The following is a 72089-nucleotide window of genomic DNA, read 5'->3' as shown; positions in this document are numbered from 1 at the left end:
TGCCACTTGTTTTTCCAAAATACTGAGCTCTTCACTGGTCTGGACTCCAGTCATGTGTCTCTTTAATCGGGGCAATGTTTCTAAAACACAAATATGACAATTTCACTACCTTCTTTCAGTGGTTCCCCATTACCCTGAAAATTAAATATACCTTGATATGCGATTGAAATCTCTTCATATAGCTGGATTTTCTTTCCATCTCCCTTTGTAAATTCTCTCTTTCTCCTTCCTTTCACAATCTATCCCCTGCCCAGTGATGCTAAATACTGTCCAGTTCCTGTAGCATTCCTCTGGAAAATATCACATGCCTATCTATCCCCTTGAGTTGTGTAAGCACCTACTTCTTGGGGATGATGTTACCTACCCTGGGTAGATTTCTTGAGTTTCCTGAGCTCATTAAGTGTCCATGTTCATGCACCATATGCATATAAACTCCAGAGTGCTTGTTTATTGCTCTGTCTACCCACAAAACCATAGCTTTGTGTTATTTTCCTCATTGTATCTCCTTAGGATAATATCCATCCACTGTTTACCCTCCAGATCCCTTCAACACCCCAAAAATCCGTGTCCTAACACTGATCCCTATGGACTGTATCAGTGGGTTCTTTTGCCATGACTTTCCATTGGCTTCTGCTAAAGGAAGATCCTGACATGAGTTTGAAAAGGTGAGGGGGCACCTGGGTGACTCAGCTGGTTAAGTGTCCAACTTTTGATTTTGGTTCAGGTCATGATCTCAGGGTTGTGAAATGGAACCTGGAGTTGGGCTCTGGGCTCAGTGGGGAGTATGCTTAAGAGACTTTTTTGCTTCTGTCCCTCCCCCTGCACAAACAGACTTTCTCCAAAATTAATAAATTAAAAAAAAAAAAGAAAAAAGAAGGTGAGGATATCGTTGGGGGTTTGGTTCCCCCGACTGGTCTCCTTCCACTAAAGGCTGCAACTCACTTCGTCTCTCTTCCCAGGATTTGGCAAGCTCTCCTTCCCACTTCCCCTTCATAACTAGAGATGGTAAACAATAAATATTTATTTGATTACTTCTAATCAAATCATTTTATATGAAATACTTTTTTTCCCCGGTGCATATGTTTTCTTGAGTAAAGAAAGAAAATGAGTTTTCTCACATCTGATGGCCCATTAATTGACAGCTCTATAGAACAATATTTTCCAGGCCATTTTTGATTCTTGGATGGTGTACAAGTTAATATTATATATTTTAATAATAATTTACTTTGATCTATAGCAAAAAAATACATTAACATATCAAACCCATGGCTTTATGGGTAGCATAGATAACACATTTTTCTTATAGAAAAGTGAAATCATTGTCAATTGAAAGAAAAATGAGTAAATAATATTTACTTATTACTGATAGCAGTGGATATGACAAACGTACGGGAGTATTTTGTGACTCTCTGCAATCTGGAAAGCACTGCAAAATAAAGGATTCTGAGGCTCATATAGAAAAGGTTGTGATAGACTGATGATGTCTGCCACAGACACTGGAAGGTATACAAAAAATACACTTGCCAGCAGTGTGTCATGTCTGGAGTCTCAACTTTCTTTTACCCTGGCAATCCAGTGCAGAGAATTTCTAATTCGAATATCTTACCTCAGCTGCTTTATTGGAGCTGGATAGCCTGTTAATGCTGCTAAGTATAAGTGTGGGAAACATACATGTATTTCTGCCTTTGCCAGGAAACTATCAGCTCCTATTATTCCAGAAGTTGAACTGACACTCATTTAATTATCCCAACTGTTACAAACACTGTCTCCAATTACTAGCTACTAGCAGAGTAACAAACATCTTGAAAGAGTCATCAGTGTTATCACTGTAATTGTGTGAACAGAAAAGGTAACATTCCCATCTCTGGAGTCCACGACACCTGAAGACATTGTATGCTCAAAATTTTAATTTTGGTTAAAAAAAAAAATCCATAGATTGTTAGAATCCTGAAAATAGGATTATGAAATGGGAGAAACTTTTGGGGCAACTAAATTTTTTATGGGAACTGAATAATTAAAAACTATTTCTATAGCTATTCTCCTGGGTGGTGACTGGGTTTATGACTCTAGGCACACCATACTGGGATTGAAACATTCAGTAGGTCCAATTCTACAGAGACAAGTATTTTATTTACTTACTTATGTATAATTTATACCCCACCTGCTTCCAAAACATATGTTACATCAAAGAAAAAAGTAATAATAATGCACATTTGATCAGTTTTGGAAGCGCAGTAACAAGGTATATTAATTAATTATACTTAGTATTTCCATCCCATTTAGTTTGGCTAGGATCATCCAAAGACTACCACAGCTTAATGGATCCTAGGGTACCATCCGAATAAAATGGTCGATTGAAATACTTCAAGTTAAAACAAACAGACAAACAACAGCAGAACTCTCAGACCTGATTAATCCAGTTAGCATGTCTACACTGATTCAATTCACTCTACAATTTCATATATTTATTTGTATCTGGGAAGAAGCATGTATAGACAAATAGTTTAAGAACTCAAAGGGTTAAAATAGGGTTTTGTGGAGGAGGGGTGAGTATCCATTCAAAAGATCAGAAGCTCCCCCCCCATTAAGTGACCCTCTAGTTTCTTATTGTGGTCTAACCTATTTACAAGAATAAAATCAGCCACAGCTATTCCCATTTTGAAAGACAAGAGCTTAGTATCCTAATGCTCATTACTCTATGTAGAAATCCATTTCTCTCTTTGCTGTCTCTTTAGGAAATCTTTGTTTAATAATGCTCAGTAAATTAGGCCTCCATAGGCTTGCCTTCATCCCACCCTGCCAGCTTCTTTTCCTTTTTGTACCTCGGTAAAATATCTGCTTAGAGTCTCTGATTTGAAATGTTAATTAAGGTGGGCCTGGCCTCAGGTTACAGTGTACATCCCTTTTTACATGCAAAGAGATATGCTAACTAGGTTACTGGGAATCTGGGAGCCAGGAGGGAGGCTTCCAGAAGACAACAAAAGTCCATGAAGAAGGGGGCACTTCTCAGCAACTCTCTGGAAACCGTCCGTAAGGTAGTGTTGGCTAAAATGAGTTAATGTAGTAGTACACAGAAGGGTCTGCTGTTGATTGTGGCCACTTTTTTTTTTCCTTTTGCAATTTCTTAATGTTGAGTTTATATCCAGTTAACATAGATGTAATATGATTGAATTAGATATTCAAAAAAGCCAGATATCTGAGTAATCCTAGCTACTAATTTCAAACAGTTAACTAACATTGAATCTACTTGAATTCAAGACAATGATCTCAAGATTTTCAGGTTTCTGAGTGTGTTATTTATTTCAGATCTTCAGGGCCACCCTGAAAACCTCAAAAAGATGCCTGTATTACACTGAAAAGAGAGCGTCTGTTTCTCTGTGTGTTGTGATTCTGAGTGTGTGGGCATGAATGGGTGTGTGTGAAAATAGTGTGTCTGAGGTGTGAAAGCATTTCATAGACAGCTCTAGCAAGCTGGAGTTAGAAAGGCAAAATCTACATTTGAAAGCAAGGACACCACAGATGTTAACTTTAAATCATGTAAGATGTAGCACAAAGAAATAAATTAATATTGTTGTGTAAAAAGTACCCTAAATTAGCCTCCAGAGACATGAATTGCAAAATAAATGCAAAAGTTACACCTTTAATTACTGTGGTGGAACCTTTGAGATTTTGAGACATTTATTTGTATAAATCACTTTCAGAGTTATTATGGAAAGTATTTTCCAAGTCTTTTGATTATAACGTTGTAGATGAGAAATCCTAGTTTCATTATTCTCATACTTGAGGTGTTTAAAGTTCTGTCTGTTAGCATTACACTTTTCCTCTGCAGAGCTGTAGAGGACAGTCATTCCAGCACATGCAAAAAGAAAGTATTTAGTAAGAAGCATTTTCTCTTAGAGGTCAGTCCTAACTCCCCTTTTCCCCCCACCAGTGAAACAATCTTTCCTCCTTGCTTTATAGCAGGAGTTCATTGTGTGTGAACTATACGTGAACTATACGGCCTCTAATAGCAATAGATGCCATGGAATCATTCGGTTTTTGAATATAGCAGTCTGTCATGGATTTTAGTTTCTCTCCTCAGTTCTCCAAGGTTGACTAGTTCCCCCCTTCATGTTAAAGTCATTAAGGATAAAATATTTAAGTGAGTTGAATAACTGGTATTTGGGGCAAATGTCTGAAAAAAAGATAGGATAAAATATCCAATGACAGAGGAGAGATTGTGTTTTGTCCTGTCCACAGCTGCCCCTCCCAACCTGTGCCCTTTATTAAGAATAAAGTAAATAAATAAGTAAGATGTGTTTGTGTTGGGAGGGGGTGGGGAAGGTTTTCCTAAAGATGAAGGAAAGCTCAGATGTTTATAACATACTGGCAGGTGACCCATTATACCGACCTCCTCCAAATTCTATTCAAAAAATCCATTTGGTTTAAATGTGAAGTTTCAGTCCACAACCAGGAAAAAGAGCCCCTTTCTGGAATGTAGTTAATGTTTCATTTTAAAGAAAGAATAACTAGAAATGTAAGTTTAGGTTTTCGATGCCTCGAGAACTGCAAACTAATTTCTGACCGAGATTTAGAATTATTTTCTTTGAAAGTCTTTTAAAAATATTTTTCTTTTCCTACTGCATTATTTAACTGATAGCATGCTTTACAGAGCTAGAATGATTCTTAGCTTTACTTCCGAGGTATCACGGATAATGGGATAGCATTCTTTTGACCCAGCCAGGGGAAAAAAAAAATAAGCAGAGTCTAATTAGCTTGTGACTATTTGGCACTATCTCATACTATTCTCCAAAAATGGAAATACAGTAAATTTAAAGAAAAAGACAAAAATCCTGGAGTTATCCTCCCTTTCATTCATTTGAAGATATCATGTCAGCATTGCTTTGTAAAATACCAGGAGTCAAAGTCAAAATAATTTCACTTGATATTTCACAAAGTCAGTCATGACAATTGTCATCGACTCTGTACATCAGCACTACTCTTGCTTTCTTCTCGGCAGTTACAGGAAAATCTCATTCTAAAGTAGGCCACATTACCGGAATGTACAACCTTACTTTCCCCTCCGTGGTTTACACGGACTCCTTAGGCTCTTAACTTCCCCAGTTGCTGCTAATAATGATAGAGCCAGACTACTCCACTTCACAAAAAATATTTAAATAAAGTTTCTTCAAGCACAAATGAGATGCAGCATATTTACATTTTTATTTGATGAAGCCTGTTCCTGCTATCTTTGTTCTTAATTTGGTCTCAAAAGAATTAGCAGTAAGAGGAAAAATAGTCTGTAAATATGTATGAAATCAAATATAGAGGGTAAGCTAAAAGGTATTGACTGCCAACAGAGCTTAGCGGCAGGAGGCAAAATTTTCTCCATAGTTTTCTTCTTGGCTGGAAACACATTGCCTTCTATCTAGATTATTTAATCCTCAAAATGCACATCAAAGCTTCTCATCAGGTGGTGCATGTCTTTATAGGCAGTTGAATGTCAAAGATCTAGCTTAAAGATTTTTGAAAAATGTAAAAACATAATAGATCCCAGATAATAACACAGCAGTGGAGCTTCTGTCCTATTCCTGCCGGCAAAGTCCCAGCATCACAGGCTGTGGCTAATCTCTGTGGCAAGGAGAAGAGCACATTCTGCTGCCCGAGAATGTGTGACAGCTCTCCAACCGCTAGCAATGAGATGCTTAAACCGGGTTCCAGACCAAAATTAGCTTGTTGACAATCCCAATCTCACTCTACACCTGTGGCTGAGGAGAACTCAGAGCCATCAACATCAATGCGGTCCTACTCTCATGCCCAATTAGGCAGTGGAACAACTTGTGCAAAAATGTAGCAGAGGCATTTTCTGCCCTTCTATGCAGAGCAAGATGCCGGCTTCTGCACCAGCGCTCCCCTTTCAGGATTCATTTTTCAATCTTTGGCAAGGACAAATTGCTTGTAATGATTACATCAACTCCTTTAAATGATTATATCATTGTGAGTTGAGTTTAAAAGCCCTTTAACGCATTTATTTTGCACTTCAAAAGTTGGCTTTTGTCTTGGAGAGACAGGGAAGCATATGGAAAGAGACAAAAGCCCCTATATTACTTGGACGACCCCACACACGGGGGACTGCGGGGTTTAGAAGGTCACATGCTAGGTGTAATAGAAACTGCCTGAAATCGTCCCATATTGGGCTCAGAGTGGTATTCGTTTATACTGAAGATGTTGAGATAAAGAAGGGCTAAGCCTTCGCCTTCTTATTGAAAGATGTTGCAAGAGGCTAAGTCGGAGTCAACATTTCATCTCCATCATAGTCACATCATCCTCTATCTCTCTGCCTCTTCACGGAAAATGGCTGGATGGTTGTTCACATTAGCAATTTTTCTCTAGTTTGTAGTTGGCCCACAGAATACTCTCTTACATATTTTTAAAGTAGAGAAAGGAAAATTAGCATCTCTGCGGAATGCCAGCTATCAAGCACCTCCCCTTAATTATGCTACCTCAAATCCCTTCCATAGTCTGCCTGGCAACTAGACACTTCCAGCTATCTCCGGGGAGAGATCATTATAGTGTATTAATTCAAGACTCCTAGTGATCTGGGGCACCGTAACACCATGCGGCAGTTGTAGTAAATGCATTATTTAAGTCTGTAAAAGTATTTGGGGATGCGTTTTGGCATGAAGACACTACACAAAATAAAGTTTTATTTTATTAACGGAAGCGTGGGAGAAATGGGCCATGATGTTCCAGGTGCACTATTAAGTACGGCTCCACGTTTTGGCCAACTATCGCTTTTTTTCCTCCCCCATTTTCTTCACGTGGCTGCCTAACTGCCTCCTAACCCTTAGCGGGAGAGGAAAACAAGCCCTTTTGGAGGTCCCTCCAAAATATCAGTGTTTTGGATGCTGTGGTGACACGTAGCCACAGTGTTTCCGAGATGCTGTATTCATTCTCCCTCTGAACATTCCTCTACAAAGACAGAGGGAAGAAGAACGGTTAGGAAGTTGTGTATATGACAGACATCAACATTCTCACACTAGTGGCTATTTGCATCTCCGCCCAGCTTGAAAATGTTGTCTGTTGTGCCAACACAGCTTCCTTACTTGTAAAAAATGCTTCTCTCTGTTGGAGGGCTCAAAAAGATATTCTTCGTACAAAATCCCCTTACAGAAGCTCCAATCCCTTTGGGGCATATTCTGCCAGTTTATGGCGGTGATGAACTGTCATTGGTTCCTCCTTGGTCTGTGAGATTGGGACCCGTAGAAATGGCTGTGACCGTTACTTTTCTCTTTGGGGATTTGCCCTTTTTTTCATTTGGTTGGAGATTGAGACTGAGCTTTGTTACAGAGAATTATCCTGTGGCAGTGGGTTGGGGAGATAAGTCTTTGTTGAGACATAAAACACATACAGACAAAAGTGTGAAAAATTGAAATGACAAGGTTGCTGGGGTGTTGTTTCTTAAGTTTGGTCAAATGTTCAGACATAGGAAGTAAGGTACTCTGGCTCATTGCTGTGTATTCGAGTGAATTCGGTGTTCCCAGAGGGAAGTTACTGTATGATTGTATCATAGGCACATATGCCAAGAACTAATACAGTATCCAGTTGTTACCTTGTCTCAGTGTCTAGAATTAACCACCGCCTGTTTCCATTTTGGTGTGATAGAGAAGTAAGATGGATGCCATCTTACAAGAAGCTGGACAGAGGAATCAAATGAAAGTCAAGTTTCTTCGTATCTGTTTTCATAATTACACGATTCTCTTACTGTTCTGTGTGGTTAATACATATCACCATCTGTAGAGGTGCTATATGAAGAACAGAGATGATATTTGTCTCATTTATTTTGTTTATTCTCATTTGAGTCAAAAAAGACGTGTATTTTTAGGCCGCAGTTTTAAGGTCTCTGAAGTCCACATGAAATGAATTCAGTTGCTGTGCGGAATGTGTTAAATACTGAAATACTACAACACCACCAACAAAAACAATTAAAAAAAAAACAACAAAACAAAATCCTCAATCTTAGAAAGAGAGCCTTATTTGGTATCTACTTTACCTATCTTACAAGTTTTTAGAAATACAATCTCTTAAGTAATGTAATTTACCTTCTAGAGATATTTCAGAAAGTTGTGATTTTATTATGCCTTCCTAACCTCTGAATAACTTTGTTTTCTTCATAAACGTGATTTGAATCCCGTTTATTGTGATTTCAAGATTCTGTCAATTTTAAGACCCAGTATCAATAAGTACAATGGATGAAACATTTTTTAATCTGGTATATTTTATAGAAGGGTTTTTAAAAAAAAAATAAGGTAAACATACAGCAACTATTCTGGAAACCCAGAATTCTGTTTTAACAGAAAAATTCAAATGCAAATCTGGTGAACAGTAAATAAAAAATTAAACAGAAAATTATAAACTGACACAAGACACTGAAACTGTTTCTTTTGCATTGATGCAAATCATCAGATTACATTGAAATACTATTGAACACTAGAATTTCTTAGGAGAAATGTAAGACCAGCAAATAAAAATAAGTACTGGAATAAAGGTGAAAGTAAGGCATATTATTGCACTAACATTTTGTGATAAATTTTAGTTTTTTGTATAACCTTTTTGCTCTTAAATTTATATGAATTTTGTGTTTTTTTTTTAATTGAGAGAAATTACATTTAAAACTTTTTTTTTCTTTTTGTAAAACTGATGGTCTGAAATCTAAGAAGACCTAGGTTCTCATCCTCTCTTCGTTCCTAATTTGCTAAGTACTAACGCTAATAACTATCAACCTTTCCAGACCTAGGTGTTTTCTTCGTTAACATGAGAAGATTACAATTAGATTTTCTAATCTTTTCTATTACCATAGTCTATGACTCTCTTCTCTATTTTGTTTTTGTTTTTGTTTTTTGGTCATTTCCAGGATATCTTTTGGAAAGGATATTGTCACCTTAAATCCCAGCATAGAAGATTCTGCAGTCTATTGTATTTTTAGTCTCTTATTTACTCACCTAATGAAATAACATTTCAGTGTTGCCAAGTCACCTCAAAGTGGTCTGAGGAGAAAAGCTCTATACCGATTACACTCGGTGTCAGAAAAAGAAAAATGAGACATTTATCGCTTCCATGTGTGTTCTAAGGATTATCATTAATTTTATATCATAATATCCGTTTCAAAATATGCTAAATCACTAACAAAGTAACTCTTTGTGACATTAAGCTGAATAATTAAAAGTTACGGCAAATCTTCATTTAAGACTCTTAAATTTCCCTATAAGGCTTTTTGTTATATATTTTAAATCATTATCTAGTTACATATTCTGTATTTTACTTTGCGTTTATATATAGCTGGCTGAACATGAAAAATTAGTGAAATAAATAAGTCAAACAAACCAGAGATATAAAAACCATTCACTCTCAATTGAGCAATATTGATTATTGAGGAGTAGCTATTAAGCTCTCTGCTAAAAACTAGTAATTTAAGGAATTCGTATTTGTTATATCTTAACTCTTTAACATGCATTATCTAATTCACAAGGAAACCTCATGAGGTAGTATTGATATTCCATGATTCAGATGAGTTAACTAAAATCCAACGAAGTTACAATTACCTATCCAGGGTCACACAGCTAAGGAGGTTCCCAGCATGTATTTATGACTGGTGCTCTGACTCACTGGTCTTTATCTCAGCCTCATACAGTTTTAAAGGGTCTGCATTTACTGAAGTAGACAGGACATGCCCGATTCTCTAAAATAAAAAGGTTTTAGTTCTCTGATACAGATCTGGATAAATTTTAGGAAGTTAAAGAAAGGAGACATTTTGGTAGGTTTTGGAGTTTTTTGTTTAGTTTGGGTTTTTTTTTGTTGTTGTTCATTTGCTTGTTTTTAGCAGAGGGAGGCATTTTTAAGATTCAAAATAAATACCTACTGCCTTGAGAAAATCTCATTGTTATTTAAAAGCTGTCCCACAATATAACTTGCTCCTTTCCCAAGTGCACTGATAGGACCAGGCGATGTGGACGGATACGGGCTGGAGTGGACTCCTGTGAGCCTGCCTGCCTGCCTGATTATGCTGGCAACCGGAGTTCTAGCTGCTTCTCTTACCACTTGGCGACATTCGCTAGTTCTTGACCAGGGTGGTAGACTCAAGTTGTGCCCGGAATTTGTGTCATGAGAGATAATCCGAGGATGCCCTACAGTGGGGTTAGCTGACAAGATTAAAATGTTCCTCCTTTCTCCACTTCACTTAGTTGCATTTTCATGAATCTGATAGAGAACCACACAGCTTTTTTCCCGTTAACCAGTGAACCCTTTGAAACAGTGTTTTTTCCTTTATGTTTCTCATTGGCACAGTTCCTGTGAAACTTCCTTGTTTTTTTTTTTTTTTTTTTTTTTTTGGACAATTACCCCAAATCAAATTTGAAACTATAATTATTTACGGGAACCTTCTCTTCTGTAATTCTGAGGCCTCACATGATTCTTCTATTTTGTTGCTTTATGCTAAATTTAAATCTAGCAAAGAAAATAAACATTGAATTGCCCATATCTCTATTTGGTAATATTCTTCTTTTATTACTAGATAGAAATGGATTGTTACGCTATTAATGTTTCCTTTTCTTAGCCATAGAAAGTTAATGTTCAGTTTTTCTCCTGTTTGGTTATTTTGCAAAGATATGTAGAAGTTTCATTCCTGGTCATAACTTACCATCTCAGAGGGCAAGTTTTAGTCTTGTGCTGTGTCAGAATGAGCTTGGGTGTCAGGGTGAGGACAGGCAGACTATACTGAGACAAGACCTTGACTTCAGCCTTTCCACCTAGACTTAACATTGAGCTGGAGCTGAGAAGCCCAGCCCTCGAATGAGGAGCGGGCGAGTACAATCCTATGGTGTTCAGCATTAATTATGAGGGCGGCAGTATCACTTCCTTTTTTCCTTGTACTTCAGGCATGATGAAACAACAGACGTTCACATAAAAGTAGGTGGTAGAAATATTAGGTCTCATGCAAATTAGTCACATTTGAAATATGGTCAAATCACTTTTATGGTAGTATGTTTCTTGCTTTAAATGCTATCTTCTTGCTTCAAACACAGAATTCAATGGATATAACACCATTACATCTAAAAATGACAATGCCTTGCTTCCTTTCTGACACATTTATCTTAAACAAGAATGAACCAACCTACCTATGCAAATTCTTATGGACTCTACTGCTATATTCATATTGACCAGAGATACAAATAAATCAATATTGAGGACAGCGTAGGTGGATTTGTAGGAAAGATGATCTTACTGTGAATAGAAGAGCTGATAAGAAACAATATAGCTTAAGTCACTTGTACCAGGCGAAATAGTTAAAAAAAAGTTGCTAACTAATCAGGATGGATTCTTAAAAAGAAACGAAATTATAACTAGAAAGAGTATAGAACCTCTGTGAAGTTTCACAGGGTACAGCTGGCTGGAGAACGTACAGTCCCCTGAGACTGAGGATAAAAACCCATAAATGCACCTTCCCAAGTCTTTTCTCCTGACCTCACGCCAAGGTTAAGATAGAAGAGTTTTTTCTACGACTTTGAAGCAGAGTTAAGGTGAAAGAATTTGATAAAAACAGGTAAGTGGGGGCCCTTCCCATTACTCCAGGCAAGAACCTGAGTAAAGAGGCCGACTTCTGTCACCCCCCGTGCTCTCCCTTCTGCGTCTCGAGTTTGTGCTGTGATTATGGTGTGGACACCTTTAACTCCTGCAATTACGTATGCAAATCAGCAAATCCCGCCTGCGACACAGAAAGGGTAAAATGCTCGGGCAGGCTGGAGCTTCTCCTGTTTGGTTTGCACAGGCATTCCTCTGAGCGGCTCCATCCACTGCCCTTGTCGAAAATAACTGCCAGAAAAAAGTAGCAGAAATTTGTGAAAAACAAAAAAGATTGCTGCTAATGCCCCATAGATGTTAAAGAATATTTGGTAACATTACCGTGAGGCTGTCCAAGCGTGATGCACCACACAGGGGACACATTTCATTTCATTCAGGATGCTGTGTTCAATGGTAAAGCCCTAGCAGAAGAAGGACACGTTTTTCACTGCGTTCTGAACTGTATTTGTCACCTTTATTTTCCCTTCTCAGCTGTTTTCATTCTGTTCTTCTGCAACAGTAAAAATTATGACAGTCACAATTTTTTTTTCAAGTTCACTAAAAGAAAGCTTTAATGATCTAAAGCACTGAGAAGATTTATATATTAAAAGTCTCCCTTAAAAAAGGCAAAACAAAAAAACTGGCCCCTATTCCAGCTTCTAAAAATGTGTTTCTGTAAATTATATGATACTCTTCCCCAAGCTTTCACATGGACTTGATGGAAGGTCACAGATACATGTTCCTTCGAAGGCTCCTGCCTGCCTGTGTTCAGGACTGCTGCCACCTACCCCCCCAACCCCCTCAGGAAATGCTTGCACATTCTTTGAGCTAATTCATTAAATCAATCTTTATATTAGCAACATAATACGTTGCACAAACTCGAGATGGCCAGGTCATTAGTCCTGAAACAAATGACACACCTTTTAACATGTAAATTTAGAAGCACACACTGAAGTGTTAAGATGCAGGTTGTCACAGAAAGCAAGCAGATGTCTAATGTGGAGACTGAAGAAAAAGGCAGCCCTTACTAATAGGGGCAAGTAAGGTAAGCCTTTCTTTCTGTGTTGTTTCATGAGGAGGACGCCGCCTCCACATGGAGACAAGCCAACAACAAAATGCACTGAAAAGGCTCAGGGTGTGTACACATCGGTGTGTATTGTCACTCTGGCCAGGAACTCAGCCAGACTGGTACCCTACAAATGCTGCGGGAGATCTCTTTATCCCCGCCAATGATATATTTTGTTTTTGAGATTTTGAAGCCTAAGCAGTAAACAGTCCACACACTGACCAAGGGGTTGATTTTTATTGTGTGACTCCTGCTAAGGAGGAAGGCTCCCTAACATTTCCTAAGGGTAGAGACCAAGTGTAACAAGAAGAAACAGGGGCACATGGAAAGCAAGATGGCTAAACAGGTGAAGCAAAGGAGAGCCAACCTTAAAAAAAGAAAAGGGACAGTAAAAACAAAAGAAAAGGAAAAAAAAAGAACAAAAAGTCTGGGTTTAAACCAGTTTCCCTTTTCAAAGGAGATCGGTGATTTCAGCACTTGAGTGAGCATCAAGCCCCCGTGAGAGAAACACACTGACTGCCTTTAATTGTTAACCCTCCGTTACAGGAGTCTTTGTCATAAAACTAAAAGCTGTTTGACTTAAAGCACAATTTTTGCACATGAGATTGCACAGGTTGTGATGAGCCTGGAGACTTAATTACTTTCTTGCTTCAACTAAAGGGGATCCTCCAGGTCAGGCTTATGGCATATTGATGGGGAATAAAAGAAACCTTACAAAAAATTAGCCTCCAGTGTTCTGGTTTCCCAGCCACCTAGGAAAGCTTGATCTTTGTTTCTACTTTTCATAATTTCTTACTATTCAGGAGCAATATATTTACCATGCATGCCAATGCTGAGTAGGAGGGAAGGAAAAAAAAAGAGTAACACGAAAGGTTAGTCGGCTTACAATAACTGTGCTAAAATAATTTTCTGGAAAGAACCTCACCCCTCAGAAAACAAACATACACACGAACAAACAAAAAACCAAAAACAAAAATACCAGAAAAATAAACCCTGCTTTAAATCAGTGACCATACTTCCTAAAGTTAGAATATTACTTAATTAAATGTGTTTTCTTATGGAGGGCTGAATTTGTAATTCCTTGTCTGCAGTTGCTAATAGAAATTTTGTCTCTTCTATTTAGTTTTTGTGTTCCTTGGGGTGAATTTGGGCAATTGCTTCGTCATAAAAGTGACATGTTCAGCAAAGGCTCATTTTATACTGTTGGGGTGGTTTTATTTTGCTAAATATGGAATAAATTTGGAGCCCAAAAAACACGTTCTTTGCAAAAATAATTACACAGTTCTAAGTGTAAATCCTCAAGACAAAGGATATGGCTGGAAGTGAATTCAGAGAGACAATGGATGGATGTTGATTTCACTAAGGGAAAACAGCCCAGAGTCACTGTCCCTATGGCTGTACTATGTCCATCACGCTCCCATTCACTATGGCCAGATTCAGTCTGATCAGCTTCTGCAGCATTTCTGTGTATTCTGAAGGAAGAGGCAGCATGTCAAGGCCTTGTCATCTCTGGTCAGGAGAGTAGTTTGTCAGGAGAGTTTGCAACTATAAAAGCATCAGTAACTCATCAGAATATTTGTTGTTTCTTTTTGACAAAAGAGGCAAGTGTCTGTCAAGAAAAATCTGGGGTTTCCTTGCCTTCCCTAAGGAACTTGGAGTCGGCCTTGAATAGCCGTAGACTCTAGAAACCTTGTGTGCAAAATAGATGTATTGATTCCTGTAGAATCTTGTTATTTGTGACATGCAACAGTGTAAGTCAACATGACTTCACCTATTTGTTGCCATGTGTGAGACAGAACGTGCAGCTTTCATTAACGAGGAGCACATTATATGCCCGGGCTTTCGGGAGGTCTCACTGGAAATCCACGGAGGCACAAATCCACACATAATAATTCGGCAAGAGACATCGCCTACTTAACGGGGAGCTCTCTAAATGGTTAAATATCGATGTATTGGTTAAATGTTTTAAATTTTTTTCCAGAGCTAAAAATGCATACTCATGCTTGTAAACAAACAAATCAGTTGCTTAAGGGTTATAAGAAATTTAAATGCAAACAGCCCTTTGTAATGATGCCCCAGAGACTGACATCGTAGTCAATTTCTTGAGAATGCATCATTGTAAACTTAGTTTTTGCTTCTGGTTTCCCTAGTAACTGGAACAACATATTGTTCGGGACATAAAATAATATCCTATTTCAGCCACTGAGAATCTTGAACTAAAATGTAATTGATTTTGCATGAGGTACAGGATTATCGTGTCCTCCCCATTTCGTTCAGTGAGGTGTTTATTACAGCACAAAACGAAGGTACTCAGAAATATTTTTCAGACCAGCCATTTTGTTTCTAATCATCTCATTGCGAGCATACTAAAATTGCTAACTGTGTGGAATGTTATCTTCACCTTTAAGAAGGACAGATTATTAAACAGAATTATGCCATTGATAGGTATTTCCCAAACATACTGGGATAATGTTTATTTCTCTTATCCTCACATGCAGAAAGCAGCCTAATCTCGAAATATCTACATTATTGTTAAATAATAGTGATGCTTGTTTTGTGCAACCCATATGTAATTCAAAATGTAGCCATGTAGATATTCTAAAGCGAGTAGATCGAGGAAAGCCTGGTATTTAGTACAATGTTTCAGAATGAAATTTTCTGACAAAGAGTCAGAAAATTTTATTTTAATTTAGTTTCTGCAGTTGGCCTGCTGTACTGCCGAAGGCAAATTATTAGATCTCTAGTGTCTCAATATCCTTATCTATAAAATGGGAATCATAACACCTACATCATGGGGCTGTTATACGGATAATTACTTGATGTGTGCAAAGAGCTCTGAAGATAAAATATGCCAAATCTTATGATTGTTTTAAACCACACACATAGCAGTGTGTTATAGGCATAAAATTAGAGAGTAGTTTAATGAGCTTAGAAAATTGGAGACCCCAGCTTTAAGAGAGGAGTATCTGGAGACTTAGCAAAGCTCTGTTTTACTGTTTGCAAATAGCATTTCCTAGAATCATATGGCAAGAGCAGAACTGTTGAGTGATTGATATTTGATGATATCCTTCCTAGAAATACTGTGTTCCCAAGGAGGTGATAATATTATGCTCTGGGCACCTCTGCTCCAGTGAAATTTGTTTGTAGATTTTTTTTTTCTTCACCCCATTGGGAAATTGACCTCCTTCCTAACTGCTCTGTGGGAGATATGGGGTTCTACAGGAGAGTTTCCAGATGGAACCGCTGCTTTCCATAATACCTTGTTAACTTCTTTGCCAGCAGAGGCTCAGTCTCCTGTCACACCAGCCACTGACTGCTTTTTTTTTTTTTTTTTTTTTTTGTAAATTGGCAGCTTGTAGGAGTTTTCTGGTCTATGCCAAAGGAAATACCCTGGATATGAGGGGTGATTTTACTAATGTATTCCCTCATTCAACAAATATTGAAAGTCTGCTATGAAGCAGCTAATATTTGAGGCATGTAGGGATTATAAAGATGTGTTACATCATGGTACTCACCCCTCAGCTCTTTCCCAGCACAGTGGGGGCAGGTTACCTGTGTCCACTGAACCACTGTATAATGTGGAGAGCGCGGATGTCATAAATATCGTACAGAGCGCTCTAATTGTTCTGCGACTGGCTAAGATGATCAAAGATGAATTCTAGGATCAATGACATTTAAGCCGGGCTGCCTGGAATAGGAAGGATTTCAAAAGCTAGTGAGAAGAAAGAGAAAAAGGAAAGGCTATAAAAAATACAACACATTAGTGTATTTTTGAGACAGAAAAGGAAGACAATTTTGATAGATCTCAATCCAGTTTGCTGATAATATCAGGTATGTGGAAGAGAGTAGCAGGAGATAAGGGGCGAAAAAGCCCTTTCTGTAACGTCATTTCCCATGAATTTTGTGATTGGTAGTAATACATCGAATTATTTATTGTTTGAGATCACTTCATTCTCCCTCCCTCCGAGTCCACCCCGAATAGGCACCACTTTCTAGATGATCCTTGTTCATTAAACATTTGTTGAGTGAAAGCAGGCAAGGACCAGGTTGTGGAGAGACTTCATGCCACACTACGGGGTATGAATTTGCCCAGGGAGTGTCACGGAGTTACCAGCAGTCCCTCTTAGAGGGGAAGAAGGGAAACAGAATATAGGGAGAGGTGGAACCTCAAAGTAGGAAAACCAGTCATGATTTTGTTTTTGTTGTTGTCAAAGGATGAATTAGAGGCTCTAAGCCAAGATAATGATGACTGGATGGAAAACATGTATTTCGGTTAAGCCATGATGTTGAGGCTTAACCGTAATACATGTTTCCCATCCAGTCATCATCATCTTGCGCTCCACATCATACATGGCACCGCACTCCACAACAGCACGGCCTTACAGGAAATTGGGTTCTCTGGGCACCTGGGTGGCTCAGTCGGCTTAGTGTCTGCCTTTGGCTCAGGTCATGATGCCAGGTCCTGGGATCAAGTCCTACATCGGGCTCCCTGCTCAGCTGGAAGCCTGCTTCTCCCTCTGCTTGCAATTCCCCCTGCTTGTGCGCTCTCTATCTCTCTGTGTCAAATAAATAAAATTTAAAAAAAAAAAAGAAAAAGAAATTGACTGGGTTTTTGTGGGCAGGAACTGATTTGGTTGGATCCACAGAAGTTCAGTGATAAATATGTTGAGTATGATATACTATTGGAACATGAAGGTAGGAGTGTCTGACAGATCTCTGAAAATAGACTAAATCAAGAGAAAATTAAGAAATAGAGATAGTAGGTTTCAATGCCATCCGTAGAGGCCTAATGCTGGAAAACCATTCATGTAGAGAGAGACCATGGAGAGACAAAAGGACAAAAGAGCCAAGAGAAAGCTTGACATTTAAGAGTTGGAATAAGAAACAGAACCAGGTAAGAGTAGATCCAAGTATTATCTATCAGAGATTCGAGAACAGAACAGGCATAGAATTTGAAAGGCTTAGACTGTCAAAATGGACAGGCTGATAGCAAAGCAAAAGCACAAGTAGGAAGAGACTTCAGAAGAGTCACTGAGTGTGATGAAAGTTCATTATTGATATGTAAGGGTTTCCTTTGAGCCGTTGGTATTGATAACTGACATTAAGTGATTAAAGAGTGAAAGAATGAGCATTGAAGAAGTGAATGCAATAGTTGTAAACCATTCCCTTCCAGAGTGAGAAGGGACTGGCGTAAAAGAACAGGAGAATCATCTGAGAAAGCTGTTGGCAGACACAACTGCAAGGCTGTCGCTGTTAGAGCTGCTGCCCGAGATGCACCATGCGCCACAGCTGTGTATCTATTTCCGATATGGAAATAGAAGGTTCTCCTGTCTGGTTGCATAGAACCCTGTCATAATTACTTCAAGTTCATGATTTCTATGTTTTTGATAGACACAAGCTCTTTCATAAACTCTCTCGTGTCTTTGTTCAGAACAGAGTAGTAGTGAAAGCAAGCACATTTCTGACTCAGTTGCTCACGTTCACGTTCTCAGAGAATGGTAAATTGGTACCATTGGTACCCAAAAAAAAGGTACATTTTTTTAAAATGTAAATTAATCTAGATACCAAGACAACTGACAAATCTAACATCAAACTCTCTGAAGAGAATAAGGTAACGTTATACGATTTTCTGAACTGTTGTTTTATAATCGACAATCGCATTCTAGTCACCTTTCAATATACAGGTTTCCTCCACTATCCAAAAGCAGCGTTCCTATGAAAATTTTGCCAAGTTGAAATGGTGTAAAGCAAAAAAGCAATTACATTAATTTGTATGGAAACATTTTTGAGCATTTAAAAAAAAATTTTTTTAAGGTTTTATTTATTTATTTGACATAGAGAAATCACAAGTAGATGGAGAGGCAGATAGAGAGAGAGAGAGAGAGGGAAACAGGCTCTCTGCTGAGCAGAGAGCCCGATGCGGGACTCGATCCCAGGACCCCGAGATCATGACCCGAGCCGAAGGCAGCAGCTTAACCCACTGAGCCACCCAGGCGCCCCCCCCAATTTTTTTTTTTTTTAAAGCAATCTCTCTTGGGCTTTTCTGATGCCTTAGGATACATGTTGCCAACAGATGCACAAAGTAAATCGACAGAAAACACAGAAGCTCACAGATGCAAAGCTATGGATGCTTGATGCAGGGCTGCTGAGTGTCCTTCCTGGGGAAGGAGCTTAATAGGGCCACTCTTGCTGCTCAGGGTACATGCGGCCGCATGGAAGTTCACTATAAAACAGTGCCGAATGCTAATTTTAGTTATGCATTTTATTTTATTTTGTATTTTATTTTAATTTATTTGACAGAGAGAGATACAGTGAGAGAGGGAACACAAGCAGGGGTAGAGGGCAAGGGAGAAGCAGACTCCCCACAGAGCAGGGAGCCCAACATGGGGCTCGATTCTAGCATTCTGGGATCACAACCTGAGCCAAAGACAGACACTTAACAACTGAGCCACCCAGGTGCCCGGGGTTTTGCCTTTTTAAAATCAAAGTGAAAATTCTCTTTGGATTTATTTTGGTTAGAAAAAACATGGGTCCTTCATAAAAGGGCAGTTGTCTCTACCAAAAAAAAAAAAAAAAAAAAAGAGGTCCTTCCTAGGTCCTTCATAAAAATAAAATGTGAACTTTAGAAGAGCAGAGCATACCTGCATGATGTTTTTATCCTATTGGATAGCAGTTCTCCAAGGAGCTTCTGTGTTTCTGCATATCTTACCAGTGAGGCACTGGATGCTTATTGAACAGTCTTAGAAAGAGATAGTGTACCTCTTCAAAGTAAACGGCAGGTTTGCCTTCAGCCTTGGAAGACATCGTGTCTCCTGCTGGGGCAAAGCGCGGTCCTGCTTACTGATCGTTCTCTTGTAATATCAACCATTGGGGGTGCAGAAGTTCTTGCCCTCTTCACCTTGCCCTGAAGAAGTGAAGGTTCAAGCAACTGATGCAAAAATGGTCATACCCTGACCATGGCTATTGCTGTAATTAACAAACTACACTTTGTCTCTGATCCAGGAGTCCCGTGTCTCCCCTCACACCCATGAAAAAATGTCAGGTGAACAGACTAGCTCCCAAGTAGTATAAATCTGAGAGTCTTCCTAGTTTTTGCATATACATTAGTAACACTAATAACATGAATGATGAAGTTAAAAAAATTGATAGCAAGTATTGAATACCTAACATGCCAGATTCAATGGATATTTTCAATAAATGTTTATTTAGCATCTATAGCAAGCCACGGATTATGCTGGCCTGGGTGTTGGGATGTGGTAAGTAAAACAAACATGCATCTTTCTCTCAAAGAGTCCATGGGCCATTGAATCCTCACAATGGCACTGTGAGGCAGGAATATCCCTCTTTTAAAACTGAGAGAACTAGAGATCAGCAAGATTAAATAACTTATCCAAGGTCCTGGCAATCTCTGGTTGGGCCAGAATTTGAAACCACATCCAAATTGAATAGGTCAGTTTTCTCTTTACTATACCACAAAATATATTATTTAAAATTTTATTTTCTAACTTACTTTGAATAAATATATTATTTTAAACTTATAATTTGTAGATCCTGTTACATATATCTGGCCCTTAGATAATATCTAAATAAATTGTTTTTAAATTGACTCTTTAGTAGTTACATAACTGTTTTAGTCAAAATAATTCACTTGCTTGGAACAGCCTTCTCTCAAAATATTTTGTCTACCATTCCCCCCTTTCCCATTTAAACCCCTCTTCCTCTGTATTTTCTCCGATCAATATTGGAAATTATGGGTTTTGAATTTTTTTTAATTGGTGTTGAGAGGAGTTTATACTGTATTAACACAGTAATTGTGTTAATAAGAAAGAATATTGTTAAGCAGCAGAATATTAATTATTGTTAATAATAAACAAAGAATATTGTTATGCAGCTTGATGGACAGGCCCGCAATTGAATTAGCAGCTTATTTTGTGTACTTTTACTCAGCATGTTTCCTGCTCTCAATTCCTAATGTCCTACAGGGATGCAAAAAGAGAGGCAGTATTGCTCAGTAATAAAGATCGTAGGCTCCGAAGCTGAAGCCATGCAGCAGACTCACTCAACTTGTGATTTGGGTGAATTTCTTTTCTATTCCTCAATCTTCTTTGTAAATTTGAATAACAGCATTACCTGTGGATAAGGCTATTACATGGTTTAATTAATTTAAAGAGCTCAGTGCACCTAGCACAGTGCCTGTTATATGGTATACCACAAAAACCAGGCCCTCGCCTAATAAACACCTCCTTTAAATCTGTAGCTTTCTAAAGTTCTAGTTGGTTAAAGTAGTTTTGCTCTGAACTCTGTGCTCCAAAGCAATGGCCCTTGACTTCTCAGACTTTTTCTAAGCATAGGGTAGGCATGCCCATTCAAAAATGACGATGCCTGCCTTGTAAAAGTAAATGTCACCAGCCTCCACTGTGAGCATTTAAGCAAGGTGAGTGGTCTGAAAGAGAATAAGGAATCAGAAATTTTGTCTCCTATTCCCAGCTCCATTACTGACTTACCAGGGCAGAATAAACAAATCACAAATAAATAAATAAACAAATCACTTAACCTTTCTGGATTTCAGTTTCAGCAGAACGAGAGTGATAAGCTTTTACTTTCTAAGGGCTTTGAAATCATTGGCTGGAAGGTGCTACAAGAGTGACAAGTGTTATTAACTTGGCAGTATTTTGGTCTTACTTGTGCATACCCTGAATGTTTGCTTTTCATCTTGGGAATTAAATACTTTTTTCACATTGATATGTGGTAACTGCAGGAATTAGTGAAATTCGCCAGCTTCTCAGATAAAAATCAGAGGACAAATAAGTCAGGCAGTTAATTATGTGAAAGAATAGATTAGGGGAGGGAAGAACAGCTTCAACAGAAGTCTCTCGATTGTTGTCCCAAGTTCAGGGTTACAACTTTGGAAGGTGAAACAGAGAGGGTGGAGGTTATAGAGATAAAAGGGGAACAGTTTGTCTGTGTTCTGCAGCCATACTCTCCCTGTCCTCTGCCCACGCTTCTAGGTTCTTGCCTCCTTGGCCTGCACAGTGTGGAACCACTTCAATCAGATTCAAGCTGCTATGTTTTGTATTTTTTAAGTAATCGCTATTGCTTGATAGGTCTCAAAACCCTATTGTATTTCAAAAGCCATATTTTTTGCCTCTTAATTTCCTTGTTTATTTTTTGTAAACTCACTTTTGAAAGTGTAAACTGCACATCCTTTTATATTTTGTACACAGACACATACAGAAATTTTTTGTTGTTGTTTGTAAAGGTGTTAAAGGAGTTAAGTAAGTCCTTAGTGCTTTGTTATTAGTCACCATTATTATTCTTATTCTCTTAATTATTTTTAAATGATGAACACTTGTATATTTTTGATAAATTATTGAAACATGTGAAGCATACCATTTTTGCTCCTGTTCATAAGGCAGACACAAAAGAGTTACGGTTTGTTGGCCAAATGAGATTTGCTACACTCCTCATAAATCTTTTATTTATGTGTTTTTGTAGGAAATCAATATTACTTTGGTGTAAAATACAGATAAAATACAGTTTACCATACATTTTATAAAACAGGCTTTACTGGAAGTACTTTCAGGATACATTTTCATGTGTCACATTTTTATTGAAATGTAGGATTCTATTTTCATCTATATGTGAATGTCTCTCTTCCTTGGAATGTGCAAACTTCAAACTTGTTTTTATTATGTACGTATATATGTATATATATTATTATATACATAATATGAACTAAAATAGATGCACTTTTTCTTCAACATTTGCTCTGCTTGAATTGTTGAATTTTTGCCATATAACGATTGTTTTAAGAAAGCCCTATAAATGCTATCAATAAGCTACAGACACAATAACATATACTCAGGTATTATACATATATTAATATTCTTTAAAGAAAATCTTACAGTCCTCTTGAATCTAAATATATTTTTTATAAAACCATTTAAATATAATAATTAACAGTCTGCTGTATTCACTCTTCAGGACATGAGATGTAGTATTTTCCTAATTACATAGACCAGGGTAGAAGAATATGACTGCAGAAGAAGATTAAGTCGTTTGTATTTATTCAATGCTGCCTTCATAACATTAACTAGAAAACTCAGGCCTGCTGTATTGAATGCTGAGGAATTTGATTACAAGAGTAGTAGACTCTGCCAATCTTGGCTTGAGACAGCAGACTCAACTAATTGTCTATCAGCAGTGATTTAGCTGTATCATCCGTCTACAATCTTGCTATGGATGGGAGCATTTAAAATGTGATGAAAATTACTGTTTAATAATCAAGACTTGGAAAACCCACCTGGCAGATGCTTTCTTTCTTTTATTTTTTTCCCTACTCATTTTTTAAGGAAGATAAAAGTCAACTTTCCCAAACTTTAAATACAAACTTTGAAAAAAAATTATATATATATTTCAAAAGCTAGTTTTGCAAGTATTTTATCAAAGAGACCTAAACTTTTGTTTTCTGTTGTTGTTTTTTTGCTTTGCCTTCTGGTTTCCATGAGTGCCCTTGAGCCTCCATTTTGTAACCACTTTTAGTAGGGAAGATGGCGGTTCAGTGGTTAGGGGTGTATTTAGGACACCAGAAGCTGTCTTTTGATTGCTGCTGTGCCTCTCTCTGTGTCTAGGTTCTGCTGCAGAATGCTTCTTGGAGGCGGTGCTTTAAAATAGTAGCCCAATGTGAATACACCCAATATATTACATAAATTTAAGTATGATGAATCATATATATTTTTTAAAAAGATGATTCATGCAGCAGAGATTCTACCACTTAAAACAAATCTAATGTGTCCCAAAATAGCATATTTCATTATCTGTTCAAGAAGAAGAAAAATATTTCACATTTAGAGGAGAGGATGAAGACCTTCCGAAATAGTACATAATAAATAACGGTGTGTGGATAAGGTGAGTACAAAATCAATCACCTCCTGGTTGCCAAGTTTGATGAAACAGATATTTAATAATTGGGGACATTTATCCTCACTCTCCACTCAAGTGAGCTTTGCAGAGAGCTTCCCTAAAATTAGTATGGCATTTCTATAAGTAGACAGTTCAAGGTGCAGAAGGAGTCCCTTAAACAGTCCTTCGTTTCTCCCTGAAGCAAAATTTGCAGTGAGCATATGTAGCAGTCTGTATTCCTGCGTGAACACCAGTGGAAGTCCGTAGGTGCCCAGAGCCTCGTGTTGCATTTTCCAGGCATGATTTTCTGCTGGATCAGACTCACAAATACCGGTCTCAGATCTTCGCTGTGGGTTTCATAGTTTGATAGTGCATAAGTGATTGGTTTTGTTCTGGGAGCTTCCCTGGGATTCTTATCACTTGGAGAAAGAGATGATACTGAAGCATTTTTTGGTTGTTCCCCCCCCCCCCCCGATGGACTGGACATCCGAGAATCCCTTATAGATGGATATAATAGCAATGTAGAAAGGAGGTGGGAACACAGGAGCAAAAAGGAGATTCTGAGATGTCATTCCAGGTATTCAAAGGAGTAATCAGGATGAATTATTCCCAGTGACAGAGAACCATAAGTTAACGGACTTCTGAGCCTATCAGGGTGTGTTTCCATTCCATTAGTCACTGGTGAATATGTTTGTATGGTCTCCGTTCTTTGAAATGAATGATGACACAGGGTTAGAGTGAGGTCTGTATTTGAGTTCCAAACTTTCTACTATTCTGTAGCTATGAAAGACAAATCACGTTCCTTAAATTTCCCCCATTTTTCCTATTTCTGTGTGATAATATATCCTGTTTTTCTATGAGATAATACATCTAAAAATGCTATGTAAATGGTAAAATGCTACATAAATATAGTTAGAATTACTATTTGATTGCTTAGTTCCTAGGAAGCCACACAGAGTTTTATTTTCACTTTCTAATACATTTTAATTGCCTTATAACTTCCTATGTACTTTTATGGGAGATATTGATTGAAAAAGTGTAAGAAGTTAATCTTTGATCAAACAGTTTCTTGGAATGAGGAAGGTACAAATGGCAGATTTTAGAATTTAGGAAATTAAGTAAATTCTTTGCCTGATGAAAATACAGTAGCTGAATTATAGGTCTTCAAACAGTTGAGAGAAGAAACCTACCTGGAGAATAGTCACGTTAACTTTTTAAATGGCCATTTGCCCCAATAGATATATTTTTTAAATAATATGTTTATGTCCTAGAGGATACTGTTTGCTCAACTTGCAACTTTTTTTCAAAAAGGCCAAATTGCAGTTTTTAGCTAGCCTTAGGTGGAACAAAGTTATCAGTATGTAGCAGATAATTGTTTCAAGTTGTCAACTGAGAGGCAGTTATCAAATTTACTGTCAATCACCCACCTGATTTCGATCAAGAGAATTTATCCTTTTCAATACCTTGTTTTGATATTTTATGTAACTTAGGAGACTGATGAGAGAATTATGTGAATGATAACAATCATGTTTTAGCATATATTCATATTCTTTTTTCCAAAGGTGATAGTGTCTGATACAAATTCTGAATTCCTCAGATTTAGTATTCAACCATTTCCCCCCCACCCCATGCTATCATTATACCAAGTAAGTTGTGTATTTTAAAAATGCCAGAATCCTATTTTTATTTGGTTTCCATGCCCTTGTTATAAATTACATATTGGCCATTATATGACTATCTCTAAAATTCTTCAAAATTGAAGGTGATAATTAAGAGAGCAAGATGCAAGATTTCCATTTCCTTTAGAACTGGCTCATATTTTTTTTTTAATTTTTTTTCAAAGTTTTTCAAAAATTTTTTGATTCTTTACATTTAAGGCAACCTAGGGTATTTTGAGGAAATCTACTTTCCACTATTATTTCCTTCATCATTAAATATGTCCAGGTATTTTAGATCTGGACAAAGAAGTAAAGTGCATGGTCATTTGAATTTTAAACTGAAATTGAATCTTGCTATCAGTGAGAAAATAGAACATTTGAAAGGTAGTAAATTTGCAATATCTTAAAACATGTCCATAAGAAAAATTTTTGATGAATAAAATGTTAATTATGAAACTTGGTTGTAATAGATACAAGTTAATTATTATGACATGAATTGGATATCAGCAGGAGCCTGGGATAATTGATGTCAGATGAATGTGGAAACTCCCTAGGATGAGCTCAGTCCCAGATGAAGTGACGATTGGAAAAATATAAAAGCTGTTGTGATGCATGTACTTGTCCCCTAATGAAAGCCAATTAATTCCAAAAGTTGACATGAAGTCAGTGGGGGAAAAAAATCTATAAAGATCCTTTCACAAAACTTTGAATGGAAGCAGGCTATTTCTCTTCTTAAGGTATGAAGAATGCCATTTGTTTGGGTGGATATTTTGCTACTATTCATTAAAGGGTCCATTGAGTCTTACAGTCTCCACCTTCCTCCTCCTGTAATTGTTTCATATCCCAAGATACAAAGTGTAATTTGTTCTTTTGTTTTTTTATTGTCTTCTCTTCGTATGAAAGTGGGAGCATATGCATTTTAGATGCTTTTGTTTCATTACACACCAAATTAACAGCAATTCCACTAGCTTGGTTTTGATATTTCATTAATTCTAGAATAGCAGTGTGTAACTGAATGAGGCACCAAAATGCAGGAGGCAAAGCCAAATCTCCCTCCTGCTTTTGTTCTCAACATTTGAGCCATTAGCTGTGGAAGAAAAAATCTCCATTGAATTGAAACCGGAGATTTTTTAGCTCTCTATCTAGTTCCATTTACAAAATCTTTATTGACTCACTGTCAGAGATTTCTTCCTATGCTTATAGTTCCAATAGACAAGTGGACAGAGGTTATATATATCACAAACTCACCAACACTTATTTTTATACTCAGAATTAAGGGATCCAAGTAGATCGAAGAATTGATGTTGCTTTCTGATCTTTTGATTTAACATGAATGCCACACTAACTTTTGTGTTGCTTCATGTAAGCATGTTAGCCTCTTCAACCTGGCTAGTTTGACATTGCTTCATGAAGAATGTCAATGGTAGCTCAAAAAGTAATCAGAATTGAAGAAAATGTGTATCATTGACTATCTTTCTAAGAAAAAAGGCAAGTCAACCACCAAAAAGATTTTCACGATCTCAGTTGATTCAAAATCTCTCCTGTGATTATCCTCCAAGGCTTTTATGTCTCCGTTTCTAATACTCAAATTAACTTATAAGTTTTGCTTTGATTTCCACACCGTCCCACCGTTGAAGAGAACCTAGTGTCCCTCCTCAGAACAGTGTCTGAGCTGGCTATCGTCTGGAAACTTGGCTCACTAAATTTGTCATGCTTCTCTCTTTTGCTCAGGTTTCAAACCCTATTACAACTTCCAGAGACTGTCCACTATTGTTTGGGGTACCTTTTGTCCTCATGATATTTGATTTTAATAGATAATCATTAAAAAAAGCATTTATTTCACTGCTGGCACTTGGCAACATTTTGTTATATGCAGACATTACCACAGTGGTTTGTTATAAAAGGAATTGGTCTTGAGTTTCTGCAAATTATTTCATCAGGAGCTTAGCCCTTTCTAAACAATAAAACATACATGTTTACTCACACATACATACATAATTGAGTCATCACATAATTTTGCTCATGTCCCTGCACTGCCAGAAATAGTCCATGGTATTCTTTTTCCTTAGCTCATGACCATGTATTTTATGACTTTTCTTGCTTCACATCTTCACCTCCTTCCTAGCAAAAAAAAAAAAAAAAAAAAAAAAAATCCTTTGTTGAAAGCTGCTGCTGTTCTAAGAGTTAGCTCCCTCCACCTGGGAACTCCCATTAAAAAAGGCTTTACATTGCCTACAGGCTGCCAATTAGTTCTCTACCAGAACTGTAGCTGCTGTTTTAGGGAAACTTTTTGTTGTTGGCACCTATTGTGTTAAGTTATGTGTTACAGTTATAGGGTTTTGATCCATAAATTTCTAAAACTTCACTACAGAAAGAAAAATACCATAATTTTATGAAAGAAATCTTAAATCGAATATGCTTTATTTAGTAACATCTTACTTGTCCAGTTTATTTGGTGGGATGGAGTGTCTCCTACAAATAATTTTTTCAGTACATAAAGGTACACGTTTTATATACCTACTTATAGTATATAAATTTGATTAAGATGCTATTAAATTTATGACATGTTTTCATATGTCATCTGACAATGTATGGGCAATGTGATTTAACAGTTTCTTAATGACTTGAGGGTCTTTGTTGTAAAAATCAATTGTTCCGTTCTCTATTATTCTTAGGGCTCCTGCCCTATGCACCCTTATATTAAATGCTACAGACAGTTGAAGTCTTACTGTTTTCTTTGTTTTGGTTTTATCTTCTGTGTTAGATTTCTGTTCTCACTTTGGTAACAACATACCAATTAACAGAACAAAGATGTCTGGGCAAATTAGCACCCAAGACACAAGCTGGAAATTACAATTTGAGAAAACTTCAGGTCTCCTGCTTATTGTCCTTATTTTGTTCCCTTTTTTTGTTTGTTTGTTTATTTTATTCACATTCTCTGCCTTTGTTCTGTTCAGAAGGATGCAATATGGGGGAAGATATGTAGCAAGTTGCGATTGCTGAAGGAACCATGCTAAACAGTGACAGAAACATCTTCTCTGAGAGCAAGAACAGATAACTCATGGATGGGGTTCCTGGCTTGTTTGTTGCTACTAGAAAAAATAAGAGTGTGAATGCATTTTCCTAGAAACCTGTAAAACTCCCACCCTTGCAATGGTCTCTCCCCAAAGAATATCAGGCTCTCAAGGACAGGTTATCACCCATCTGTGGACTGCTTGGCTGATAGACAAGGCAGGAGAAGTCAAGGAGCAAAGCATTAATAAGGAGGAAGGCAGATGGGCAAACATCCCTTTGGCAAAAATGAGATCTTAGCTCCTCATTTGCTACACAAGCTACTAAAAGAGTCCTAACAATGGTGACAACAAACACACTTCCTGTATTTCAGTTGAGAAAAAAGAATATCAAGGTCACCTCCACCATTTGGGGGGGAAACACCCTAAAATATTGATAAATGTCCATCAAAACTTTTCTCTACATATGCTATGATAATATGAGTCATATTGCTCTATTGCCTTTTTATTTTTAAACACAACTAGATCTGATAGTTTGGCAGCATCTTTTTCTTCTTCTTCTTTTTCTTTAACAAAGACAGAGCCTTCAAACTCTTCAGAGCAAGGCTGAAAATCCTGCCAGGTAAAAAAAAAAAAAAAAAAAAAAAAAAAAAAAAAAAAAAAAAAAATGTTATTGAAAACCTTTCTCCCCTTATAGGCCCGTTTTGACAGGAAATCTTTGAGAGGCAGTAGCAATGAAGTGCCCAGAGATTTCATCTGTCTTCTTTTGCTTCAGGAAATGCTGAGCACAAGGCTCTCTATTAGGCAAATAGAAGGAGTACCAAATCCCCTTAACAATCATCTTCGGCCTGCTCCTGGGTTGACAGCTATCTATGTCCTAGACTGTCAGACAGGCCTGGATCATATTACTGGGACCACGGTACAAGTTTCTGACAGTACTTTACAAAGAAGATTTTATTGTCCTTGTTTGCTGGTTATCTGGCACCATAAATTTTGCATAGGCTAATCAGAAAAAAATCTACTATACCAGGGACACACTCATTTATAGTACTTTTATTTTTGGTTTTTTCCTCAATAGTTTTGACATAAAGTTTCTGTCTGGGTGTTTTTCCCCTGTCATTCTCTGTGACTGGTTAAATTTCAGCGGTCCTTAGATGGTATGTTATATGATCCAATAGGATGACAATGTTTTGTTTTGTTTTGTTTTGACAGATGCCAAACCTAAATTTTAAATAGTTCTTTGGGAAATCAAAATGCCAGTTTGTAGCAACACTATTGAAGTCAAAGCAGATGTACTTTAAAAAATAATCAAGATTAGGTAAAATGAGTAAAATTCACAGTGGAAGTTTAAGAGAATCATTTCATAGTTTGAGGCAGACATACTTTGTTAGGTTTCGATTTTTTTTTTTAAGATATTATTTACTTACTTGACAGAGATCACAAGTAGGCAGAGAGGCAGGCAGGGTGGGGTGGGGGGGAAGCAGACTCCCTGCTGAGCAGAGAGCCAGATGGGCAGCTCGATCCCAGGACCCTGGAATCATGACCTGAGCGGAAGGTAGAGGCCTAACCCACTGAGCCACCCAGGCACCCCTGCTCGGTTTGGATTTGCTTATGAATTTTCTGTTACTTCAGTACTATATTTAACTAACTCATTTCCTAGAAATTTTTCACAAATAACAACAACAAAATTCCTGAATAAGTGTAAATTAATTAGTGAATAATTTTAAAAACTTAAGAGAAAGTGGTATGTATGTATATCACACACTGTGTGTGAATTAACCATATTGTAGACATAAACATTAATTAAATAGAAGCCTATCCAAGGAAATAGAAGCAAGGGAAAAGGGACATCATTTCTGAAGTATTCTCTATGGCAGAAATGTGATTTTTTGGTACATCTGTGATGAAAAAATACATTGTAAAAAGGATGATTGTGGTTAACAGTAAGGTTCATATCACTTAATTAATCTAGGCTTATATTTAGGTAATTAACATTCAAAAACAATCATTAGAACAACAGATGCCAAGGGACAAGTCATACAGGACTCTGAAGGCAAGCAGTGGAAAGGATGTATATCTTAAATGGCCTTTCAGACTCTCGCCCCCTGGTTCGCAAGACCAGCCACAAACATCTGTCCCTGAGTGATAATCTTAAAATGCAAGATGTATTCAGTCACTCCTCTATTTCAAACACCGCAACGGGTTTCCAGTTTATAAAACTAACATCCACATTCCTCAAGATGACTCGTAAGACTCCTGGCCCATGCCGCTCTCTCTCTGTGCTTGCCATAACCTCAATATCTCCAAGGTCATGGTTTAAAGTTTATCCCATCCCTCCATGGTACAGTGACTTGAATGTATTGTCATTAACTGATGGGTTGAGTAAGTAGCTTGCAGGAGATTTTGGTTGCCTGTCAATATTCATGTTTCCTCTCTCCTTCCTTGAAGAAGTTCACAGTTGTTCATTCCACACCCTCCCTTCCCTCATGAGGCATTAGCCTTGACTACAAGAGGTAGCCTTTCACTCATGCAAATTAGAGCCCAGCAGCCCTCTTAGTTTTGGGGGTAGACCTGTGATGTGACAAGAGGTTGGGCCAGTGCAATAGGAGAAGAGGTTCGCTGGAGAATTTCTTTTTTGTGCATGCTCCCCAGAGTGACTGACTTTCTGTTGTTCTTAAGTGTTTTTACCTCTGATGACTTGTCTGTTACGTGCAAGTTGGCTTAAGAGTCAGAGAGATTGCAACATTCTAAAATGCAAAATAAAAAACATTAGGTGTTACTTGTAATAGTTAAATCTATGCCTAAAAGCCATGGATTTTACACAATTTTAAATATTAAGTCACTAAGGAATTTTCAAAATTACCTATATAGAAAATTTGAAATATAAACTATAATTAACATTAAAAAATGCCCTTTCACCTACAGAACTGAACAAAATTATACTTCTTCAGCATAATTAAAAAGTACCAGCAGTTAAATTCCTCTTCAGGAAGGCGAATGCAGGTGAGTAGAGCTTCTTTTCATTTACCCATGTCTCTGTTACAGTGCCAGTGAAGGAATTTTAAAAAGATACTATCCCACCACAACAAAAAGAACACAAAGGCAGCCAGTAACTGAGGGGGATTTTCAGTATATTTCAGGAAGGTGGGAGGCTGATGGAGCCCAGAGGAGGGGGGGAGTGGAAGCCGGGAGCACACCCAGGAGCTACAGTGGGGTCCCACCTGCCGCCCAGCAGATGCCCAGGACCCCAGGACCTTCCACCCTGGAGGGCAGGAGTGGGAGTGGGGGCTGAATGGAGGCTTAATTAAAGATCAGTTTATAGAAAAATGAGTCTTTTACCTTTTTCCACTCCAGGTCTGTCTCCCGCGTGCACACACATGTATGCACGTGTATGTGTGCACACAAACACACAGACGTGCACATAGATAAGCAATCCCACAGTGTGTGGGGGGAAGATGAATACTTATAGCTGATGAGCCAGCAAGTAGAGCCCTCGGGGAACTGCAGGCTTAGGAGCACATCTCTGCCCACAGCCCTAACACTGGACAAACCCACCAACGTGCGCAGGATTTCTGAGCCATCTCACAGCACCTTCGTTCTTAAGTAGGCATTTATTTAACCAGAACTACCAGTCATGTGAAGAAAACCTGTAGCATAAAGAAAGACCAAGATGAAATAAGAAAATGTACCCCAAAGGAAGTGGAATTTTCTTGTGCTAAAATTCTCCCTTGGAAAGGAAATGTAGAAAGTAAATCTCTAGCATAGTCTGAGAAAGTCAAGGTATTTCATCCATAAAATAAAAATAAGATGTTATGAAAATGGACATGCAAGATGAGGACAAGCCTTAGAAATTAAAAATGGGAAATTAAAATTGCTAAATCTGTAAAACTGCAAAAATACAAAGTCAGGAAAATCAATTAAAATTTAAAACAAAAAGACAACACAGTAGGAAATAGAGAGAGATAATTGTTCTACCCATAGGCCTAGTATCTGAGTATGAAGAGTGACAGAATTTGAAAAAAGAAAAAAAAAAAAGAAGAAATTTAATTATCATACAAATATTGAATAAAATTCCCCGAAAAGAAAGAACACATGGACCCAGAGAATATTGATCATGGGAAAAATTATAACAATAAATTATTAATAAAATAAATAATTTAAAAATAAACTAAATATAACTGTAAAATTTCAGGATGCCAGAAAAAGAGAAACCTCTGAAAATTTCCAGAAAGAAAAGAAAAGATATCTTTTTTTTTTAAAAAGGGGCAAAAATGAGATTGATATCAGGCATTATCAGTAACATCAGACACTAGAAAATATTGGAGAAATGTCTTTAAAATTAGGGAAAAACAATTTTAAACCTCTAAATTCTATATTGAAACAAATCTTCACATCACATATAATGGTACATACCAAAGAAAGACTTTTTTGACACTTGTGTCTTGCGTTCTGTGCCTACCTTCTGACAAAGTTAATGAAAGATGTGCTACAGTGTAGTAAGAGATGAAATAGAGAGTCAAGTCATGGGTCCAATAAGAGGCATATGTAAATCAGCAGATGGACTGGGATGATAAATTGCTCACCGTCTGATTCGTGCAAGAAGGTGGAGGGCTTCCAGGGAACTGTGTCCACGGAGAAACAAATTGAGGCAACAAGGAGGAGTGGTTAATAAACTGAGTGTATGCACACCTAAGGACACAATAAACAGTAAAAAGAAGAAAAAGAAAGACAAAAATAAAGCAAAAAGGAAAAGAAAAGACACATGTTTCTGTGGGTAGGTAAAAGGATCACAAACTAAAGGAAAATTAAAATATTAGATAGTAAACGTAATGCATGTCACTATTGATGTCGTAAACAATATTTACCACTGTACCCCAACACCTAGAACAGTGTTAGCACAAAGGAAAAGTGCTACTCAAGAACTTGGGAAAGGAAGAAAAAGGAGGAGGGAGACATGGAGCCAGGTAAGGGTCATAATAATGAAAATGCTGTACATTGATTTTCAACTATTAAATTTGATTTATGGGCAAAATTCAATAACCATAAGTTTACTGAGTTAAATGTGAAATTCACCACCCTCACAAATGCATAAGTACATAAATAGATGGCAGGTACTGAGTTGAAGGGAAATTTAGGGACAATGAAATCCTCCTTTTGTATTGTTGCCAATCACGATATTTCTCTTTAGTTGGTTGAAATAAGTAAATATAATATAAGTACATAGTTTTTTTAAATTTATTTTTATTTTTTACAAGTATATAGTTTTAAAATATAGTGGAAAGCAAAAGTGCTAATGCAAATAGTTTTCATATGCCATAATAGGAATGTGATAGCTAATATTCATAGTTTAAAAAATCAGAGACAGTAGAATTAGCAAATTATGTAAAAATAAGAAACAACCAGAAATCTAAAGCCAGAGGACTGCTGCTTCTCATAAGGTCTTCTGTATTACTATATATATGTTTTGATAATACAGAGATTAGACTGAATTTATTTTAGAAGTGAAGTTAGGTAAAAGTGCTCTTTTGGTTTTTTTACATGATTTTTAGTAAAGAAAAGTTACATTTAAATGTCTTTATTTTTCTATTTTCCCTTTTTATTTTTAATTTTGTTTAAAGATTTTATTATTTATTATTTATTATTTATTTAGAGAGACAGTGAATGCACAAGCAGGGGAGGGGCAAAGAGAGAGAATCAAGTCAACTCCACACTGAGTGTGAAGCCCGAGGCAGGGCTCAATCTCACAACCCTGTGGTGATGACCTGAGCTGAAACCAAGAGTTGTGGACATTTAACCAACTGAGCCTTCCAAGCGCCCCATCTATTTTGTCTTTTTAAACTGACAATTGCTGAGCTACCCTATACGTTCAGAGTAGCTAAACACTGGAAAATTACATGGATTGGGATTCTTTGGTTATAAGCAACAGAAATTGAGTCTGGATGAGTAAATTTAGAAAGAATTTATTGGAAGGATAACTGCACTGAAAAACTCATACATTGGAAAAAAAAAAAACCACAACAAAAAAAACCTGATACACTCAACCCAAGAAAGATCAGGAGTTGGGAACTCACTGAGAGTTTATTTGAACACTTCTATTAGAAAAACTTACCTCCACTTCCCCACTCCCTGTATCATTTCTCTGCTCAATCACAGTTCTGGGAGATGAAACAATGACTGGGCTAGACAGGGTCCCAGGCTCATTCACTGGAGGGGCTGCGATAGGATGGGCGAGGTAGGAATAAAGTGCCAGATGGTAGCACCAGGGGTATGTGTTACAGGGAAGGACACATTGACTTCCAATGACTACCATTGTCTTCCAATGACTACCATTGACTACCATTGACTTCCATTGATGGTAACAGGATTCTGTGTAGACAAAAACAATTGTTCAATGCATTGGCCTTAAAATTTTAATTGTCCTATTTATGGCTTTATCCATGGTGAAGCATACAGAATGTTTTCCTGAAATACCCAACCAACCAATCACGCAACCAAAAAACATTGTGTACATACTATAAGGAAAGAAAAAAGGGTTCTGCCAGTCCTATCTCCAAGACATATCTCCCCTCCCTTCACTTCCTGTATCTCTGGAGCCTACCATCATTTCTCATTTCATTTTGTAAAACAACCCACTGTTCCTTCCTCACTGCTTGTACCTTTCTCCCAATCCCTGATTTTCCTTTGTCTATAAAGTTGCCAGAATTACGGTCTTAAGGTAAAGATCTCATCATACCACTTTTCTGCTTAATTACCTTATCTTTGCACTTAGAGAAGTATCCAGACTTCTTAGCACCACACGTTTCTTTCCAGCCACCTCTTCACCCCTCCTACTTCTGGGCTCTCCTATTGGCAGCTCCATCTTCCCAGAATGCCATTCATTCTGCCAAGGTCTCATGTGAATGGCTCATTCTCAACCTTCTGCACAGAGTACTTCCTCATTCGTCCTTCCCAGGTACTATCACAAGACCCTATGTATTCCATTCATAGTACCTGTCTGGTTTTCGTTTGTCTTTTACTAACTTGCTTATTGTTTCTCCAGGCCCTATAAAAGCTATAGACTGGAAGAGACCCAAAACCTTGGACTTGCTGACCATCAAATCCCTAACACCTATAATGGAGACCACTCTGTACTACATGCATCCAAAAAAAAAAAAAAGGAAATTCAAACCAAAGAAACATATTGAACAATAAATAAATGTGCAAATTCACTTGAAAAGTGAGTTTACCTTCAATCCACAAACCTATGCTCGTTAATAAATGACCAAAAGGTCATTTATTAACGTCAGTGCTAACTGAATTGATCTGTGATGCTTTGCATGCCAGATTGTTCACATTATCCACTTTCTATACAGAGCTTTTTTTTTTCCTTAAGATTTTATTTATTTATTAGACAGAGAGACAGGCAGAGAGAGAAGAAGAAGCAGGCTCCCTGCTGAGCAAAAAGCCCAATGCGGGACTCGGGGCTCGATCCTAGGACCCTGGGATCATGAGCTGAGCCAAAGGCAGAGGCTTTAACTCACTGAGCCACCAAGGCACCCCTCTATATAGAGCTTTAAAGTCTGGGAACTACAGTTCCCAAAAGCCCTTGCTAGCAGTATTCCAGGTTAGTTCTAAAGAGGATCACTCACGAGAGATTTGGAAGGAAGAGCACAGTCAGAAGCCTTATGACTGCTTCTCTGACAGCAAGTGATAGATGTGTGAATTTTCACATGTGGTGTTTTGCAACAGCTTTTCAGCTTTCTAAATGCTTAGTCGGAAATTGAAAATTGTCATCATCTTCACTTGTATTCTTCAGTCATTCTAAGGCTTTTTGTTTTAAATTTCTATTTTGAACCAGATTCAAGGTCCCAGAAAGTCGTAAAAATATTATAGCAAACTCCTCTATATTCTTCACCTAGAAATCCCACTGAAGCCTCACCAATAACCTCACTAACTTCTTTTATGACAAAAGGATTATGCTTGTATCCGATTGTCTTTTTAGTCTCTTTCAAACTGGAGGAGGAACTCAGTCTTTCATTTTTATGAACTTGATGTTTTTGAAGATTATAGGGCAGCAATTTTGTAGAATATTCCTCAAATAGATTTGTCCAATGTTTCTTCATGATTAGACCAATGTTCTGGATTTGGGGCAAGAATAACACAGAAGTGATGCAGTAGTCTTCTCATTACATCCTGTCTGGTAGCACACAACGTTGGTTTGTCCCATTACCAGTGGTTTAAATTTCGATTACTAGATTAAAGTTTTGATTACCAGCAGTCTCTGCTCCAATTTTTTTTTAAACTTTTGCTTTCTTAATAATAATGTGTTATGTAGTAATATTTGAGATTGGATTAATAGCCCTTTTCTCATTCCACTTTCACCCAATAGTTGTAGTATTCATTGATATTTTTTTATCTAAATTAGCTCTATGATGATTACAAAATGGTGATGTTACTAATTTAATCATCTGTCTACATTTGTTTTTATATTACTGTAAGGAACAGCTTTTTCTTCTCTGTATTTATCCATATGGATTCAAGGATTTCTATTTTGTTCAGTGAGTTAAAGTACATTTCTATCATTTTCTTTGATGCTTCTATTTCTTATATTTGGCCAGATGGAGTCCCTTCAAATTTGTTTCTTTGTCCAATTTGCCTTCAAAACCTTGCCTTCAAAACTTGTTCATTCTCTGAATATTTTGTTACTTATTCATGTTAGTTTAAACCAATATAGTCTTTGTCACTGGGGTGTTGCTGTATCCAGAAAACCTCTCATTGGACAGACCTTGGAAGTAGATATATCTATGTATGCATGCACGCACCCCACACCACACACACTAACCACTCACGCACCGATACATACCCTTCTGTCTGTTTTTACACATCTATCATCTAGCCATTATCTATCTGTCAATCAACTGTCATCTATCTCTGTATCTTGAAAACTATGAATTTACAATGTAACTCCAATTTCAGATGAACATCACAGGGTTTATTTAAGCTTTCCTCATTTCTTTTCTTTTCTTTTTTTTTAAGATTTTATTTATTTACTTGACAGAGAGAGACACAGTGAGAGAGGGAACACAAGCAGGGGGAATGGGAGGGGGAGAAGCAGGCTTCCTGCCGGTCAGGGAGCCCGATGTGGGTCTTGATCTGAGGACCCTGGGATCATGACCTGGGCCGAAGGCAGACACTTAATGACTGAGCCACCCAGGTGCCACAGTTTTCCTCATTTCTATATTTGTACCTTCTCCTTCCGTGAGAAACCTGCTCCCGTTAGAGTTAATACATTTGCCTAGTTGCTCAGTTCCGTTAAAACAGCTAATCATAGCTCAGTGTGACTTACTGCCTTACCTGAACACATCTTTTCATAGACCGCCATTGCTGACTGCCTCTGGGACATTCCTGTCATCCTACCCCAACCTGCTGTCCTCATAGGAACTTCCTATAGACTGTCATGACAGGTTACCATCAAATGACCCTAACTTCCTATTCCATGATACCATCCACCAGCAGGTAACACCACTGCTCTTGCCTGATGCCTTTGAGAGGGGGAAGATAGGGGGCAGGCTCTCCTGCCTCTTTACAATACTAATCCCCTTATTGAATCCTTTCTGCTTGTCATACCTAGAGTGGTTTTTATTTCCTTAACCAAAAGCTAATTATTATACTTTGATATATAAATGCCATTGTAAAAAATTTACAATGCATTGTGATTTTTATTTACCATATAAATGAAATTGTTTGTACACAAAAGTCAAAATAATGAAAAATATGTGCACAAATAAAAGAAAAAAATTCATTTGGAAGTGGATAATTTGTGAAATTTAGAAATTTCAAACCCAAAATATTTAACAAGTCTGATTATAAGTGTTGTCATTACTAACCTGGCAGACGCTCAAAACACTTGGTTGGAGATTTTTCACTTGGTTGAGTACTTAGCTGAAGTTTCGAGTTTTGTCCTGCTAAATTGTTTCAAAGTTGGGAGTTCCGTAGAAAATGTCAGGCTATTTTAACTATTAAGTTATGTCCAAAACATCAGGTGCTAGTAAATCAGGTGACAAATTTTTAGATTATCTTACTCATTAAGTCCTTTTTTTTTTTTTTTTTTTTTCGCTTCAGCATTGAATGAATGCTAGTTTCACTTTTATTTTCAGGGAATGGTGTCTACAAGAAAAGGAATATGGCTATATTAAAGGACACGTTCATCATCTGTGTGTCAGAACAGAATTTAATTAGCTTGAGGCACAAGCTCCACTATTTGTGAAAGAAAGCCTTTGCTCAATCCTGCACGTCTAACTTTCTATATGTTCATGTTACACCACACAGCAGGTGAAAAATGTAACCTGAGAATAAACAAATGTCTGCTCACAATATTTCTAAGTGAAGTTTGTTCATTTGAAATATTTGCCCCCAAAGAAAAAGACCCCAAGCAACATCTCCATATCTCTCACAGGGTTTTAAAATCCTTAGGTTTTTAGAATGATGAAATTAGAAGAAAATCTACACACCCAGTGGATAATAGGCATTTGAAACATGCATGTCTCATTCTTTATAAAGTAAATTCGAAAAACATCAGAAAAAGTACTGTCAGCGTCCTCTATTTCACTATGTATATGAATCAAATTATGAACTAAAACATACTTGGCTTATGTCTATCACTGAACTCATCTAGATACTAGAGTTCACGGTTAGTTCACCTGTTGCTAAACTTACCATAAACACAAAGTTAAAAAAAAAAAAAAAGCAGTGGGGGGCAATTTTTAGTTAGTATAATTCCAAAGGTTTAGGAGCTACAGAATGATAAATAGGCTGAGGAAATCTAAGTTCTTGAATTTGATTCAGCAAATACTCATTGGCAGATTCCTGTACTCTAGCAATAGTGCTCAGTTGAAGAGCTATGAAATGAGCCTGCCTAGTGTGATCTGGAGCCTCAAAATATTTTTAGTCGATGATTGGAGATGTGGAAGCAGGGAATTTACACAAGTCAGTATCACACAAACGAGCAGCTTTTCTAAGTGCCATGACACTTCCTCTCACTGGCATGGGAAGCTTTATTTCCTCTCTCAACGCATCTCTCTCTTGGAACTTGGATTGGCACCTTCATACATCGAATATCCATGGCCGCTGTGAAGTAATTTCAGGGCACAAAAAGCACTTAAAACATTTGAGACTAATAATGACATTCTAAAATGCCATGGCATGGTAAGCTAGAGCAACTCTTCCTAAAAGATGCTCAAAGGGGAATGGAGTTGATGCTGGGAAGGAGAAAAAAAAAAGAAAAGTATTTCATGGTCAGTGAGTTTGAGAAATGCTGGGTTAATTAAAGTTGAACCAGTTTCTTTCCTGTAGAACTTCTCTCTATATAAGAAATTTCCACGAGGGGCTATGATACGGTGGGACACATTTCGGGGAATTCTATGCAAATAGGCAGAAATAGCAGGCAAAGCAACAACCTAAAATAAAAATTCCTTTAACTGCTTTGATTTCCTGTGCTCTTTTTAAACATCTAACTCAAATGTTGCTTGTAGCTTAGCCAATATCAATCCGTGTTTTCTGTTGCCACATTTAAACACTGGAAACAAATGCATCAAAATGCTTGGTATCTTTTTATCCCTTACAGATGTCCTTGCTCCCTGGTAAAGAAACCATTGGAATGTTGCCATTTTAATTAGGCTTAGCTACCAAAAAGCCTTAATCTGCCATTGAGATGTATATTTGCCTGTTTTATTAAAGCTTGGGGGGCTGTGGAAAGGGGGTTTAAAGTTTATAGAAATTATGTAATGACACAGACAAACTTAGTCCAAGATAGTTTTATAACTTAGAATGAATTTGAAATATAATTGATGATTTTGAGGCTGCTGCCAAAATTAAGAACAGTTTTATTTTATGCTATTTTTAATAACCAGGCTTTTTTTCTATCATTATTAAAGCGATTATTTCTTGGAACACTGTCAGGCTGTATAATTTTTCATGTTAAAAAGAATATCCTAGTCATATACCAGATACTTTTATTAGCATAAATATCACCAGCCCTTAATTAAGGAGAAATCAAATTGAGAAAACAGCTTTTATAAGAGTGCTATTAACCTGTTATAATATAATATTTCTCTAATCTTTATTTTAAGTAAATGATTGTGAGGACTTTGGAAATTATTTATACCTTTCCCTTGTATGAGTTCTTAATAATGAATTTTTAACATATTCATTCAGAATTATTCTGTGTTTACAGAAATTTTTCCATGCTACATTTTGTTTAATATAATAAATATTTATTTAAAGGTAAAAGAACATAAAAAGGGGAATAAGTCATAAATATGAACATATCAAATATTTAAAACAAATAAACCTAATGCCTATTTTGAAGCATGAACAACCATATTAATACTTGGCTATTGCTTTTTCAAAATACTGTGTTTATGATTTAATCAATGTGCTAATGTGTGAGTTGAATGAGAGCACACAATAGTGATAGGGAGCACAGACCACAGCTACACTGCATGGAATTGAACCCTGGTTCCAACAGTCATGTCCATGGAAAATCTCCTAACTTCTCTGTGCGTCAGTTTCTTTACCTGCATGATTAGAATAATACCATCTACCTCAAAGTGTTGTTTTGAGGTTTAAATGAGTTAATAGTTAAAGTAACAAAGGCATACATCTGAGATATTTCAAATTTGGTTCCAAGACCACCAGATAACATGAACATTGCAAAAGAGCAAGGCCAGTGAATTGTTCTGGTTTCCCAAGTGCATGTAAAAGTTAGGTTTATGTTGTACTGTGGTCTCATAAGAGTGCAATAGCAGTATGTCAAAAAAAAAAAAAATCAATGTATGTACTTTAATACTTTATTGCTAAAAAATGCCAACTATCAGCTGAGGTTGCAGCAAGTCATAATCTCTGCTGGGGAAGGGTCTTGATGTTGGTGGCTGCTGACTGCTGGGGGTGGTGGCTTTTGAAGGTTTGGGGTGCTTGTGACAACTTTTTTTTTTAATTAAGCTTTTATTTTAACTCCAGCTAGTTAACATACAGTGTTCTATTGGTTTCAGGTGTATGATATAGTGATTCAACAGTTGTGTACAACACCCGGTTCTCATCGCAACAAGTACCCTCCTTAGTCCCTGATTCTGGCATTCTTAAAAGAAGACAGCAATGAAGTCTGTCACATGGATTGACTCTTTCAGGAACAATCCTCTGTAGCATGTGATGCTGTTTGATAGCGTTTTACCCACCATAGAGCTTCTTTCGAAACTGGGGTCTGTCCTCTCAAAGCCTGCCGCTGCTTTATTGACTAAATTTATGTGATATTCTAAATCTTTTGTTGTCATTTCAATCATCTTCACAGCATCTTCACCAGGCGTAGATTCCATCTCAAGAAACCACTTTCTCTGCTTATTCACAAGAAGCAATTCCTCATCTCTTGAAGTTTTATCCTGAGATTGCGGCATTTCAAATATAATAATAAGGAAAAAGCTTGAAGTATTGTGAGAATTACTAAAATGTGACACACAGGACACAAACTGAGAAAACGCTGTTGGAGAAATGATGCCAACAGACTTGCTCCATGCAAAGAGAGTGACCACAAACCTTCAGATTGTTACAAGAAAAATTGCAATTTCTGAGAAGTACAATGAAGAGAGGAGCAATAAAATGTGGTATCCGTGAATTTAAGTGTGCTAAGCATTGAGTCCTAGAACAGTGCCTGGTACATGATTAACATGAAATATATTCAGTTTAAAAAATAAGTAAATTAAAAATTAAAAATTTAAAAAAAATAAATATATTCAGTTTGTCTCCTCAAACCCAAAATTTATTTCAAGAGTAGTTAGTATTATCTTGAAAATGTCAATTCAGTTTATCTGCCCTTTAACTGCTATAGTCGCCTTTGGCTATTATTAACGAAAGCTCCTATAAGAATTAGAAGGCATCAGCGAGAACAGATTCTTTAAGATTTTAAATAGTAACTTCATGCAAGTGCTGGATCTAACAGTGCCAAAAATCTTCCACAAAAGTTTAATGAAATAAAACTATTGCATTTTACTTCTAAACAAAATAATGAATTAATAGCTACGTTTTCTTCTAAAAAGTGTTAAAACTCTCATTAGATTAGTGTTATGTTGAACAAACTCAACCTTCCCAACCAATACCACCATGAATAAACACCCAAATCTAAAAATAGAAAATCCACATACTACCCTCCCTACTCCCATTTTTAAAACAACTTCGGAGCAATTAGCATAGCATGTTTCCCATATTAAGTATTTTCTACATGTTTAGGTTTTTCTTCTCTAAAGTATAAAAACAAATCATTTAAAGTGAAATTTTATTTTGGCATTTCTTGTGTAACACCAAGTTTTCCTTGGTTTTATCTTCACCTGTACTTGCTGTACCCTTATTCCCAGATTCTCAATAACTCCATCAACTGACTCACACCTGACCTCATCCTATGCTGTAAAATTTATTTTGAATCTCCTTTTACTTGAGAACTTCCCTTCCTTGGTGCACCTGGGTGGCAGATGCTTGGTTTCAGCTCAGGTTCCTGGGATGAGGCCCCCTGTTGGGCACTACGCTCACTGCAGAATCAGCTTGTCCCTCTCCCTCTGCTCCTCCCCCCTTTTTTTCAAATAAATAAATAAATAATTTAAAAGACAAAAAAAAAAAAAGAATTTATTTAGAACTTGTAATAGATGTATTGGGGTATGCTACTGGCCCACACACTAACGGCTAGATTTTTTTTTTCTTTTACATGTATTACTCTCCAGCCAAGAGTAAACCACTATCAGTTGGCCGTATGCTGGGTAACACCATCCCTGATCTCAGTTTACTAACACAGAGGTGTTCATCTGTTGTATGTTGAGACAGTGATATTTCTTTTTCCTTAGGGAATTGGAAATGAGATGAAGGTTTTGTTTGTGAGTACATATGTACATGTAAAGTTAAAATTTGGGGGTCACCCTGTTTCACCATGTGGAATGCTAAGAGCCAAGAAGAATCTGCAAGGGGAAACTGAAGCCAACACTGGGAAGTGTAAAGTTGCAAACCACAGGGTACAGGGGTATGCTACTCATTCCCAGTTTCAGCCCATTTCTAAGGTTTGTGACTCAAGACACAGCCCTTCTTTTCCAACAAAATGCCCATTTTGGTCTCTTTGGCTTGGAAGAGCCAAGGAGAAGTTTTGAGAAATCCACACTCTTTGCAGTCCTAACACATTTTCTATGATAATAGCTATGATAGTAGTATTTAAAATGTGAATTTGAGTCTTAAAAAATCTAAGTTTTACATGGATACAGGTTCAAAATGACAATCCCTAAGATTTAGAGAAGAAACACCCATACCTGGGTAGTCATCAAGATAAGTATCAATAGTTAACAACAGTTTGTTTAATCAAGCCTCAAAAAACAGTTTATTGAAATTAAAGATGACAATTCCACAAAAACTTGCCCTATCAAAAATATTGCCCACATTACAAGTCATTCACACCTTTTTATTTCATCTTTGCATGCAGTGAGGTTTACTGTATTTAGCAAATAAAAGGACACTCAGTTAAATTTGAATTTCAAATTACAAATGCTAATTTTTAGTGTTCCATGAAATATTTAATATACTCATATACTAGAAATGTTTCTTCTTTATCTAAAATTCTCTAAAATTCAAATGTTGCTGAGCATCCTGTATTTAATCTGTCAGTCCTCAGTATAGTAAATAATATGCAATTGCAGGCATAGGAGAATTTTATTTTCCCAATATGCATTTTAAGTGGTATGTCTTGTCACTAGGCAGTGAAATCAGCCAACATGCAAAGTGGCAACTTTTATCAAAATGTTTTTTCAATGAATTGTATAGATGTGTCAAATGTTCTTTTTTGAGACTCACTCAATTTCATTTTATAGGGAGAGTTGGGGAAATAAGAGGACACTATACATAATAAATGTTAGTAAATTTTTCTTTTATTCCTGGCATTAATATTGCAATACAAAAACCATAATTTTAAAGGTAGACTCATTTTTCTTGGGAAGGGGAGTAAGATGGTAAAAGAACAGAGATAAGGAAAGAAAAATAAAGACAAGGTGATCTTGGAAAGAGAAAATATTTGAATTTTATATGTTACATAGATTGTTTTTAAGCTGTCTGCCCCCCTTTTTTTTTTTTCTTTTTTTAAGCTGTCTGTTTGCTTTGGCAAATCCAAATTGGATTAACTCCAAAGCAAACTTAATCATTAGGGCAAAAATTGGTACTAGTTGCTGAAAAAAGAATCAAATTTAATGAGTAAATAGCCACAAAAATTGATACTGTTTCTGATTAGAAAAACTTGGTTATACTGAGATTTCTATCATAGTCCAACAAGACTGATCTTATTTTTTTACCTTCTGAAACTACTTTCCACTCCATGCTCCTCTCTCTTGCCCTCTTTCATAGAGGAAAATAACATAAAAGCATAAAATGTAAAAAGACATTCAGAGAAGCTTGGCTTAGAACCAGCAGCCAGGAAAGGAAGCAAATGGGAAAGTCTATTCTACTGGCTGGGATTCTGGCCTCTTGGTGAAACAGGTATGTGGAGTGGTGACAGGTGGCAAGGTGATTTGTCAATATTCCCCTTAAGAACCAATGCTATCGCAGTTCATCAAGTGTCATTTAGTATGCTGGTTTGTATTTCAGGGCATGTCGTTTACCTGCCTGAATCCATATAATAATGAAGTAGGATTCTGAGGAATATTAATTAAATCAAGATAAATAAGTTCTTTGTACTTTGAACTCAAGAAGGGTGTATATTCAACAATAACATCACACGAATTTGAGCATAGTGTACATCTCAGACATTTTCTTAATAAAAGAAGGCATCACATTCTCAGAAATAATTGAGATTCTTTTCTAAATTGAGGCTGAAGTTCCATAAAGGAAAATTCCTGCAACGTGATTTGCTCTCACTCAGTTTGTATCGAAATTCTTGTGGTAACTCTTGGAAAGATCATCTCTTTTTATGATTAGAACTGGGAATATAGGTGTCTTGCTGACTAAATTGCTCTTTCTTATGTCTGATGTACCCACCCACTATGTCAGACTCTCCAGTACTAATATATAGGTCCCTTTAAACCAGTAGGTTACACATCAAACTTGAGGTTTGAAGCTCTGGAAGATTCTCTAGGATCACAGGTTAAAATCTCACCGGGTCCAACGCAACCTTTCATTCTTCCAGAAGGGATAAATCAACCAGCACGTACTTCACTGCGTTAGGGTGTTTCAGATGAGAACTTATAAACTTAGACTTTTTTGCTTTGTAATGACATTAAAGATCTCATGGGGTGTTTGTTCTAAGGTTTGGAGACCGTCCTAAAACCTTAAGTAATTTTTGCTCATACTTGAAGTCTATCCTATGAGAAGCTTGAACATTCTTATGTGTTATTAAGGTTTTATGTTTCTTATTAAGTCATGAAAATTAAATTCATCTTTTAAAAGTACTTGCAAAATTAGTGTTACTGGGAGTAAAAATTATTGTGTACATGGTATGATTTGAAGATCGCTATCATACCATTTTCATATATTGTGCGTCACATAGAGTTTTCTATACTCTTCAGCAAAATTGCATGACAATTGGACCAATGTCTGTGTTAATAAGGCACAGCCTTTTGGTGTGAGACTCAATTTCAGAGTCATGACATATAACACATTTAGGCCTCTGGTGACTTCTTTGTGTCTAAGGCCCCAAAGACTCTTTGAAGACTTTAATAAAGTCACTCTCATTGCCCTGTGTCTGATCGAGTCTGCCTGGATTACCCCCTGCCCTGATCTATATTATAAACATTCATCTTTTGGTTTCAATTTCTCATGATTTTTTTTTTTTTTACTTTATTGTTTTCAGACTGCCATTTCCCCCATTGTTTATGATTAGTGGATCTGTCTTTCTGGCAAACAAATAAACAAGGAGCAAAATGAAGGCTCAGCCAGTGAATGTGGGGCTATGGGTAAAGGAAACAAATTCTTATAATCAGCATTCATATGTTGCCCTTGATGATTTGAGTTTAGAGTTCGTTTTGGAAATCTCCAAGTGCTATCTATAATACTTTGTGTCACACATTTTTGCTTCATTTTTTCTTGTTTGATTGAAAGCCACTTAGAGAGTTCATTTTCATTTCATTGTGAAGCATGATCCTCTGGGATCATTCCATCAGAAAAATTTCCACACCCAGCTCACAAATCCCCGTAGGGAGGGTGTCCTGTTGGAAACACCCAAAGAATTGTGGGAAGGGTATTTTTACAATTTACATGAAATTACCTGAGGAAACTTATTTTATATGTAAAAACCAAACTTACCCCATCTTTAAAATATCTGAATAATTCCTCCTGGAAAGTCTTTTTACAAACCCCAAATGCAGAGGTTTCTTCCATTCTGTTCATTTTCTTTCATACATTTGCAGCCCCATGGAAACATCCCCTCTTTCCCTTCACATATCATCATAATTAATTCCATAAGCTTCTTTCAGCTTGAGAATTTAATTTTTATTTTAATAGAAGTTAATAGCTTTGTAATAGAGCAAATGCAGGGAGTAGTTCCCATGAATGGAGATGCCACATTTTTATGTACCAAAATGAATCTCTCCTTTCTGTGTTTAGCATGACCTATGTTCTCTGCCAGAAATTTTAATATCATCTCATTCATCACTCAGCTTGCTTCGTCTCCTTTGTCTATCTTGTTCATTTTCCCCCAAATCACTTGGCAATAGAGCATAATGATTCCTATGGTGTTCCCCTGGTTTAGGTTTATTTTTTCCTTTGGATAACAGTACAATTAAGACGGGTAAATAATATAACCTCGTTTCTCAGTAAATAGAATGCGGTGTAACATTTTAGAGCCCATGGTCCGGATAAACGTCAAACAAACGCACACACCAACACACTCACACACACAAACCCAGTTCCCGAGACAAAGATCTTTTGTGTCTTATTTACCACGTCATCTCTTGGGTCTAAATAGGTGTCCAGCACACTGCGCACAGCCAACAAATATTTGTTGAACAAATGAAATTACATACTAATCAATTCATATATATTTCTATATGTGTATGAAAATATTTGAATTTTTTAGTCCGTCAAAAGTAAATGTTTGTGACCAATTTGCCGAGTTAAAACAAAACATAGTAACATCCCAGTCAACTAATTCGCCGTCACTAGAGTGCTTTGTGGTTCTGGGTCTGACCCTTGCCTCCCTTTTCCCTGTCTTGCTCTTGTATCTCTCTCTCTACCCTTCTATTGAACACTCAGGAGACCAGCTGCACTGAATGTCCTCCATTTGTGTTACTCTTTCTCTCTTCGGATCTTCAGACAATGCTGCTTCCTCTTCTCTGTCCACTCTTCTCTAATCCACTACTTCCCTTTAGTTCTCAAATGAGGGCCATATCCAGAGGCTAGCTTAGATTAATTGAGTTCTTATGCACCACTTTATCCCAGGCCCATGTTCTTGGCTCATGCTTATTTTAGATAAAATACAATAAACGTATTTTCCATTTTAATTTTTTCTCCTACTTGAATAGGTTGTAATTCCAAATTTCATTGTAAGCCTGTTTTATTTAATCCCTTCCAGGAGTTACTCTGAGAACCAGTAAGTCAGGAGAGCTGGAACATGAAAAAGATCTTAAGATGGTACCATTTTTGCTTTACTGAAGATCTTACAATTATTATAATTCTTTGTCCTTTTTTACTGTCTAAATTAAACATAGGCAAAGCATCATAGGAGAGCTTAACTTTTTTTTTCTTTAAAAGATTTTATTGGCTAGTAATATTTATAAGTGTTATGGAACTGTTATTTATTGGCCACATCTTACTCCATGAACTCGTGTCATGATTCCCAAAGGAAGAAAAGAGGGGTAAGAAAAAAATCTGGAAGATGAATGTTCTTTGCAGTATATTATTGAGAATATTAAAAACTGCTGGGTTTGGGAACTTAAATAGCTAGTTTTTTGTTTCAAGTTAATATCAGAATCAATCCATAATCTACTAACTCGGTGTAATTGAAGTCTAGACATCAGCGGCTTAGGATGAAATTGTGTGTGTACGTGTGTGTGGGATTTTCAAATGTGTGTGCACAAGTGTGTTCTGTGTGCACTTTTCTTCTGGTACTGAGTTTGACATATCTATCCATCTCTTGGCCATGCAGAGAGGTATAAAAGAGGACTTCTGAAGCTGTATGTCTGCCGTTTTTTCTGCAGTACTAGTACTCCCCAGCAGTAATTTCTCAAATGTGCCTTGTTCTCAATGTGATGACGGGAAATGCACCTGCTCCAGAGATAATTATACAAGCCTCTGGAAGATTCTTACTCATCTGGAAAATGGAGGAAAATTGGATAACAAATGTGACCAAAAAAAAAAAAAATCATTCAAAGTAAAAATTTAAATTAAAGTGGCCACCCATTCCCAGGGTTCACTACAGACAAGGAATCATACGCTAAGAGTGTTCACCCTCTGCTCTGGTTACTGGCGTAAGTGAATTTGGGCAATTCACTTAACCTCTCCATGCCCCCATTTCCTTCTTTTGGCATCTGTTGACATTGGTATTGAATTTCCTTGCAGTAATGTGACAATTACCCGATTAATGACTATTAAGCTCTCTGAAGATAGAAGGCAAGGAAATGCTTAATACAATGGTAAATAAGGAGAAAAATGGACAGTAAAGGGCCTGTAGTCACAATGGGAAAAATTAACAAAGGTTACTTCGAGAGGAGCAATGAGAGACATCTCCAGCACTGTGTAATTGCTGACTGCCTGATCTTATACCTCAGAGCTTGGCCCAAGCTTTTACGGCGACTGACAATAGGGTCTTCTACACCTGCTTCGTGGAGAGGCTACCATCCTAGCCAAGTTCCCAATCACAGCAGCGTCTGAACTTTCCCCCTGAGGGTTGCTTTCATTTCATAGACACTTCTGTTAAAAAAAAAAAAAAAAATTAAACTTTTTTTTTTTTTTCCCAAAGATAGAAGATAGAAACACTAAGTAATTTCTCTCCCCTTCACAGCAAACTTCCCCTCCCTTCTCTCTGGAAGGGCTTTACCTCTGTAGTTCCCTGTAGTTCAAAGGAAGAAATAGAACATAATGGGATTTGGCTGAAGGGTTATAATCCTAAGAATTCCAAAACTTTTCATCAAAGGGCCATTTCTAAAGAGAGCTTTTATCCATTGGCAATTTCAGCTGAGACCTATTCAGTCTGACTCGGGAGGCACCAGATAAAGGCTTTAAAATGGCCTGGTCTGCCACTGTCCCTTTGCAAGAGCAGACACAGAGGCTCTGTGTGGTGTTTCTCGGCCCATTTGTGATAGCATTTCTCTCAAAGAGGAATAGCCTAGAGCTAAACCAGGAGGTAGAGGAAGGCTGTTTCCTTGCCCAAATCTACAGTCAGAGCAGGGACTCCCTCTTCTCCACCCACTGAAAGAGGCCTTAACATTTATGACTAGCCAGGCTCAGCTAGGAAGGTCTATCCTGTTGAACCAGGGGTTGATTTTCATCCAGAATGGCAGCATGACCATTGGGAAGGAGACAGTGCCTCGTGACCCACATGTCAGAAAGGGAAGCAATCACACAGGGCATACACACATGTATGTGCACACGTGCGTGCTCACACACACACACTCTCTCCTGCTTCACTGGCCTCCTCTTTTCCCATTTCAAGGAAACAATTGAATGAATCTCCTTTTTTTTTTTTTGGTTAATGGAAAAAGCTGAATGTGTTCCACACACGCTCCTAGCTCTAATCTGTATCTCAGCCTTCCTGACGATACCCTGGATTCTCTTCTAGCTATTATTCAGAACGAATACAGAGGCTTATGAGCAATTTTTCCCATTAGAGTCGGAAAAATGTTAGTATAGAACAAAAACTTTTAGAAATACCCCCGTAGTATCTAGTGAGTTATATGCATTTTCATTGCCTTAGGAGGGGGTAAGAGTAATTTATTTCCATGTAGTCCCAAGCCTTCAGGATTGAGCAATGAGGCCTCCCCAAGTACTTAGAGAAAAGGGAAATAAGGTTGTCCTGTGAGAATTAAATGACTCGAAAACAACACTTAGCAAAATGTTTTCTAGTTCCATGGGAACATACTCGAATATCACTTAATTAGTGAAATTGTCACATCTGCAGTCAGCATACATCATCTAATGGGAGCAGCCATGTAGCAGGTGGTCCGCACTATTCAGGATACAAGCACAGAGACGGGAGAGTCATGAGCTGCTGGTCACCAACCTTGTAAGATCTGGACAAACCATCCTCAACACCTTTGACCACACTTTGCTCTGATTCTGCAATTACTGAGCTGTCCTTCAATTTGACAATTCATCTTACCTGGCACACATAAATGGAAAAAATCATGACCTTGAATATGAAAGAGAAGCACCTTAGTCACCAGAAAGTAATATTCCCTGTTTGGGAGTTAATTACTAAGCTTTCTCATTCACCTGTTAGTTTCAAGTTAATCTAGTTGTGATATGTTTGTCTCTAAGGGTCTGTTTTTGTGTTTACTTATAAGATTTTGTTGTCACAACTGTGAGGTCAAGGACCATGGTGAATTCACAAAAACAATGTCCCCCGGTGAGGGGTCTCAGGGTCAGCCACAGAGACCTGGAGACTGTTTTTGGGTAGTCCACCCACATGAAGGCTTTCTTCCATTTGAACTTCAATAATTCCTACTTTCAATAGCGATGGCAAAAAATATGTAGACATTGAAATAATCCCTGCACGTCTCTAAAATATGAATCTGATTCTGTTGCCTTTTCCTGTGAAATGTGTGCATCTTCATTTAGGAATCGGGTCCCCAACAATGTGTGACATGAGGACACAGGGTCATTCCCACAGTTAAAGAATGGAAGGGAAAGCCAAATCCACTTTATCCAAGTATAAGTGATTAGGATATAAACGGGAACTGCTTTATTTTAAGTTCTTTTCTGCCAAAATACACTCCCTTCACTTATCCATTTAATAATCTTTTTTTCAAATGCCCACTACATGCCCGCCATTTTCTAGTCTTTGATGATATGCTGATGAATAAGGCAAACCTTTACAAACCTTTACAGAACTTGTGTTTATGTAGGTGATTTGCACCTGTGGAAAAGGTAAACCTTGAGACAAAAATTCTCAAGATAATCCATTGATGGAAATTGCAAGAGTATTAAATTCTATGAAGAACACAAATGAGATGTTTTATTGAGTGACATGGGACTGATCTGGAAAAGCGTCTCTGACAAAGTCACATTTAGACTCAATTGTAAGGTTAACTGAGTAGGGACCAGTCAGGGAAAGGAACTGAGGAAGAGCATCCAAGCATAGAGAAACGTATGGACAGAACGGTATATTCCAAGAACTTGACAGAAGCCAGAATAGGTGAAATTCAGAGCTGTGAGGTGGGAACAGAGGTTTAGACAGCGATCTGTGCCTACACGACAGTAGCTTCCACTGTGAATTGTATTTCTTTAGCATATACCAACTGAAGGCTTGCTATGAACCTGGAATGAATTGCTTCATGTAGTACCCATACGACAAGGAAGAATACCTTTGTGAGGGAGGCAAACAATAAGTACATTTCCAGTATACCACAGGTTGTTAATATTGTGAAGAATAATGAAAAAGATGAGGAAAACAAGGGTTGAAGTCCATTGACCATTTATATAGTGTGCTAAGAGGTGACCTTACTTATAGGGTGGTGAACTCAAAGTAAATACATGAGAACAAATCAAGGAGACATCTATAGGAAAAATAGGCAAAGAGAAAAGCAAATGCAAGGGCCCAGAGGTGAGACCATAATTGCAATGCTCAAAGAACAGGAAGGTAGCTAGTACGACCTAGGTAATTAGGAGGAGGGTAGTAAGAGACAATATCAGAGAACAAATAATCCAATCAAGAAATGGGCAGAGGACACGAACAGACATTTCTGCAAAGAAGACATCCAGATGGCCAACAGACACATGAAAAAGTGCTCCACATCACTAGGCATCAGGGAAATACAAATCAAAACCACAGTGAGATACCACCTCGTACCAGTCAGAATGGCTAAAATTAACAAGTCAGGAAATGACAGATGGCTGACGAGGATGCGGAGAAAGGGGAACCCTCCTACACTGTTGGTGGGAATGCAAGCTGGTGCAACCACTCTGGAAAACAGCATGAAGGTTCCTCAAAAAGTTAAAAATAGAGCTACCCTACAGCCCAGCAATTGCACTATTAGGTATTCATTCATTTCCATTTTCTACTAAATCAGCTCACAAGCTGTAAGAAAGATGTGGATGACATATGAACAGACACCCCCTCCCCATTGACATCTAAATTGTTCATGGTGGCTTGCCTAAAATTTGGTGCAGTGCAGCCTATGCTGGGTGAAGATTCAGCAGGATCAAGGGCTCAGGACATGGGCTTACTGCCTTTCTTAAACACTAGGCTGGCAGAAAAGTCATGTCAAAGCTTACACACTTCCCATTGTCATAATCAGAAAATTCTTACTGCGTACATACTTCTGTCTACGTACTCTTTTTTAGAGAGTAATCAAATTTACAGGATAGTTCTGGCCCCACCTCTCACCTTCACCCTCCTTCATCCTCCATCTGCTAACATTCTTGGAAAGAAGAACAATATAAATAAAAAAAAAAAAACAGACAAACAAAGAAATTATTATCTCCACCTCTCATTAATATCTGAGTAAAATGATTCTGCCCTGTGATGTCCCTATGCTTCCTCCTCTCCTTCCAGCTGATTAAAAGAATAGAGACTGTTTTATCTCCCATACATTTCCTGAAGATTTTGTTTGCTCGACATCTTGGGCCACGCAAGATCCTCTTAAGTTTTCATTTCCAGTTGAGAGAAAGCTTTCTTGGCAACTCATGATATCCATTCCAACATCAGCTCTTCTGATTAGCAGCTAATCCCCTACGTTTATTTTTCTACTTAGTTTTGTTGACTGCTAGAAGTTTCAGATCTGGTTCACCACAGAAGACGTATGAAAGCTTATGCCTTTTAATTTTCAGGAGATAAATCTTGAAGCATTTTAACTGATATTTTTTTAGGAAAGAATGTGCAAAGATCTTTTCACAGAAACCTCCAGTCTTTTAAGTTCACTCAGCACACGGGACTATAGGCTTCCCTAAGCAGAGGTTGATAAAAGATCCTTGGAGAGGGAGCAAGGAGTTGTTCAATCATTCAATGATTACATGCCAAATATCTACCATTAGCAATAGCTATATATATAACTACAGCTGTTTATATAACCAGCTCCAACTCCTCTGCAGACTGTGTCTTGGTTGGGCTCCTGAGTTTTCATAAGCAAATGTCAAGCTTACCTCAGCTCTACTGAATCTTACAGGTATGGCTCTGCTGTCAGTTTAAAAATATCTGCACTCCCAAGTATTTGTTCTCTTTGATGCTCTATATTTATGGTTGGCTGTAAAAAATACCTGTGATGAATGAGCTGAAGAATATGAAGTCTTTCTTTAATCTGTTCTAATTTCATCCTTGGATCATTTGCATTGTTATTGAACCGCTGTATGAATCTATGACTTGGTATCATGCAGTTTGGTGGACGAATGTTTATGAGTAAATATTCTCACCCTACATTTAATTTTAATGAGGTTGTTGAGGGCAGTGTTTCCCATATCACACACTTTCTTTTATGAGAATCTATAAAAGGACATTTTTATCGGTTTCCATATGAAATAATGCTTGCCTCTCCCTCACTCTTTTTTTTTTTTTTTTTTAAACAAAGCCTAACTGAATTTTTACTACACGCCAAACACTGTAACAGGCCAGAGGCACACACTGATGAACACAAGTAGACACGGTTCCCAACCTCACAGAACCTAGAGTTTAATAAGCAAGGGATGCATAAGATATATTAGTCTATTAAAGAATGTTGAAATGAAGCCACAATGTGTGCTCTGAAGAAGAGTTCCATCATATCGTTAGGGCATAGAATAAGGAACTTGACCCATTTGTGAGGTCGGGGAAGAAGGGCAAGTGGAGATGGGAAGTCATTGGAGATTTTAAGCATGTTGAGATAGTTTGACGTGATTAAACTCCTGTTTTGGAAAGAACTCACAGCTGACGTGTGAAGGGCATATTGTGTTTCCCTTTTCGAATAGACTCCCAGGAAGCACAGGCCAAATTTTCAGCCCCCTTTTTGCTCATTCTGTAACCCTTGATGGCATTATTTCAGTCACTGACTTTCTCCCTGTCTCTATGTCACCTTCCTTCTCTTCATTTCCCTTTGCCCCATTTTTCTTGCTTAGCAATTTTCATTTTATTTTTCTGCATGTCTCTTTATAATCAATATAATTGTTTACTTTGTTGGGGGGAGGGGGGAAGGAGGAGGTGGTAAAATTCTAATAATAAGTAAGTGACAGGAATATATCTTAGTTCTGAACATTTTTGAGGAATTAGAGAAAGAGTATGGAAGATATGGCTCTGAAAAATACAATGACAGTTAATAGAATAGGTCTTCATAGACAGGAGAATGTCATCAATGAGTTAATAGAATAGGTCTTCATAGACAGGAGAATGTCATTTTTAAACGAAGTTGACTTGAACCAGTCAGTAGCTTTGGGATCTCAAGCTGTTTGAGTGGAGAGTCTTATTCAATACAGATACACTTTTATTTCTCCTGTATTTATTTCTCTTTTATTTCTCTTAACCTTGGGACTCTTGTTTCTTTTTTAATTTCCTTAATTGTTTGCTGTTAGTTGGTAAATTTATTGAGGGAAGACATCTTACCTTTCATTTATTTTTTGGACTGTGTCTACCCACATATACCCACTATGCCCTCATAGTATCGAGGACAATACTACAGGTCTACTTGCTGAATAATTTATAATTCTGCACTCAAAAGCATTCATTCTTTCTCATAGTTTACACCTGTTATTGGTAGAGCTGGTTTCTGGATTTCCAAGCACTGGGATGTAAAATACACAATTACAATGAGTATTTCCTCTATACATTCCCTCTACTCCCTCCCTTTCAGTAGTTGAAAGAAGAGCACATTTGGGCTGTGCAAGAGCCAATGTTCCTACCTAAGATGCAGATGAGCAGCACCACTAGTTTATACATGAATGCCAAAAACGTGAATGGAAAAGGGAGGGGCCCATTAAACATACCTCGCCTCCCCTTCCATTTTTTTTCCTTATAATTTTAATTTTATCCCAGTGTTTTGGGATAAAACATTAACATACCAACATACAAGGAATTTAGCCTCTTAGATCTGCCACCTCTGCCACCTTTGCTAAGGGAATTTAGCCTCTTGTACCTGCCATCTTGCTTTGAAAAACAACAAAGGCAAGGGGCTCAGCGGCAGCTGAGGCTGGGGGAAATGACGTGGGGGCTCAGGAGCTGGAGGTAGTTAACCTTCAAGCAGGTGAAAAATACTGAGCACTGGGAGGGAAAGTGGATGGAGGGAATTTAGGATCTTTAGGGGAAGGTTTTTTCCCCCCCAACCTACCCCCCCCACCCCAAGGCAACTTTAACCTTGTAAAAGATCTACTTCTGTCTTGTTAACCCGGCTTTGAAGAGGAATGACCCTGGGAGGAAAACAATAGCAGCGGCCAAGTAGAAAGGGCCATAAACTCCTAGGAGCCTTTTTAGCATCTTCAGAGTTTGGAATGAGATGAAGGCATACCCACGAAGAAAAGGGCATGGGAGTGATAAAATGTCCCTGCTCTCCTCCTGAGACGGAGCTCTGTGTTTGTGCCTTCCCGGGCAAGGGTCTTTCCGTCTTCCTGCCTCCGCCTGGAAGCATTTTTCTTTCTTTTGGCTCCTGGAATAGTTCTTTCTTTATCCTTCATCTTCTTGTTTCCTTCTTTCCTTCTTTCTAGTCCTCCTTTCCTTCTAAAAGCGGCTAAAGGAAGGGTCAGTGGCTCAGGGGGCTCTCCTATCAGGGACCCTTGGAAGGGTTCTCAGCTGAGCAGACCTGGAACAGAAGCAGGCAGGCGCTTGTGCCAGGCTTGGTCCCCTCTTCATTAGTAGTCAGAAATCCTGGGTTGAGATGTAAATATCCGACAATTAATTACATGCACACAGACTCAGGGCTAGAATTCATCAGCATCATGACGTTTGATTTAATCTGGAAGACAGGTGTGTTGTGTTTGGATTTTTAGATTTCCATTAGAGTTTGTATTGACCTATAGACATATATGTGCTGTAGGTGTATGGAGATTTATTGATCTGTTTATTGAACATCTAGAACAAGAAAAATTTGAGCGTCCACACCCCTAAAGGACTCATCTGACCTCCTTATTACAAGACCCCCTCCAAATGTAGCCACTGTTCTGACTTGTAACACCACTTGTTTTGCCTGTTTCTCCCTGACTCTTTGTGCCTGATTCATGAGATTCATACATATTATCGTGGTAGCTGTACCTTGTTCGTTCTCATTACTGGCCACAGTGATTCTCAAAATGTGTCCCCAGATCCTTAGTATCAGCATATTAGGAACTTGTTAGAAATGCAAATTTCTGAGCGAGTTCTTGAGCTTTGACCTGTGGAATTAAAAACTGGGTGGGGCACAGCCTTCTGTATTTCAACAAACCCTCCAGGCGATTCTGATAGACACTAGTTTTCAGAAACATTGTGATACAGCATCTCCTTCTCTGACTATATTTTTATCATTCCACCGCTGATGGACGTTTGGGCTGTTTCCAGTGTGAGGCTATTATGAAGAGCTATGAATATTCTAGTACGTGTCTTTTGGTGATCATGAAAATGCATTTATTGTGGGTGTATACCTAGTAGTATAATTTCTGGGTCATAGGATACGCTTTTGTTCAGCTTTAGTAGATATTACCATACAGTTATCTAAGTGGTTATACTAATTTACATTCCCCAGCTGGATACAAGAGTTGCAGTTTCTTAATATCCTCACCAAAAATATACTTGGTATTCATTTTATTTTTAGCTGTTCTGATGGAGATAGTGTATCTCGTTGATGTCTTAATATGCATCTCTCTAATGACTAGTGAGATCGAGCGCCTTGTCATATACTCATTAGCCACTTGTATATCTTCTTTATTGAAGTGTACATTCAAATCTTTTCCCATTTTTCTATTAAGTTGTCTATTTTTATCACATTGATTTTTAAATACAAGTCTTTGTCAGATAAATGTATTGTAAATCTTTTTTCCCGCTTTGTGGAATGCAAGGCAATTATATTTTGATAACGAACCTTCCCTAAGTGTAAATATGGGCTGAAAGCCTGCCTTGTAACTTACAGATTTTTTTTTTTAAACATACTTTCCATTTCCTGATTGTTCCCTAACTTTCTCTCTTAATGAAGCATTATTGCACGGAGTAGTGGAGCTTTGTTGCATGAAGTATGCAGCCGAGATGTTGATAAAACCAGGCAAAAAGCTATATGGAATATTTGAGGCACGTCAGTGTCTCAGAGCAAACTCTAGATATTCCAAGGCTTAGGCATGCACATCCTTATTTTTTCTGTATCTTATAGTCACTATCCCGTCTTCTTTTTTAAAAAATATGGTTCCTAGGTGACTGGCAAGTAGCCCAGTAACAGACCATGAATGATAAAGAAAGCAAAACACATCTGTGGGGAGAAGAAAAGATTATTCAATAAACAGAGTTGGGACAATTGGTTGGTTATTTGGATAAAAATCCATTCAGATTCTCCAGTCATTTATGAAAATATGTTCCAAGTGGAACAAAGAGTTAATATAAAAATTCCAACCATGAAGAACTGGAAGATAATATTCATGAATATTTTTCTGATTTCTTAAGGTACAAGGAAATAGCAAAGGGAAAGATATTTAGCTCTATCTATACCATCACTTGAAACTTTTGAACTTCTAAACCCAAACTGAATTGAACAGGAAAAAGCAAACTGAACAAAATATTTTCAAGAGCTATGACGCACAGAGAGTATATACTTACTCTTAAATTCTTAATACATAAGCATCATGAACAATTAGGAAACACATTAAGGTCCTAGTAGAAAATACAGAAAAAATTAGAAAACAATATTTACAAACCATGAAATCCTACTGGTTGTTAACTTAGTAGTTGTTAAGAAAAAAATAATAATAAAGGAAAAGTCCAAACATGCACAATCAAAGAAATAAAAATTAAGAAAGAAAAAATATGTTATTTCAAATATTGCAGATAGTTTGGTGTGATTTAGACTTAAATGTAGCTTAAATTAAGAAAGAAAAACCCTCCTGGAGAAGCAAAACTCCAGTTTCTACTGTAACAAGGTACAAGCTGAAAAGAAAAAAAGAGAGGTGATTTCCTATTGCTAGTGAATAGAGAGAAAATAAGTCCTCCCGAGGCTAACAGCCCCTAACGGTTGGCATTTTGGGCAAGGTCAAAAGAAACCAACAAAAAAATAATCACAACAAAGGAGGAAATAAAATAGCAAAAAATTTTGGAGAAGATCAGAAATGATGGGTGTCATTAATTAGAACTGGAAGCAAAAATAAAAAGCAGTCCATTTATTTTGTTTGTTTTTGTTTTGTGTTGAGCAGCCCGCATTTTTTAAAGCGTGAAAAATAATCAGTTATTTATTATGTTCAAAATGAGCCAGGCACCGTGCTTCCTGTTAGTTTGACAAAGACAGATGCAGCCCACTCCTGCCTTCAAGGAGCTTAGACAGGTTAGCTGATAATTTGAATAAAATATTGTTGAAGCGGTTATGGTGTCGGCATCTTGAATAGGATTTTATTAAATTTGCCTGGGGCACGTCAACCCAGCGCCCTTGAAAACACAAGCCGTTGTTCGTGCTGGGTCTCAGTACATCCCAGCAACTGACGTTTCTAATGACCCTCATGATTCCAAAGAAGTGGTGAAATTGAGTTAGTCTATTCTGTTGGAGATGATGGAGGAAGTACAGGGTATGTTTTAGAATGATTTGTGGCAACACTGATTTTAAAAACAACCCTGGCTCTTACAGAGTTAATCTGCAACTCTCTCTTCCTCTCTCTCTGAGTCAACGGAGAGAGCTCCACAGAGCTGAAATTTCACTGCATACGCTACTTCTGCGCACAGGATTGATTGAAACATTAAAATGAGCTGCTTATTCCACTACCTTTGGGAACATAGACCAAAATAAAGATGGGTGGCTGGGACAATAGGCACCCGTTTAATTTTTAGAGCACACAATACCCTACATGCCAGTCACTTTAGGAAAAGTCATACAGAAATGAGGATAATAAACACCTGATATTACAGACAGCACAAAAATCTGTTATTATTGTGAACGATTACCGTAATTTAGATTGTTTTTGCCTGACTCATTTAAGTAATTACCTCATCTCTGCTTTATTTTTTAATCTCTTGCTATAGTTTATTATTGCTACTACCTGAAGAAATAAGTAAAACATGGTAAAGTTCTTTTGCTTTTTGCAAACTAAAATCTTCGTTTTTGGAAAATACTATATTTCGTAATAGCATCAAAGACATTTTTTTTTTCCCCTAGAATTAGAAGCAACATTCACAAAACAACCTGAAAGTGTACTGGTTTAAAAAAAAATAAAATAAAAAGTTTTCTGCTTCATGTAACTGATTCTCTAGGAAATTTCATGACAAATACTCACCCATTGTTTTGTAGTAATCATTGCAACGTGAAATTAAAACAGACTCGATACTAGGCATTTTTAAAACAATTATCCAGCAGTGAAATTACTATATATTTCTTCTCAAAACAGGTCGTATCATACATACATTTATGTGAAAAATGGCTGGCCTTTTTTATTCAGTTCAGCAGCAACATTCATTAGACTTGCTTTTTAAATTTCTTCAATTGGCGCACATAAAATTCAAGGCTGTGCTGGGGGTTTAGGATGTGAACACTTGTACGTGATTCCTTTTGATCAAGAGCAAAGCTGACCCTTCTCCCCACCCAGCTTTCCCTTTTTGTGCTTGTGTGTTCCCAACAGCCTTTCGGAAGAGTCCCAAATTGCAATGATGTCCCAAATCACAGGATTAATGTGTCTACGAACAGACCTCTTATGCCTCCAAAATGAAGTACTCCTTGCTAATTTCTCTTCAAGACACCAGCTTAATTGCATTTTAAACAAATGGGCTGCTTTGCTGGCCAACTTTTAAATGAGATAACAGCAATGTTCACTCTCCAGCAGTGATGAGTGCCTTGCAGTAGATTCAAAACTCTGTTCAATAACAGGTTTAATCTCACACCAGCAGATTTACTGCAGAATAAACTGCCACTGAGCTCATAATTAGTAAAACAACAACAAAAAATCCAACCTACTAAATATTATTTTCCAAAGCAGCAGGCAATGTTTTAGTGGAAAATTTCAGTCCTGTTCTTTGTGTGTTTTATTGATTTTATGTATGATATTGGGAATTCATGCTATGATTTAAGATAATGTTCTTTATCGATCACTTAAGCAGTTGCTTAGCTATCCAGTAACAAAATGATGCCCCCATTCACAGAATATGTAACACACACAGCCGGGGAGACTACAGTGCTTCTCTCTTTAATGTTTATTCCTTTCTTTTTTTTCCTAAAAGCATATTCGCCGTTGGAAAACAACAGCCAAAAAGCATTTGTGCTTTAGAAACAATCTTCTCATAATTTTCTTTGTTGCAGCTATTAGCGGCCAATTGTGATTCAGTGAAAACCCGTTCAACAAACAGATGTTACAAAGTATAGTCTCTGCTTGCTGCGTCTAAACAAATATTAATGAAGTAATTGGAACTATTACTGGAAAAAAAAGAGTGCTTAGTATATATTTATGGTCTTATGTGCAAAGCTATATTCTTCTAAAATTTCTCATTTATATTGCACAGTAGTAAGACAGAGTTATGACATACCACGGGACTTATTTTTCATAATTGTCTTAAATATCTGTGCAAAAACTTGTATTGCACAATTCTAAAAAGCTCATCTGCAGATAAGGGTGAAAAAAAAAGCTTTTGTGCAAAAAGTAGAGGAAAGCAACTCTGTTTAAAAAAAATCAACTTTGCTCTATATATCATGCACAGATTTTTAAAAATCTTACTTTTCTGTGTGTAAATATAAATTAAATGTGTGATAGCCAAAATAAGCTGTTATTAAATAGCTTCCAATTATTGGAGCAGTGTGCTTCTCCCGACATTTTTCAAACAGAATAAGTTGTCTTTAGTAGAAGCACTAGCTCACCTGTCATCACTCAAACATATAGTAATGGCATGTGAGGCTAGCTTTATTTCTGGCATTAACCTTTTGATAATGAGTGCTACATCAAATGGAATTTGAAGAATCTAATGGTACTGCTGTGCAGTTTATTTTTTTAAGACCCCCAAAGCAAATTAAACCTCAGTGAATCAGACATCATATTCACAGACAATAGCAGTTTTAAGAAATAACTAAAAAAACCCCACCAATTTACAAATAAAGCTTTTAACTCTATAGGTTCACCAAGTGATGATTCAAAGAAAAATTGCTCATTCTTCTTTTCATTTAAATTGCCCTTAATTAGTACTGACCCTGATGCTGAAAAGTTTTAGAAAGGAAGGAAGGAAAGAAAAGAAAGTATTTCTAGTTCTATCTTTGACTAATTACCTTGGTATTTCTGAGCCACAGAACTAAAGAATTTTAGAAGTGCAAGGCCTCAGGAAGGACTCCATTCCCATAACTCACAATGGAGAATAGTGTTCAGATGACTGATGTGATAAACCCAAGGGCACATTTTTCATTTGTTTCATCAATTACATGGGAGCAATGTTTATTCTTTTATCACATACCTAATAAGTGTCATGAGTATCTTAGACTATATTCTGGTCCATCAGATTTCAAAGTCACTGCTTTTAACCACCCAGCGGATGACCTCATACAAAGTATGGCCACCTTATTGATCTTACATAAGACCACGTTCTTCTTTCCCTGATCTGTTTAATTTTAGCCTACGTGCTATTGGAGCAAGCATTTTTGGATCAATTTTTGTCAAATTTATTGAAATGGAATATATACGTAAGAAAATGCAGCCATTTCTAAGTATATAATTGGATGAATTTTGACAAATACCTTTGTAACTATCATCCTGATCATGATATAGAACACTGCTTTCATTTCAAAAATTTCCTTTCTTCCTCTTTGCAATAAATCCATTCCCATCATTCATCGTAGGAAATCAGTGATCTAATTTCTATCACGGTGAATAAGTTTCCTAGAACTTCATATAAATGGAAGTACAATTTTATTTATTAACCTGATTTGACAAATACTTATATAGATCTTATTAATGTGCCAGACACTAAGTGCTATACAAATATAATATTTAATCCTCATAATCACCATAAGGTGGGTATTATTATCTCCACCTTATGTTGGTAAAGCAGAAGCCCAGAGAGGTTAAGTAATAATCCAAGGTCACACAGCTGGTAGATGGAGGGCCAGAAATTTTAGCTCAACCAGTTTGTTTCTAGAGCCTCTGCCCTAACCACTACATCATATAGCATGATAATTAATAATAATGATAATTGCTAAATCTTATTCTCTGTTGGCCACTCTTCTAAGCACTTGCACATATTAGCTCATTAGAATAATCCTTTGATGTAGGTAATACTGTCTCTTCACTGATGAAGAAATGAAGGCAGACAGAGGCACAGGATGGTTATAAACCGAGAACTTGACACATATTATGTCTAAATCTCCAGGGCCTAGAAGAGTACCTGTTGTGGGATAGGTGCTCAAAAACATATATACATACATGCACACATTATATATGGCATATATATCATTTTTAACATGCTATCTGACATTAGATATATATATATATAAAATATGTATATGTATTTTACATAAGTATATACACATTTAAAGTAAGTCAATAAATCTACTATATATCATCCATATATTAATTAATTCATTTAATAAATGAATTTCTGCTGGTTTTATTAGCATTCACATTCTACAAATGAGAAAATTAAACCTAGAGGTTCAGAAAGAGAAAGTAAATAATCAAATTTGCAAAGCTAGTGAATGAACAGACTGCTTGGTTTTGCAGGCCTGTTAGGTTCCAAACAGCACACCCCTTTCACCCTACTTTCCCACTCATTTTTCAAGCACTCTGGTCAGTATTTTACCCCATAATTCATTTCATACAATCATTACAATGACCCTATAAGCGGGTGTTTGCATTACTTTACATATTAGTTACCGAGATGCAGGCAACTTAATCATATTCCCCATGGTCAGCTGGCTGGGGAGGCTTAAACTTTATGGTCAAATTCAGATTAGGAGTTGAATCTGATGTTGACAAATTTGCAAAACTTCATTGTGTAGGTGGCATATAGGAAATGCATGAGATTACTGAAACCGAAGAGGCAGAGGGGTGACACAAAGCTGATCAAAGTAATCTATAGCTAGTAAATCCCTCCAGGTGCTAGGAATTTTACATACACATTTTATTGAATCATCACCCATTGTAAGACACATCCCCCATTTCTGATTTATTAAAATGTGAGCTATCCATGATTTGGAATATGTAAGCTACTGTATGTTATGTCTAATTTCTATAATGACCCTGTGAGATCATTATCTACTTTTTCTGATGAGGAAAACAAGGCTTAAGGAGAAAAAGCAACACACCTGTTGGCCCTGGTCTGGTCCTGGATAGCTCCACAGTCTGTCCCTTCGTGAGGCCTGCCTCATCTGTCATTGTTTTCTGCGCTGCCAGTTTGCTTTGCACGTTCGGGCACTACTCCTGCAAAGTGAGGGGATACAGGTTTTTAGTAAAAGAAACTGTAAAGAAAGTTTACCACTTTGCTAATCCAAATTATTGTCTGTTCATACTTTTGAACTATTTTTTGGAACTGATACTGTCCTACACAACCTACAATTAATTTGTCTGTAGTTTCACAAGATCTCATGCTTTTGCTTTTATGGTGAACCCAGACATACCCTTCCTTTAGTTGCAAATGGTTAAATCTAACTCTTTTCCCAGAAGCTCACCCTGTCTTTCATCAACTCACTGCTGACCCATTATGCCAACAAGGGAAATATTAGATTTTGGTGACATGGCTCCCTTCGATATATTTTATTTTCATGGTGGGGCATTCTAAGATTTTAGTAAAAATATTTAGTTGAATAATTGTCTAACATCAATAGGTTCCAATGTCTTAATTAAAATTTTAATTTTAAAGCAGTATAAATTTTTAGCTTTCCAAAAATAATCCATCAGAGGAATTAAGCCCGCTATACTCCTCACATTTCCCATTTTGATCTTTCCTCTCTGAATTCATGTCTCCTTGTTACTTTTACATGTAACAGGAAATGTTCATCTGATTTTTCCTCAGCTGGACAGGACTTTTTTTTCTGAAGTCACAGCAATAGCTTTTGTTCAACTTGTGAAAAACCTCTATAATTTGAATGACTAGATTTTCTAATGACATTTTTTTTCATATTAAATTAAAAGTTTCTTGTGAAGAGAAGTATGTGATTTTGTGGAAATAAACCCGTGACAAATAACTGACCAGGAGATATGATTAGTTAGCATCCATTGGAAAAAAAAAATGCTTTCTAGACTTGCGCCTTACAGAACTAATGAGTAAGAATTTTGTATTTTTCCAGGGTGCCTGGGTAGCTCAGTCATTAGACGTCTGCCTTCAACTCAGGTTATGATCCCAGGGTCCTGGGATGCAGCCCCGTATCAGGCTCCCTGCTTGGCGGGAAGCCTGCTTCTCCCTCTCTCTCTGCCCCTGCTTGTGTTCCCTCTCGCACTGTGTCTCTCTCTGTTGAATAAATAAAATCTTTAAAAATAATAATAATAAAGTAAAAGAATTTTTTTTTCCTCTCTGAAAAGTTCCAATTACCCATAAACTTTGAAATTTGCAATGTATGGTGACACTACCTTTTAAGCTTAATCTTGTTTCAATTTTATTTTCTTTTTTCTCTCTCTTTCTCTCTGAGTCTTCCTCTCTCTCGCCAGTTGTTGTTTCTGAATCCAAATGAAAGAAGAAATATTCCAGAAATAGAACATATATATGTATGTGTGTGTGTGTGTGTGTATATATATTAATCCCTCAGGAATGAAAATCTCCTTTACACACAAGCAACTTTTGAAAGTAGTCAGTGCATTTGAACCTTCCTGCTTCTCCACAATTATCTTAAGAATCAGGACAGTGGTAGACATCAAGGCTGGCTTTGTGAGCCTGCAATGTACTGCAATGTACTTGGAAAGCTTGATGCTCTCTTATCATTGTCTTGAAATTCTTAATAATCTTTTAACAAAAAGTTCTACATTTTCACTTTGCATTTGGCCCCACAAATATGTAATTGGTACTGTGAGGATGATTTATTTATTTCTCTGCTCCACAATAGGGGGATAGCAAAGAAGAAATAATAATAATAATAATAATAATAATAATGGGCGGTTAGCAAAGTTAATCAGAATAGACAGAGTTATTATGTTTTGGTTTCATTCTTTAGCTTGAAACATAAATTTATAACACATTAGACACATTCATACCCAATTACCACCTACCATCAGAAAGAAGCCTTTTATTTTATTTTACTTTATTTTATTTTGCTACTGCAAAATCTATACACTAAAAGAGTAAGCTGTCATATATTGAATTCTTGTAGAGCTTGTCATAATTAAGGGCTAATCTCTCAATTATCTTATTTTTAACATTAGCTTGGGATAACTTCAAAATACTGGTTGGGGTACTTATATTTATTTATTTATTTTATTTTTTATTTGGAGATATTCCTAGATATCACATGACATTAAAAAAAGGAGGCAAATACATTTAATTAGATTTGAACAAATTATCTCACCATTGCAAGTGTTGTATCTCACTGTAAAAAAGCCTTATGTTATTAAGGCTTTAATTTATTATTAAATTATTTTTTTAATGGTAAATTGTTACCTTGTAGAGACAATAAAGATATACCTTGTGGATAATTTATTTTATGTATTTATTTATTTATTTAGAAAAGGTAAAGTGCTCTGTGAATGGGTGCTTGCAACTATAGATAAAATTTCTGGGAAAAGCATCATACACGAATTCAGAATGAACTGAAACGACTTTGACGGAAGTGCTCTGTGCTTTGGAAGATTAAAGAAGAGGGTTTAAATGGGGATGCTGGTGAGGGGAAGTCGCCAAAGTTAGAGATCATGTAAAAAGTTGATAAACTTATTTCACAAAATTCAAGTGTGGGAACATTTAGAAGTTCATATTGTTTTGTAAAATATTTAAATTTAAGTCTGCAGAATTAAATTAATAAATATAAGTAGTCATGTGACTGTTTAAGCAACATGTCTCACAGTTCCATATATTCAAGGTGCTCCTGTCATCCCCCCAAAAGATCTTTCTTTCGTTTGGGAGAAGTAGGTGTTGCTGTGTGTTTGGGTTTACCTTATTTTTAAACATTGGTGGTGGTAATCACAAACCTTTTAAAAATCACATGTTAAAGTAAGGGGACTGTCCTGCTATTTTATGTTATTTGCTCTTTATACAATGTGGACAGTTGATTAGCATAGTTAATTGAAAGTCGAATATACTCAGCATTCTCAGTTGAAAGGTTCTTTATAGCTACAGAGTGCCAAATTGAATTATTTTCTTCTCTCTAGTCCAAATCCTGGGCTGTGAATCTCTCTGGGACAGCTCTGCTGAGATTTATTGTGTGCACACATCTGTATTCCCCCCAAAGTCCTTCATTCCTGCTTAAATGAAGAGGGAGTCTGCCTGCTTGCCTGCCTCCCCCTTGTTCCCCAGACCCGGCTGAGGGCATTTGTGCTGGAGAGGATGAGGTCACGACCACCAGCAACAACCCTGAGAATTTAAATTTATCTTGAATTGAAAGCAAACAAGCAAATGAAAATGAAATTAACCCTACATATTCTGCACGGACATTTCCTTTCTGTTCTTGCTTTAAAAAATAATAATAATAATTTTTCTACCCCGGAATGCTTCTACTTTTCTCTCTCTCACATCTTTGTCTTCCTTTCTATTCCTACTGCCACAGTCTTGCCATGGAATGTTTTCACTCCCCATCTAGATTTCCTTCCTGCAATTAATCCTCTCCTTCTGATTTTTTACCCCTCATTTCAACCCATCTTCAAGCCTGCTGCCTGGGTGCTCTTTCAAGTGCCCGGTTAATATCCTCTCAATTCTAGCTTGCACAATTTCTATGGCTCCTGACTGCTTATGAATAAAATAAAATTTTCTTATATTGGCATTTCAAGCCCGCTAAAACTCTAATCCCAATTCACTTTTCCAACTTTGCTTCTTACTGTTAGCAAGCTAAACTCAACCAAGAAAAACCTGAAGTGGTTCTTTAATATAATTGTTAATCATATTACCTTATTGTAATTTATGTATCCTTGTGGGATACTTTAAGTCTTGTCTAGAACAAAGTAGAATAAAAAAGTAAAAATACCCTAACTTTGAAATATCATATTTCCCAGCTCTCTATTTTTTGTTCATGCTGTTCCCTCTGGAGTCGTCTCTCATCCTAGTATTTACTATTGAAATTCTGTCCATGCTTCATGGAGGCCCAGCCCATATGTCATTTCCTGCAGGATGAATTTCCTAATCAATCAAGTGAGACTCTTCCTCCTTCCTGTCCTTGAACTCAGTAGACCCCTCATATGACAGCTCACATAGCCTGGTATTACAGATAACTGCGCATTTTACCTACTAAATCGCATGCTGATTACCCATCAACTTTATAGCTTGAACTCTTAAAGAAAGTCTAGCACCATATCTTACACAAAGGAGACACTCAGTAAACACATATTGACCGAATGAATAAAGAAATAAAAAGAGTCCATTTGTACATCATTAAGTTTGCATTTAAATTTTGGACTCCTGGCAAGGGTTTCCTTTAACTGGCAACTCCTGTTTTAAAAAGAAAATTAAGTCATTTCCTTAAGTGGAACACTTTATGATAGTCTTGTCACGGAAAGAATTCTACTTAGTGAGATGTTCTTTTTAACTTTTATTGGTGAGATGGTAGTCAAATCACTTAAAGTTTGGACCTTATTTTTATAATTAGGTACAACAAATAACAGTTAACATTTAATTTTTTATTTTATTTATTTATTTGAAAAAGAGAGAGCAGGCACACAGGAGCAGGAGGGTAGAGAGGAGCTGAGGGAGAGGGAGAAGGTAGGGGAATGAGCCCCATGCATAGGGCTGAGTGTGGAGCCCCATGCTGGGCTGCTCGACCTCAAGATCAGATCATGACCTGAGTCGAAACCAAGAGTAGAACGCCTAACAGATGAAGCGACCCAGTCGCCCCAATAATAGTTAACATTTAAATAGGCTTTACTGTATGCCAGGAACTGTTCTAATATTTTATCTGTATTATTTCATCTAACCCTCATTAATACCTGTGTGACAGATACTACAGTTTTTACTCTTTTACAAAGCGGTCATAGAAATACGCATTTAACTCAGGTGGTACATATGGTACACAGAATAACGACTTCTCTGCACCCACACGAAGATGTCCACATCTTAACTTTTACAAAACAAAAGCCAAGTTTCCCAAGTTCACATAGCTACTGGGTGACAAGAGATAGGGACTGTACCCTATTTTGGCCCCAAAGTCTATGGGTGTTTTAAATAGTTGGTTGGATGAAATAAGTATTAATTTTGTTTCAATGAAAAAACTAGGAATATTTGACAAATATGAAGCTGTACTTCAGTCTTCTAGCATAATGAAAAACTATAAGGCAATATTCTTGAACTTTAGTGACATTTTGGGTTATTCTGGGAAGCTATGGTTAAAAATCAAAGATTGACTTTCCAGGTAAATCATCTGTGCAGTTTACAGACTCGGCATTTAGAAGAACCCCATGTTTGGTCTTTCACATCTTGAAATTCTTAGGAATTTTTGAACAAGTGATACAGATTTTCATTTTTTAGTGAGTCCCAAAAATTATGTAGCTGGTCCTGATTTAATGTTTTGAGGATAAATATAAGTACTTTCCCAGTACGTTCAACATTAAAGTTTTATCCCTTCCACTCTCACTTCCCTTTCCTTCAAACATGCCTCAAAAGGTATGGAATCAAGATCTTAAAATAGCTAAAGAACTATTTTATAAGAAAGCAATAGAATTTCCTGAATAAGAGGTTAATATTAATATGCCCATCTGGTAGACAGATGAAATATTTGTCTCACTTTCCTCATCCTGGTTTGGTTATGAATTGTCCCCTGTCTCACATGAACCAAAATCTATAAATATGTTTTGTTCTTCTAACTCCAATTTCTAAAGCTCCTTTTTACTCAGTTTTTTGTTTTTTGTCTTTTTGGTTTTTAAGCTCTTATTCTTCTATCCCCTTTCCTTGGCTAGCTCTGGTTTATTCGCACAGCTGTCTACAATTTCTGGGTCACCCATGGGACCCATGGCCATTCTTTCATTCGGCAATGAATTCTATTGAGTCTCTACTTCATTGGAGAAAGAGGAACTCCGAGGTAATAGGACCCCTGATTGTGTAGTTTGTCTTCCCGTGGTGATAAAAATTCATAAAATGCATTTGAAGGATGGCCCAAGGATGAATAATATTCTGCAATGTGAGCCTGGTCTAAACACAAGAAACACAGATCAGGTCACTTTTCAGAGAACGTATTTTCCTACTAAGAACATTATTTAAGACACCTACTATGTGCCAACGAGGTGAATATGAAGTATAGGCAGTTTTTGTTTTCTAGTAGCCATGTAAAGGAGGAGATAGACATGTAGGGTGTTACATACTGACATGCCCATGATGTTAGTGTAAGGAAACTACATCATGTTTCTGGGGTGAAGTCAAATAGGACATAGATGAATGGGTGCAGAAACCAATAATATTTGGGCTTCTTCTGATGGTGGGGAAGGACTGTCTTTATAGCAGATTCAGAGTCATGAAATTTCAGCTTCTGTTTGTGGAAGTGAGTGATCTGCTGTGATCTGCTGTGACTGGGCTGGGGCTTCATGAGGTTGAAATGACAGGTGGGGACAGGTGCCCCATGCAAGGTGTGGGATGACATTCTGTTAAAAAGGATGAGTCAATAAAAGGTTTAAAGGAATGGAGACTTCATAGTTAAATATGCATTTAACACAGGTGGTACATATGGTATATAGAATAATGACTCCTCTGTACCCACATGAAGATGTCCACCTCTTAATACCTGGAACCTGTGAATAATGAGATAGGGCAAAGGAGGTGGAATTAGGCTACCAGCCAGCTGACCTGGAGATGAAGAGAGGATCCTGGATCATCCAAGGGGCCCAATATGAGCATAAAGGTCTATATAAACGGAAAAGGGAGGCAGAAGAGAAAAAACTGGAGAAATGAATGCATTTCACCAACATTGGTCAAATGTTGCTGGCTTTGAAGATGGAGGAATGTGTCCATGAAACAAGGAATGCAGGCAGGTCTAGAAGCCACAGAAGGGCAAGGAAATGGAGTTTTTCCTAGAGCCTCCAGAAAGAATGCAATTCTGCTGACCACTTGATTTTATTTAGGCCAAGGAAACCAGTAGTGAACTTCTGCTTACAGAGCTAGAAGACAATAAATGTATGTTGCTTAAGATAGAAATTCTTAGTTGTATAAGATAATAAATGTGTGCTGTTTTGTTTCAGCATCATAGAAAACTTAGTACAACATGTTAAATTTATAATAATATAATAAAATCCTTGAAAGCCAATTTGAAAATATGACTTAAGAATCAATAAATATCAATAAATACATCCTGCTTCCCTCTGCTAATTTTCATAGGCCTTGGCACACATTTCTTGGTGTTCCCTGTTTATGCCTGCTGCTTCCTACTGACCCCAGATAGCTTAGATTTGTAACCATGATCTTCTCCTTCCAGCTACATTCAGGACAGAAGCATAAATACCAACACCTAGCCACAAGCAAATAAAAAAGAGAGGCAGCTACTGAGTTTTTAGGCATATCGCCCACTGTCTTTCTCTTGGGCTGGAGACACTATCTTTCTATACAATGTTCTGTCTAGAGTAGTATTTCCATCTGTATCAACTGCAAAATAATTTGGATCTGGCAAAAATATATACATTTAAAAGGTCAGAAAGGCCCTGTGTCCCAGATGCTTGACACACTGCCAAATGCCTAACTGCAGATTTTGTTCATGCTGTTCCTCTTGACACAGAGTAACACAGCTGTGTAAAAACTCATTTACTCTAGGGTGACAATTCTGTTTAGATTAATTGACTAGGGAGATTAATATTTACTCTACTTCTCTATCACCGTTGAAATGTTAACTATATTGTATAAAACCCATTAAGTACTAAAGCATTCTTAGCAAACTACAATACGTTGATTTAGTTCCAAAATGCGGCTCATAATGGTCACAAAATGGCAGAAAATCTTTGTGTGTTTTAAAGGACAAATGATTTTATTTAAGCATCAGGAACATAATTAGTGGCATTTGAGTTTGAGGTCATGTATCCTTGTAGTGGAATGACCAAAGGCCACTACATGAAAGTTGACTACTTCCAGAGGAATCGGTGGTATCCTGTTATCTAAGTGTGTCTATCCAGAGTAGACCACAGTAAGCAGTGCCTGCCAGAGTGAATAAGAAGATAAATGTATTCCCCTGTGCCAACGATATAGATTCCTTATTGTGTAGTAGATGGGTATAGTCTTAGGTGTGGTCTAGGAGCTGCCTTCTAGCTAGCAAAACAGTCTTGGTGAAACAAAGCTTGTTATTTCTGCCAGACATTCTCCAACAGTTATGTGATCTGTATCAAAAAAGGCATAGAGTTGCATAATGCATTGACTTACTAGAGTTACATTCCTCCTGACTGTTGTGAGATCATTTTCCTTATACATTTGGCTTAGAGCTGTGGCTGAATCTTCCTTTAGCCTTGTTGGAAGGTTGGCATCAGCTGGTCAGAATTGCAAACTCTCTCTCTATCCCTCTGACTTGCCATATTGTGAAAAGTTGCAGCTTTTATGCAGAA

The sequence above is a fragment of the Mustela putorius genome, unplaced genomic scaffold (assembly GCF_011764305.1).
Source record: "Mustela putorius furo isolate JIRA1106 unplaced genomic scaffold, ASM1176430v1.1 tig00003853_pilon_pilon_pilon, whole genome shotgun sequence".
In the NCBI taxonomy this organism is placed as follows: Eukaryota; Metazoa; Chordata; class Mammalia; order Carnivora; family Mustelidae; genus Mustela; species Mustela putorius.
The sequence above is the reverse complement of the archived record's forward strand: the minus strand, read 5'-3'. Positions refer to the sequence as shown.